The following is a 61,894-nucleotide window of genomic DNA, read 5'->3' as shown; positions in this document are numbered from 1 at the left end:
CACACACACACACACACACACACACACACACACACACACACACACACACACACACACACACACACACACACACACGCCGACAGGCTGTAACTGCATCTGGGAGCCTGAGCATGCAGAGCGAGGGAGAGAGAGCGAACGGCGGCCCGAAAACACCTTATCTGCCTGTTTGAGTCTCTGGTCTGACCGCAGAGCCACAGTTTACAGTCTCCACAGGCAGCCAGACTCTCAACGTCGGCGCCCTGCTCCCTCCACCGCCTCCCCTCCCTCCCTCCGCTCCTCCACCTCTTTCCCACTTCTGTCTGAATAGCCAGTGGCTGTGGAGGGAGAGAGCGGAGGATGGAGCGCGGAAGAGAAGGAGGGAGGCAGCCCTCCTGTCTGTCCCTCAGATTTAATTAATGGCCCACTCCGGCTCAGAGACAACCCGGCAAGCCTGCTTCCCTTTGCTCCTGACCTCTGACACACGCGCACACACGCGCACACTGAACCTTTCTCCACCGTCGTTACAGCTCTCCCTCCTCTTGAACCGCCGCCTCACTCATCAGCTTTCTTTTTCTCTTGATTTCCAAACGTTTCTTCCATCGGTATCGTCTCCCACTGTTGCGGACTTTGAACCTGTCCTTCACAGTTCGCTTGCTAAGACTTCAGGTAGAGAATGTCAAACCCTGGGACGGACTGGGTGCAAACAATTTGATAGCAGGAAGCTGGTGTTAATGTCTCATCTTTCGCTTGTACTTCATACACGTCTCACCCATCTGTGTTTGGCTGCAGCTTGTGTTGACGCGGCGTAGGCATGTCTTTACGGCTATGTGTTGGTCGTGTTTTAGAAAAATTTGCGTCTAATTTCACTGGCAGACAGAATCAGAGCCAGTGGCTGATCGGATTGGACTTGTATACAGACACAAATCAAGCTGCTTAGGCAGCCTGTTAAATCTCCCTTTAGAGCTCAAACAGGCCGATTTTAGGGTCTTGTCACAGGGCGTGCTGCGCTAACGCCGTCCCCCCATCATCACCCCGCGTTTACCTCAACCTACTTTTCTCCTTCATTAGAAAGAACAAAAAAAATCTGGTGCAGGGTTTAAAAATCTCCATTAGCTGATTAGGACAGATTTTTGGTAGGGTGGGGAGAAATCTGTCCCAAACGGGGGTCTAAGACTCTGCCTAAGCTGGTTGTGGCGCAGTCTGATAGCCTCCTCCTTCTAACAGCTCCACCTGATATCACAGGCACCGTATGGTCAATTAATCCGGCAGACAGAGGCGCAGCGCACAGGGAGAGGGTATGGAGGTGTCAGGTCGGGGTGATTATGCCACTTGCTGAGCCTCCAGCTAGTGGGGACAAGATGAAGAGGGTCCAACTACGGAGAGACTTAAAGGAAATGTATTGGCTCCATAACTGATTGATCTAAAGTTTGTTGGAATAGATAATGACATGTTTTTTTGTTTTAAATGCGTTTACCTACTTTATGTTGTCAGACTGGTTCTATTTAAGTGGTTTATTGACTCTACAGGGAGCAGGCCAGGCTGTGGCCACTGAAATGAACCCTGTTTTTCTAAAAACTAACTACTGTTTTCAGAGTTAACTCAAGGTTTTTCACACAGGGACAGGTTGGCTGGGATAACATTTCTGTTCTCCGATATTGAAAATATATGGTGTTGTAAAAACATTTGGCATATTAAATGTTTATAGATGCAACTTTGAAGTAGTATGGGAAAACATACAAATAGTAACAATTATTTTAGTTACTAGTTATTCCATTAACCATTCTGACATTTAATAAGATTTTAAAAAATGGCACATTCAACAGATTTTTTGTTAAACCACTTAATAATTTTTATATGACATTAGAAATACATTAACAGCTAAATGACTTAATTATTAGTAAATCTGAATCAGGTGAAGCTAAATCTATACCACTTGAGGAGTTTTGGTTAAAACACATTTACAGAAAAAGGTGTTTTTATATTAAACGCACAATTTTCTCTTAATAACTGCTCCAAGTAAGTTGTTTTTTTCAGGAGATTGCCTCTTTTTGAGCCTGTTAGCGATCAATCGATTACTAAATTAGTTGATGAATGTTTTAATAATCGATTCCTCGCGGTTGATCCGATTAATCGTTTCAGCCCTACATACAGAACACAATCCTTACCATTGAGTTTTGTAATACTAGCCAAAATGCGACAGTGACACGCAACACGGAGGTGAGCTCCGTTCGAGGAACAGTGACCAACGAGTAACCTCAAACGGTTTACCTGACAAATAGCTGTAATTAAATGCAGTCTGTGTCCTATGAGTAAGCTGCAAGAAAGGCTATTAGCCTAATACATGCACACTGTGGTTCCTGGGCTCACATGAAACCAGATTAAAAGCAAACAAAGCTATTTATTCTGAAGTAATTTAAAACAGGGGGTTTAACATGAAATCCTGGGGTGCAGCAGAGAATCTGGGAAGAACATTAGGCGATCAACTTAAGAGTGACCTTTAGGAAGGAGTAATAAGCTTATCGTCAGTTCCCTCAGCTGAACAAATCAGCGTTAATTGCAGAAAATGGAGCATGTACATGTGCAACAGGAGTTATAAAAGGCGGCATCTATCATAGAGCTAAATGCGAAGGCAGAGAGAGGGGGACTTTTAGAAGAGGAAAGAAGCAGGAGAGAAGGAAGATTGTGGGTTTCCTACCTGTGTGTCGAGTACTGGTGCTGTGGTCAGAGGCTGACTGCTCCTCGGGCATACCGTGCTGTCTGGTGTGGTGCAGGTTGGAGATAATTGTAGAGAGGTCACCGTCCCGACTGGAACAAACACACACAGGAAGGGACAGCGCACTGAGAAAGAAGCTACAAACTTAGCAAAAACAAAAAAAAAAAAAAAAAAAAAAAAAACACGCGCTCATTCGACCAGATTTAACCAGAGAAATCCTCGACTCGGATAGAGCGGCGCTCAACTAAACACAGACTCGGCTGCTACAGGTGGCCGTCCTGTCGGCCGCCTCTTAGCTCTGAGGTCTGTAATACACTGTGACAGACTACCGTATCCAGCACTTTCAGCTCTCATCCCCTGCTCATCTTACGCACTAAGATGTATTAATGAACATATTCACAACTCATAAGGAGTTTAGCAGCTTAAAACCTTAATATGGCTCTTTTAAAACCGTAGCTACTGATGGCTGCTTATCAGAAATATGGTAACTACATTCCGTGAAAAGTTGTCTCAATATTCATATATTCCACCAAACGACAGTGTCAAAACAATGGCCTTCACTGTTATATTTAGTAATTAGTAATGCTTAGCAGAAAAAAAAAAAAAAACGACACAATCTTAGCTTAAGGTTTTACTTCGACCTTAACATGAGGTTCCTCACAAGCAAAGGAGTCCAAAAGCAACATGTTGTGTCCTTCATCACCAGACGTAGCATTAGGAGAACGGTTTGCAGGTCAGGCCTCCATTTGACTGAGCCGTGTCCTTCCAAATTTTCTATGTCCCGTTTTTCCTAAACTCCTCACACAACTGTGACATGGAGCCGTTTCATTTCCAGTCTGATTACCATCCTGATTGCATTAAAATGGAATAATCATAGGAAATAGGTGCTTAGCGTTTGCGGGGCGTATGTCAGCGCCGGAATATGAGTTGTTAGTGCTGTGGCAAACCATCTCTACGGAAGCTGAATAAACCCTGGTTTAAGGTTTAAAGTGCCGTTAACAACTGTTCTTCAAACCTTTTCACATTTTGTTCCATGTGGTTTTATGTGACAGACCAACACCACAATATTGCATAATTCTAAATATAATTTATTGGTGTCAAAGGGAAGGATTTCTAAATATGCATTATGCCCTTGTGTTCACCCTCTTTTACTCTGTCACCCAAAAATAAAACAAAATGTTTTTAAAAGTCACCATCTGCGTGTAATTTTTCCATCCCATTATAAATGCAATTTAACTGGCAATACGAGGCTAAACTTGAAAACTGATGTTTACCAGGGGTCAGTGATTTCAGCTAAGACTTTACTTTTTGACACTATTAATCAAACCTGCAGTGAAAATATCAATTATCCACAGCTTCCTGAAAACTGACTAGCTTTTAGCATCTCAGCCATTAAAGAAATGTTAGCATTAGTGGCATTTGGAGCCCATCCAAAGGGAAAAGTAGATTATTAACACATAACATTTGAACAATCCTACCAAATATGGCGTCTGAGAAGTCAATTACAATATATTGGTAATGTTTTGCACACTTATCATGATCGTGATTCGGTAAATATTGTGCAGCTCTAATGTTCTCAAGTGATCTCCATGCAATGTTCCTGAAGTTGAGCTTTTCTGTCAAGAAGAATGGTGAAAAAAAACAGTCTTACGTTGTACATAGCTGGTAGAGATGTGCCTGAAGATATAATTGTTGTGAAAGGTGCTGCTACAACGTACTGACTCTGGGGGACACAAAATAATTGAAACAAAAACATTATTTTCCTTCCACTTAACAACTGCACTGACGCGTTGATCTGTCTCTAAAGATCCAGACAAAACCTTGACGTTTGTGGTTTTAAGAAGATCAAATTAGGAATACTTCAATGGGTATCAATGCTTTTGCAAAGCGATGTGCTACAACATACTAGGCTGCATTGTCACATTTTAATTTTTTTTCAGTAAATAAACGTGCTGAATTTAAACTTCACATATCAGCAGCATCCATTGATTCAAAACAAAAATCTCATTTAAATCCTTGAATGGTCTCCCTACCGAAATCCTCTTTGAAGTAGATTTTGGTACGACACGGTAAGCACAGTTTAACGGGGAAGAAGCGGTGAATGGTTCTTAGCTGCCACCACCGTGACGAGGCCACACTGTTTGCGGCTGCTGGATTTGGGTTTTTTTACAGTCCCATGATTACAGGCTCCCGCTGTAATGTCAGGTTTTCGGTCGCCAGGCTGTTTTCCACACACTAACAGTAAAGCTGAAGGGTAGTACTGAGGGCGTCACGCTGGCCTCACCAGTCACCTCTCAGTCACAGAGAGCCAGTGACTCAGAAAACAGCCCCAGACAAAACAGCCCCCTTCGGTTGCTAGGCAGGAAGACGCTTGATTGGACTTTGACTTCAGACTTTTTCGACTAATTACAGACTTCATTTTTAGGGTGTAGCTTGCTAAAATTGGTAGCTATCTGTGTCTGCGAGCCCCGTGATTTTCTTCAAACAGAAAACGAGAAACAAAGGAGGTTTGTTAAAAGTCGTACAATAACGTATTATCCAGGGAGTCCGGCAACAAAAACACAACTTCCACAAACACTACGATGCACCAGCCTAAGAAACTGCAGCCAAGTCAATCAGTCAGATAGCTGCTTTATAACACCACCCTCTGTCCATCATTTAAAGTGATCATGATAATGCCATCCTGAACTTCTCAGAGAGGTGACGGGGTTATTATCCCATGGCGAAGTGGCTCCTCTAAGCCATGAACGCCAAGGACATTGTTAGTTAGGTAATTAGTGCACTTCTCTTGAGCTGTCCCGCCTCAGCTTGGGCTAATGAGGGCTTAGCCCTATCCCCACCCACCTCTGCCCTCCCTCCACCATTCCTGTGGGTGGTGACAAGGTCATACTCGACTCATGGAAGATGGAGAGGGGGCTGGGGATGCGGTTTAAAACCCAGCCACCTGAGTCAGCGCTCCCTAAGGAGCTTCTGAGGCCACGGTAAACTGGGAAGGACGGGGGCCGCGGAGAGGATAGACGGGGTTATGTGGAGGCTATTGGACCTGGCGGCTAAGTAGGACATGAGCCGCCTCCTTATCACCTGGGCGCATGCCGGAGACAATCATCTCATCCTACGCTCATCCCTAAACTGGTCAATACCGGCCCTTCATCGGCTCACACAGAGCAGACCCGCTGACCCCAGAGACAGAGGGGCGAACTCAAAAATCTGTCCTGAATTTAACTGGTGTTCAACATCACTGATCATACCAAAACCCAGGATGATTTGATCTGTCATCCTAATGCCTTTGAAATCTGTGCTGGTATATAACAGCTTGATTTATATGTCCACCCCACAGGGGACGGAGCACATCTTGAATAGGTTGCTAGTGCAACACAGAGGCAACACAGAGACAAACTCACCCCGAAGGGCAATTAAAAGCCCTTTGGTGTTGAACTTGCCTGGTTTTGAAATGTGGAAGGAAGCTGGAGTACCCAGAGAAAACAACCATGCACTTGGAGAACAGGCAAAGTCCACCTAAACCTCACCAACTCCTCAGTCGTTTCCCTGCTTTTTGGCTGACATTAGTCCTGCTTCGCTTGTCTGCTTGATCATTTTTGGTCAATAATCAACTTGACTTTTGTAGAAAACATATCCAACTTTCACAAAGCACTTCGATGTTACAAGCAAAGTTCATTCCGATTTCATAACAAGTGAGATTGGTCGCTTTGTGGACACTGAAGACATTTAAAGTGAGCGACGGCCGCTGCAAAAGAGAACTGTGGAGAAAACAGGGCGACGTTAAAGCAAATCCTTCTTTCCTTATAAGTGGATGTGCTTCCCTCAGCGTGTACTTCCCTAAAGTACATCCTGCAATTTAAACCAGCCCAAGCAACATAAAAAGCCTCTTCCACTCACATTAGGAGTCAGCTCAGTATAAATGCACAGTAGTGCCCCACTGTGGCATTGGCACATGAAGCTGAGGCAGCAGAGCTGGAGGTCACAGTGTGAGCTGGCAGAAGCTGGCAGCCCGGCACCCTGACGCCATGTCTCACACCAACGCTGGGAAGGCGCTGACAGTCAGACAGCAGGGATGTGAGGGTGTGCGAGGAGAAATGGAAGCGAAGGAGACAGAGGAGCGGGGTTGTGAGTGCTGCAGAACATCTGGTGCTTACAGGTTTGCCGGAGACAACAGCCGGACTGTGCAGGCTGCTGAAACCGGTGCAGGTGGCCCGGCAGCAACAATCGAATACAGCCAGGCGAGATGCAATATTCACCGAGCAGAGCACAGAGAAGCTAACGTCTCAGCTGCAACACAACAAAGCGTCTAAAGCGGGACGCGTTCCGTTCCCGTTCGGTAGTTTCATTTATTTATTTATTTTTGATAGTTCGGCTGGTTCCTGTTAGCGAATGTGTTCGCACAAGTCACGCTCCTCGCCGTCGAATCAAGCGGGACTCAACAGTGAGCAGAAACGGTAATGAATAAATACAGAAATAGATACATAAATAAGTAAGAGTAGCCCGGCTACACTTCTCCCAGTTGTTCCTCTGCTGTACGGGCTGACATGAGGTCGATAAAGCAGCCAAGAGCGGGAAAAAAAAAATAAAAAATACATTGAAACAGAATATACCGCAATGCTGCCGTGCTGCACTGAAGTTCCTCACACTCTTTATGGAGTTATATATGTTTTACAAGCTGCCTTTTTAATATGCTTTTAATAACATTGAGAGATATTCATGTTTCAAGCAACATTTGATCCTTCGTGCTTCCACAAAACTCTAGCTTTACCTGACTTAGTATAATGTTACATTTTGAATGATAGCCTCTGTTTACTTCAAGTTAAACTCCTACTTTCAGGCTCTAGAGACAAGGCAAACGTTATTTTCCAGTAAATATATCTAAAATGATACAGTCCTACACTGAAATAATGAATGTTTTTGCTGTTAGCCAACACCCGATAAGCAGCTAAGATCTATTGACTGTGTTTCCATGGTAAACGCATGCAAACAAGGCCAACATGTTTCAAAGTGGAAAGCTCAGCTAAAAAGCTATAAAACCTCCGAGCTCTCTAATTAGCGCTTCAGGGGCAGGGCCATTTCCAGTAATATCACACTGTTCGTGACCCCTGACTGGCATAAGGTAATGACACGGCTGTTCGATAAATCCGGAGGACAAAATGTCAAACCCGTCATGCACAGAAAGTACACTATCCGTTTATTTCTCTTAATTTTCTTTTCTTTCAGAGGAGTCGGAGTCAATGCTTCTCCATGAAAAGTGTGCAGAGAAGCTGAGATCGTCATATTCTCCGACAGGAATGAGGCAAGAATTTAGTTGACGTGTGATACCAATAAAGTCTTCCTAATCTATGCGTTATCATTAAGGTAACTTTTCCCATGCAAAACTTTTCACTCAAGTAAAATTGGTGTCATGTTTGTGACAGAGACTGAAACAACTAACATGTTAATTTCTACCAATCAGAAAAACCAGGATGTTTGGGAGGGTTTTTATCTAGTTTTTAGGTCCTGGAAGGAAGGCATCATCAGCGGCTGCCAGATAATCACCCAGACTGACACAAACTCTAAAAATGGTTCTCCTGGCTCTAGAGTAAGAGGACAAGAACTTCGAACCGTCCACTCTACAACCATCACATTCAACCCACCACCGTGTTTCATTGTGACAGTAACCATAGTAATTTTGATAAGAGGAAGACATAAAAACTGTGACGTACTTTGATGCTGTGAACCAAAAGGTCAACGCATCGTTTGACTACAGCCATTCAACTCCAGGATCTTCTGATATAATTGATATTAATCTGTGATACCATAAAAAATAAAATAAAATACAAAAACCGGCTGCAGCATCTAAACCAAACCAAAGAAAGTTCTCCTCAGCTATGATGTTCTCAGAAGTGACGCCTCCCTCCTCCTACCCTGCGGAGATCCTGTCTACAAACCCCTGAAAAAGTATTCGTACTACCTGACCCGTTTCCAATTTTGCCTCATTACAACCTCAACTGAGTTTATTGGGAATATAATCTTGAAGGACAATCTCACACAGTCTAAGAGCTGCAAGTCAGAGAGCATCTCTGAACATCACTTTTTGAATCTTGTCAGATTTTTGGGTTGGAAATCTGGACTTTGACTGGACCACACAAACTCATGAGCATGCTTTGATCTAAGCCATTCGCTGAGGCTTCTGCTCTATGTTTACGGTTATTTTCTGGTGGAAAGTGAATCTCTAACCCAATCTGAAGTGTTTTTCAACCTCAAAGTGTTTTTTTTTCCATCTCCAAATAGACTCTGACCATATTTCCTGTTTTTGACCAGAAAAAAAAGCATGATGCTGCTACCACCATGGATCTCTGTCTTAGTTTTTGGTCTGTTCTGTTGAAAACAAAACTTCATATGGCTTTCTTATTGCCACCCTTCCATAAAAGTCAGATTGGTAAATAGCACAAGTAGTAGTTGGTAGATTCCCTGATCTATGATAGGGAGACATTATTGTGATGCAACGTATTGGTCTCTCACATGAAATCCCAATAAAATACCCCCAGAGTTTCTGGTTGTAATTTGACAAAATTTACAATCTTGCCAAATTTCTTGACTTAATTATCTGGTGGTTTCTATCGCCGAAGACGATGAAACAAATTTATTCAAGAACAAGTGAACCAAACCTAAAAAAGAAATCAATAAAATCTGTAAATAATCTGTGAAAGGAGGACAGACTGACAGAAGGTTTTTTTCAAAACACATGTCTGACTGATCTAAATGCCTCTTTTATGCTAATTAACCATAAAAGTCAACACTGCAAGTTAGCACTCACTCTAACTTGACTAAAAACGGGAGCGGAGGGAGAGCGCTGGAGCAGCACAAAAGACCCGTTTCTCAGTTAGGAACCGAAAATTGCCATGACATATCTGATGTATGTATTAGAGTACAGTAATAGTAGACAAGTTGTTGCAGCTGAGTGGGTGTGACAGACCTCCCGTCAGCCCCGATGATGTGAGGGAGAGGCAGCACAGATACACTGACACATGTACACAGAGGCCCTGTATTTTTCACATCCATTGACCAAATCCAATTTGTTAAGACCCTTCTACGACTCACTTACGAAGCTGCGGTCAATGGAAATCACATTTTCATGATTGGACATCCCATTATCCTGTTTGTCCAGACCCACGTCGGAGGGATAAAGCCTGGCCCAGACAGATGCCAACGACAGACCGGAGCTACGGCTCCAGCGTGTCCGCCGCCTTTCAAAAGGGTAAAAACCTGATATATTAGTCATAAGTGTTCTTTAAATTCATTATCATCTTAACACGCCAGCGGCACAAGTGTCAGGGGGAGGGGAGGCCCTCTTAAACGAGGTTAGTGGATCCATTTAAAGCTTCACAGTTGCTGTGCTGTCCGCCGCGTCACACGCAAGCCTCAAGAGAAGGAAAAAACATCCCCCATTTTAACAAGGTTGCACAAGCTGTTTGTGATGCAGATGGGGATTTTCTGAATTCATCAATGAATGGATTCAGCTTCATATCGGCCAAATATAGCTCATACCCCCCCAAAAAGAAAAAAAAACTCGTACATGGATGCAATGTGAGTAGAAAATCCACGTGGTAATGATGAAACCATAAATCGAGACAAATTAAAAAGAAATCTACAACCTCATGAGTTTTGGAAGATTGTGTGAGTTTGAACATCATCTCAGGTCTTTGTTTGTACTTCCTCTGCTGAGTTGCGCAGCATTTCAGAGGGTAGAGATGAACTCCATCACAGGTACGAATTAATTACACAATCAAACTAAAATTACCCATCTTTAAACCATGTAAAATAGATCATAGTACAACACCAAACATAAAGGTAAGCCATACTAAGAACTCCATCCTGATCAACACCCTCCAATCAAGCTGCTCCCCATCAACACGCAGCTTAAGAAGAAGCAGACCGAAACTCAGCCAAGAAAGATATAAGATTTAAAAAGCAGCAGCATTAACAAATAAACAGCTTCAAGCTTTCAGTAGCTGGTCCAAGCTCAAATTTAGCATGCGTTGTTGAGGCATGACTCCCTCTCTGTCTGAAAAACGAGCCAACTGTACCCAAGTGTTCAGCAAATGGTGCTGATCGAGGATTGTTTGTTTCAGTCTAGCAAGCCAAGCCACCACGTCGTGAGTAGTTTTTAAAAATCTCAGCCCAGCTTTGTGTGCACACCTTGCAAAACCGTGTTGTAAGGTTTGCTAAAACAATTTGGGTTTTCCTGAACAAGTCAAGACTGTTTTACCCCTTACAATGACAGTGAGTGATTGTATTGGCTGCTGCAGCTCATGGCACTAGCAATGTATTTTATCATGTTCAAGGCAAAGCGTCGAGTTTATGAAGAGTTGCCTTTGTGAAAGTTTTATCTCAACACCACCAACTGAAACTGCACTGAAACTTGTTACAAGACAAATGGTCAGTGACTCATATCAAAACAGAGAGCAGAAACGCTAACTGAAGTTATCCAATTCAGCAAATCCCTTTGGATAATAAAGTTCATTGAAAATCGCAGCTGTATGGAAAAGAAAAAGATAAAGTTATGCAGGTTCTAGACATTGGTTCGTGGCATTGTCAAAAATAATCTTTGGATATGTTGGTACAACATAACCTGGGCTTCCTGGAGATGCTATGATAAGGACAAAACAGCTTTAGATTTTTAGGAAAAACGAACAGCTACGCTGACATCAGTTCAATGTGTTAAAAGCCACATATTTCAAATACAAATCATGCAATACTGATAGTGTGTCTTATCAGACAGAGACTCTGCATATTTGCTAAATTACTCAGATCAGTGTAGGGGACAAAAAAATCCTGACAGGGGCATTCCTCTATGAGACACAATATTTCTGCTTACAGGCAAAAGGACGAAACCTTTTTAGAAAGTGACGCATGGAATTTACTTCGTATTAATTTTATAAAATAAACAAAACAAAGATGGACAGAACCAAAGCTCCAGAAACTGGAGGCTTTTCAGGAACACAGCTGCCATTTTTCATGTCGAGAAGAAGAACCTGTCCACAGACGGTATTGGCGTCACAACTTAGAGGTGCCTTACCTTTTTCTCATGATATTGTAATGCAAATCCTCCTCCTGCTTGATGTGGGCATGATCCCCGCTGGCCCGCTCGCTGCCTTCGCTGTCGTCACTGCTGAAAATTGAAGCCAGTTCCTTCTTGGGCACCCGGTTGGGCGGAAGAGGGATGGTGCGCTTCTCTGCCAAGCGCCCGCGGTTCTGCAAATCACACACCAGGAGAAAGTTTAGCAAGTTAATCCAGACAACTCAGAAACACGTAGGAAACTTGTTTCATGTATATGAGTGTTGTTTTAAAATGTACAAACAAAAATTAGGTCACCAATATTTTATTGGGATATTAAAGTAATTATTTTTCATAAAATGCGGACAGCTTCTTTTATCATTTTCATTTTATGGATGATATAAAATTTAAAAAAATCTAAAATGTTTATTAGTAAAGTCATACAAAGTTATTCTGCTCAGCAGCAATTAAATGAGCAGTAAATATATTTGTCAACTTTTTCTTTACAAAGTTCTGGACACCAGTAACGAGAAAAAATGCTCCAATCTTAAGTATAATTTAATCTAATTGGGTACTGCTATATAAGGTTTTATTTTTCACCCCGTTTTTGATTCCCAATTAGGACAGCTCATGTCTTCTGATAAAACCAAAATAACTCTCTGCATCCTCCTGTTGGCAGATCTCATTTATTCGCTCAACAAACCTAATTTCCTAATAGCGGACGATGATTGGATCAGGCTGTCATGGAGGGTACGAAACGTTCTTTAGGCCATAATCAATTGACACGCGGTTGGTACAAAAGCTCCCATGTCCAATGGCAGATGGCTCCGTTTTGTCCACAAAAAACACTGACAAATTTCACAACACTCATTTGAAAAACAGTGATCATTTTACAATATCAGAAAACTGAGAAACTTATAAGAAATGTATAAATTAATATGAATTGAGAACGATTTTTATGTTTTCATATGTCATATTAAACTCGGATAGCCATCTGTATTTATGCTGTTTTAAAATAGTACAGCAATGTGGTATGATGTTTTTAATATAATCAGTTCATTTCTCTCTTGTAGTTGCATAGTTCTGGGGCTTTATGGAGCTAAATAATACTAAAAATCCTCATATTTTGAGTATAATTTAATTTAATGCTAACTTCGTTTGTTGGGATTTTATATTGCACCTCGTTTCTATTGTTTTATTGGTTCAGAACTTCATTTGAGCCAGTCGGCTCTTCTGTGACAGATTATAACCTCATATCAAACCAAAATAACTCTTCAGTTTTTATTTACTGAACCAACCAAACTTAATTTCCAAACAGAACACCATGAGTAGATAATTTAAAATGACGTTAAATTATCGGTTGCCAAAGTGGGTACGAAACGTCCTTCAGACGCGAACTGGTTGATAAATGGTCAGCACAAAATGTCCCGTGGCAGACAGTTTCAATTTGCTCACACACAAAAACAATCTGTCTATTACCCAGAATCACAAAAGTACAGTGTCATTCGGTTTAGGAGATATAAATAATAAACTGCTAGGAAGCCCAAATAAATGTAAAACAAATTGGGAAATGAGGTTATCTGTATTTATTTATCTGTATTGTAATATGACAGGATTTTCTTCCTTCTCCTTTTGTTTGAATTTGTAAGTGAACACTGATGTATGTAAGTGGCATTTAAAAAAAGAAAACATGTACATTCTCTGAATCAGCTCACATTAATGCATCAGTGTTTTACACTTTAAATCAAATGGTCGGGGTTTAATACACAGAGCATTTTGATTATAGCTGCCAGAATTAGAGAAAAGAGATTTAGTCGAGTGTGGCCCTGGGGGAGCACCAGAGTAAAGCTGGGTGACCTTTAATGTGACCTAAAGAGGTCACTGCAGATTACCGTGGTGCCATCGGGGAGGAAAAAGGCGAACAGGGGCAGGAATGGGAGCAAAGGGAAAAACTTAGCTGAGAGGAGCGGGAGATGCTGGGAGTAAAGAAGAATGAGTCAGAAATTGGAGAAGAGCAAAGGAACAATAGGCTGAAAGGACAAGCTAACACAGGAGAGAAGGCGAGCAGATGTGGGTTTGTACAGGAGGAGAGAGCAGATGAGAGAAAGTACAGAAATAAAGGAGAATGTGGAGGGTCGAACATTAAAGAGAGCACTTCGAAGTAGGAGCGCCTTGTCCAGTGTGGGAGACTGGACTTGGATTGGAAACTATATTCTCTTTCACTCTCTGTGCCTACATCTCTGCTCTCGCTCCCGGACGCCTTCGAGCCCTCCAGCTATCCCTTCCACCACACGCAACCCCACACTCCTCCACTCCTTCCTCGCTCCATCCATCCATCCCAGGAGGAGCGGTAGCTTGAGTGGCAGGCGGGGGCAGGAGGAGGGATATGGGGGGGGCTCCTAGCCAAAAGGCAAACAGGTGCAGCCCCTCTGGAGTATCTCAAATGGCAGACATTAAAACAAGTTGGGGGAGCAGAGAAAGATGAAAACATCCCTTAGGATGTGCAGGCCACAGGGTTCTGCACATTGCTTTCCTTTTTCTGCTTTGCCAGGAAAGAGATTTTTTTGCCTTTCTTTTACTTTATTGCAGTATTTTACTGCTGGTGGGTTTACACAAGTTGTACGCCGGCGTCTAAGGATACCGGTTTTACTTCCTGACACCACAGGTCCGTCCTAGCAGTAGCAGGAAGGATCTGCCACTGCTAGGAAGCCCAAACAGGACAACAGAAGAGGTAAACAGCGACAGAACATCACTTCCGAGCAAATGAGGACTTCTGGTCAAGACCAAATTTCTTCACACTGTCAGGAAAAAAACACTCAAGTACACATGTGAACTTTAAACTCCACATCCGCAGATGTGATAGTGCGTAAACTCTTTCTCACAACTGTTCAGGTTCCTTAAAATTCCCCTCCAAAGCAGAGGGGCTTTACTTGGAGCAAGCATGCGATGCAGTGCATACAAGAATAGCTATTCTAAGCGTAGTCGTGACTGCGCCTGAGTGTGTGTGTGCGTGCGTGCGTGCGTGCGTGCGTGCGTGTGTGTGTGTGCGTGCGGAGACAACCACCCACATGGCCGTGACATACCCAGGCTGACAGCCCCCATCCCTTCCTCCCTCCTCCCGGAAAGCCCCAATCCTTTCTTTAGTGGCACTGACGCAGAACCGGGGGTGAGCTCCCACTGCTTCCGGCAACACTTCCGTAGCACGGAGGAGGGCTCTCCGAAACAAAAACATGAAGCAGAACACACCCCTGGCGGCCCACGCAGGCGTGCTTGAAGGAAGAGCGCCGAGCATGTGCACGCACAAACACACGGGGGTGCTTGCTGAGCCCGAGCAACCTTGCTGTGTGTGTGGTCAACCTCCTTTCAGCCATGGAAAAAAGTCTCTCATAAAAGTCCCACTAAAAGCACCTCTATGAATATCGCCTCCCACGCTTTCAGTCTGACAGTCAAGCAGCCAAGAAATATATCTAGGCTTCACGTTTAGATGCCAAAAAGAAAAAGAGAAACACATCCATACAGAGGTACATGCACGGAGACACACAAGATAACACGGATCCAAACAGCCTCAACAATTAAACTGAATATGCAATACGGGACAATTATGAAACGATATTTAAACCAACTAAAACATTTTAGACAATTAGCCACATGGGCTTGTTATAATTTACAACCTACTCTGAAGATATGCACTCTATACTAATCAGCCAATCTGATTTTTAGCTCATTGTTCATAAGTATTCTGTACTAATCTGTGTATGAAATGACAACAAACACACCAGATCTAACCATTTCAGTACATTTTCACCGTCTCCTCCACGGCTCCTTAAATATGTGAGTGCTGGACTCTCTGATTGGCCTAAATAAACACGTCATACTGCAGCACAATGGCATCCCAGAAAGTTGAATAAAAGCATTTTTAACATGACCCTGAAGTGTTACGTTTAAGATACGTCTGGTCTGAATGCATCATCTCCTGTGTGGATGAATCATCTTACTTTACAATTTATGACTTCAGAATGAATCATCTTACTTTACAATTTACAGATTCAGAAGGATTTTTACAAGAATCTATGATTACTTTAACCAATGCAGCGTTTGATGTGTTCACTCTGAAATGTGAGCCTTTCGTTGCACATTGAAAACCTTGAACACAAACAGGGGATAGCATGCTAGCTATCGTGATAGGCTGTTTACAGCTAAGTCAGTTCCTAAGTTAAATCATTATGACAGGAAAACAAATAGAATTTTTCTTATAAGTTCTGCAATGTGATGTGAACATGTGATCTTTTGACATTTAAATTAGCAGATTTGCAGATGATACTGTGTTTTACTAGCAAAAAGAAAGTATTAAGATTATGCTGTTTAAATGCTTCAATCCCTCCCTCATGACTCATGTCTGCAGAAAATGTGTGCGATGTGAGCCAACAAAAGCACACAAAGGCCGGTCATGGTCACAAATTTTGTTGGACGGTGAATTATCCCAGAACTTATTGCGATAAACGATAATATTGTTGTTTTGAGACCACTTTCAAGTAATATGGTAGCAATAATGGGATAATAATCCAAGAACACATTCTGAAGAATCAAACTGGAACTGGAAGACATTTGAAATATTGAAAAATAAAGAAAGAAAACAACAGAAACAACAAATAGAATGATTTATGAAGTCTCTGTAAACAGAATTATCATTCAAACAAAAGGATGGTTGAAAGCAGAGCACCAAACTGAAGTCTTTTATCATTCAGCTTTTAGTAAAAAGAAAGAGAAAAGAGAAAATGACAAATCAAGCAAATGAAAAATGATTGAGTTTCTTTCAATTTCTCATGCAATTAATTGATGTATTGTTTATTGTGACAGGCCGAGGCGCATAATAATAATAACTTATTGTATCAAATACTTTTTTGTTGTCAGCTCTCTCTTAAAGTGCTCAATGGTCTGTGGCATTCTCACAGAGAAAAAAAACAACAGACGTGTTGCAATTCACTCCTGAACCATGACTCGGTGTGTTTTGATTCAACAGAAAGCAATTGGATATGATAAAATTGATGAGGATGGAAGACACTATGGCGTTATACTGAATGAGAATCATTACTAAACAAAGAAAATCTGTTTCTGCCCCGGCGTATCAGGCTAGTAGGATTCCACAACAAGTACTGAAACTATTGGCCACAGTGCAGTGTTAAAAATATGTATTTATAAATAGAAAAATGTCGCTGTTTTCAACCTACATAGAGGTTTAATGTGCCACACTGCTGCTGCAGTTCTCCTCCCACACAATAGGTGTTGCTACTGAAGACAATAATGCTGCTATGGCAGCAACCTCTCAGTCAATATGAAACAGACTCTTCTATACTATAGACCACTCGCAGCAGGAAGGATTTTTAATAAACACTTATTCTTATACATGTCAATATTTTAGTTCTCAATAGGAAAAAAGACATGTGCAAGTAAAAACAGAGACTGAAACTTCACAAAATCTGATGGGTGCATTTCTAATAACTACGCATCCTGATATCAATGATCAGTTTTACTAACTAAGCAGATTCGATCACAGCTTAAATAATTGTAAATGTACAGATTCAGTTTTGTGGGAGGAGGAGTGTAATAGTACTAACGGACAAAGTCTCAGCAATAAAAATTATTGCTCTTGCAGCACAGATAGAAAACTTAAGAAAGAAGTGGTAACGTTTGTGCAGGAATATTAAAAAACTTATTTTTTAAGACATAAGGAAGTGAGCCGATGCAGACATACATAAACTTTATTTCAGATGTTAAATATTCCAACAACAGGTGGGGATTCTTTTATGTATTCATGTTTTGAAATCATTTTTGGCTCTACTTTGAAATAACAACTAGGAAAGATGGTTGTTACAAAGCGGTACTTTGTCACTCATTTGAAGAGTTTAGTCAAGATGTGGAACAAAAGGTCACAGAAAATTAAAATGAGGCAAAAGGTTACATTTTTCGGTTCTTCATTATTCTATACCTATAGGAATATTGTTCTCTAAGTAGAGATACACAACATATATAACATACATTTCTGCTGTGGCGATGTTGCTAAGGCGTCCTTTTGCAGCAGGAGAACATTTTAAAGCCAACAAAATGCTTTTCAGACAAAGAAAGACGTCAACAGAAGCCAGGCCAGCGAGGGTGTTTTTCTGTTCAAGGAGACATCATAAGCTTTCCCTCAAAATTTTCTTCAGACTTTTAAATGAGCTCTTGGTGGAAAAGTGAACTAATGAGTGTGTTACTTTTCTTTTTCCCTCCCTCTCTTTCTCCTTGCGTTATTTCCTGAAAGGTGCAGTAGCCCGCCGCTGGCTCCAGCTAGCGTGAGCAAGCACACACCCACACGCACACAGCAGTAGCTGCCCATGACATTCCTGCAGCTGCGCCGCTCTCTCCCAGCCTCACACGCGCCCCCCCGGCAATCTCCCTGGGGGACGAATGCCTAATGAGTCACGCGCCTGTCTGCTGTTACCTCGCAGCCTGTGTGTGTGTGTGTTTGTGTGTGTGTGTGGAGGCAGGATGGCGGGCCGACTTGGCGCGAGCACTGGGGGGGAAAGGGAGGGGGCGAATGAGGGATGGAGATGGAGGGAGGGAGGGAGGGAGGGAGCGTGAGGACGGTGGGAGAGGGAGTAGAGGCGGTCATTACAGCGATAACCTAAGAGCTTTGAAACAGGGCCAAAACAAACTATTACTTTGCCGTGAGTAAAAATCCTCCAATATCTAAAACTCCCAACTCTTCTTTGGCCAAATTCCCCGCCGTCTTTATCACAAAATAAAACGTATGGACAAGACATTTTCACCGGTTAGCGTATGAAAAACGGGATTTTGATTAATGTTTGTGAGCGTTTGGACAACGTGAGAGCAGTCAGCAGGCAAACATGACCTGCTGTAACCTTGCTACTGTGAATAATCAGCTTAAGTAATGGTTTGATTTGAGTATTAACAAGGTTCACAGTAAACAGATTTTCCCAGAAACTCAGTCAAGACATTTATTTTATTCAATGTGAGCATAATGTCAGAGAAAATAAGCAATATTAGAAAATCAAAAGGAGAAGTCAGAATAACAGTAATAATGGCGGCTAAGCTGAACTGGATGACTCTTCTGGTGACCGTCCAGAGACAATGGAAGCAAAAGAGAACAGCACACTATACCGTACAGGCCACAGAAAAGCTTGAAATCCGCCTCTTTGGTTATAGTCAAATCATATGTGAATAGATAAACAAACTTGACAAGCAACTGGTGAAAAAATGCAAACAGAAGCCTCATGGTTCTGAGCTACTGGTGGCCAGTAAGTCCTGTTTGCTTCTGTACCTGAGAAACAAATCACATCCTTTGTGTTTTTAATAGATTTAAATGTCAATAAATTGGACCTGAAACTGGTTTGGGTGCAGTTGTTAGCTGTGTTACCTCGTAAAAAAGGTCCTGTGATGTAAATCCCAGCCAGGGCCTTTTTGTTCACAGTTTGCATGATCTTCCATTGCATGCATGGGTTCTTTCTGGGTATTAGGTTAATTGTGCACTTTTAATTACCCTGACGTGTGTGCGCGCGCAAGCGCTATTATTAGTTCTGTGTGTCTCTGCGTTGCTTGTGAAAGGCTTTCAAACTTGTAAAGTAAAAATTATTTACTGGAAATAATATTTTTTTATATATATTGGCATTCCCCTTTTCACATAATTTCCCAAAAGCACGTCTTTTTAACTTGCATTAATCGGCATTTTATATCTACTGTTGATCGGTTCAAACTTCTTTTGTTACTGTGGTACGATCCATCAACCATCCGCTGTTTCCTACAGAGACACTTCAGCATTGACTTATGGGTTTAATGTCCATCTATCAGCCTGTTGGAGTTTCTTCCATATATCCCAAAGAAATAAAACTAAATATCTATCGACTTTTTGAACAATGTAACGTAATGTGATCCCACCAATCTGAAAAGCTACAAAGGTGAAGCTAGCGAGCTTTTTATCTAAGGCAGTGTATGTTTAAACTTCACATAAATGAAAGGCAGAAACACACAGGCGGTGGTATGAAATTCAAGCTTGATGTTTAGATATTCTAAGTGTGTGATGCATTTTAGTCTTTCATACAGCAAAAAAGAAAAAGGTGCCACTTCATAGACGCAACAATTAGTCGACCACGTGATTACGTACCAATGCTTCATGAGGTAAAAATGGATAACAGCGTGTGTGATGAACAAACAGACTATGGGCAACACTTGGTTGTTGAAGGCCATGTGTGAGAAGGGGGGAAAAAAAAGTGAGAAAGCACTGTAGGGCAAACAGGCATGCGACCAAGACCCACGCCTCGCACACACAAGGAAGGGCGCGCACACGCACACGCATACACCAACACGCGTGCTCTCCTGCACACTCAGCCCCCACGCGCTGAGCCGAGCGGGCAGTTGCAGCCCAGTGGAGCGGCACAAGGCGGGGGCCGGGGAAGAGGAGGGGGGCTGGTTCGAGGGAGGGGAGGGCGAGGGGCGGCGAGGTGGAGGCGAGGCTGCCGGCTCGGCGCTGGGAGGTCAGTGCCGGTGCAGCCAGGCGTGCAAGCGCGCCTCTTGCTCTCCCCCTTCCCTCTTGTTTCTTTCCTCCCTTAGTCTATCGGGTGGGTGTGTGTATGTGTGTGTGTGTGTGTGTGTGCCTCCTCACTGAGTTTGCCAGAGGAAGGCTTCAGACAGGTAACCACTGTGCCATTCCTTTCCCCCTTAGCTAACCAGGGAAGGACGAGCCAAGAGAGACGACGCTTGATAAAGGATGAAAAGTGTTCAAATTGATCTCGTCACGTAGAAAGGTCTTCATTAAAGTTTAGCAATTTAGAAATCAGCTCATAAAGGCAAGATAATTACACAGATTTGCTGTCTGATCTTCAGAGAAGCAGCAGATAACCTCAGCTACGGCTTTAAGGGAGAAGACCAAAACTTCACCAAATGAAGCAACTGAAATTATGGAAAATTCCCAATCTAGTCGCAGCCTGTTATCCTCCCATACTTAAGTGAGTTTCTGAATGTACTGATTAATGTGCGAAATGTGGAAGATTGACATAACAGGCCTGCTGGTGTACATCTGCGGTGGCAGAAAGCAGCCAAAACTATCAGTGGAAATCACATGCCGAAAGAGGCTAGCACATATTTCTCCACACACCACACACAGATGTTGGGGAGGCGGCTTTTCAACAGACACCGCCATGGGCGTCATCGCAATAAACCACATTAGGCTAATAGACAGATGCTCCGGCATATTTGAGCCATATTTTAGCAGAGTGCACACCCAAACGCTCACACTCGCATCAATCACATCAGTGCACTTGCACGGTGTCACACGGAGCATGCAAATAGAGACAGCATCTTCTAGCACGGAGAAGGACGCATCCCGACGCTAACGGCTAACCTTTTTTTTTTTTTTTTTTTTATAATTCTGAGTTAATAATTCATACGCAGGAAGTCTCGCACACGTTCAAACTAAACTGTGTGAAGCAGAGGACTAATTTGTCCAATCGAGACACACAACGAACGTGCATATTTATATTTGGTAACACTACGGTTCTACAGTCAGTAAATACTAATGTGCTGCTGTTACCATGGCATCGCTGGATCAACAACAGAAACAAAGCAACAAAAGATCCGCAAAGCAGATGGACTCTCTCCACAGCTGACTCCATCACGCAGGGAGCCTTGCAAAGAGTTTTCAAACACCTCAAACTTTTTCATATCAGATCTATCTGTGTCACATATTGCCTTAGATTGTAAATTCACAAAGTATGGACTTTGATTAGACCATTTCCTTTAGCCTTCCTATTGTAAACTTGACTGTAGGTTTAGGGTCATTGCCATACTGGAAGAGAAACTTCTGCCGCAATCATTTTACCTCTTAAAAGGTTTACTGAAATTACCTCCACCCACTAGCTCCCCACAGTATGATGCTGCCACCACCATGTTCCGCCGTTGGTTCAGGGTGATTTCGACCACACACAGCCTTTTGAACATATGTGGTCTAGAAAATTACGTTTTTGTCTTATCTGAACACCTTCTTCTAAGTCTTTGTTGTGTTTTCATGGTTTTCTTTCATCAATTACTTTCCTCCTACTCTTCTTAAAAGCCCAAATTAGTGGAATGCACAACTAAAACCTGTCCTGTGAACAGATTCTCTGTAGATCTATCCAACTCCCAAATACCAAATAAAATGAAGCATGAAGTCCGAGATTGAGACATGACCAAATGTGAAAAAAATCATCAGCGGATATAATTTTTATTTTATTTTTTATTTTATTTTTATTTTTTTGCAAGACTCTGAAACATCAGCAATCATCTATAATTTCACTGATTATAACAAATGCTCATGACGAAAAATATGTTGCGATAGACTGAAAGTTCAGGAGCAAAAAAAAAACCGTGTCTGATGTGCTATGATTGTGTGTTTGCAGTGAGTTTAATTCCACTTTGCCAAGAGGAGCCCTTGATTGAAGGAGGTCTTTACGAGCCGGAGGAGGGGAGCGCAATTTCCTCCCGGCCTCCGCCAGTTCCGCTGAAATAACAGAGCAGAGGAAGCCCAGCTCCCCCGGGACGAGACACACACACGGACACACTGATGCACACGCAAGCCCGACAAGGCGGCCAGCACTGGACTTACAACAATCATACACAAAGACACACCTACAAGGCAACCCAGACATACGAACAGACAAAAACTCAGACAAACCGCCAACTTGTGATAGAATAATATGTTGAAAGGTCAACCAGAGGTAAAGGTGAATCACCTACATGTGCACCATAATACGCTGGAATGTTATCAAAAGTTAATTTACTTCAATAATTAAATTCCATGAATGAAACGTTTAGATTCATCACACAGAAAGTGATAATATTTCACAGATTTATTTATGGGGATTTTGCCGCTTCTAGCTACAGAAACCCCAAAATTCAGATTCACAGAACATTAGAACATTAGAAATGGAAAAAAAATCCTCACAGAAAAGTCTCCACAAGGAGCATAAGGCACAAAAGAAAAATGCTACAAATACAGCTTTTCCACATGGTGCAAGCAAGCAGAATACTAACAGAAAGTTGAGTGGAAGGGAAAAGCATAGAAAAAACCTCATTAAAGTGTTTTGAGGAGAACCACAAGAAGGGAGATGCTGCTGGAGTCAGAGCTTTAAGACGTGTTGCATCCCTTTTGTAAAGCTTATGATCAGAAACATCTTGACAAAGTCCTCTTTACTGAGTAAATTTAGCATATTATTGGATTTAAAGCTTCCAGCGATTGGAGCAAGAGAGAGACAGAATCTAAGGTGCTTCAGATTTTTGCAGTTTTCGCAAAAAAAAAAAAAAAGTTTGGGTGCCATGTCATCTTCTGATGTTGATCCACCCATGTTTTATCAAATCCAAAGTCAGAGCAGAGGTAGACTGGGAAATGTGACTCTCATAATAACAACACATTTAGCAACAAATATTTAAAAAGTGGCTGAATTTGGACTTACAGCAAACACAAACGCCACATAATGAGTAGACTGTCCACCTTATCACCTCTTTACCTCTTAAAACTTTTTCTGCTGCACTAAACAAGAACTGCCAGCTAATATATGGGAGGCATAGAGAGTCTGAAGGTTTTATACTTAAATAGTCAACCAATAGCTACTGCAGTCCAGTAAGTTTGTCGCACTACTGTACTGCGCAACAAACAGTTGCATACAGTAATAACAATAAATTTAGGTTACATTGTGCAACCCTGCTGAAAACCGTCAGAAAGAGGCTGCTTTAATTTTCCAGCAGGATTTCCAGCCCACACAGCCAAAAGTATTAACACCTGCTACAATGACCAAGGTAGCAGAGTGATTGTCCTGCCAGCGAACTTTCCAGAACCCTACAGAGAATCTCTATTTTCAATAGAAAAAGGAGGAACACCACACTAAACAACGACGACGAGCTGAAGGCTGCCATTACAGCAACCTGGACTTCCTTTACACCTGAGCAGAGGTGATCGCCTCCATGCCACGCCGCACTGATGCAGTAATTCATGCAGAAGGAGCTTTGAGTGCATTCAGAGTACAGTACACAAACTTACTTTTAACTGTTTGTGTATTAAACTATTATTAGTCTGGGGTTTTATTAGCTGTAAGCCATAATCAGCCAAATTAACAGAAATAAACGTCTGACATGCATCACTCTCTGTGTACGACTTTACAACACAAAGCAGCGCCATCGTTTACCTATATTACGGCAATAAATAAACTCTTTTTTTTTTATTTATCCTAGCCTGATTTCATTGTCGAATCCAAGTAATCAGAGTTCCCTGCATTTCTGAACTCTTCGGCAAGTTTGTGTCGCGATGAGCAGCTTGTGGGCAGGCAGGTGAAACCTCTTCCCAACAGCTGCTGCACTTTATGATCGCTTGCCTCATGCCTATAAGCGAAACAAGATCACTCAAAGTTCAGCCGTCAAACTTTCAAAATAAATGTCGGCATGAGGTAATTTGTGTCAGTAGGCAGGCCCGTGTGTGTGCGTGCTCGTGTGTGTGTGTGCGTGTGGGTGTGCGTTAGAGCTCATCAGCGAGGGAGTGCTGCTGCTGCAGCCATGCCCTGAGGGGAGTCAGTCAGTGGGGAGAGAGGAGAGACGCCAGTACAGGCCATACAAGTCCCGCTGCCTTACCTCCTCCGCCTAACCCTCACTGCCTCGCATGGACCTGCCAACATGTGCGTCAGTGTGTGTGTGTGTGTGTGTGTGTGCGTGTGCGTGTGTGTGTGTCAGGGTAATATTAACTTGGTGGGTTAGGCTTTAGGCTTCGCCACCACACAAGGAGAGGGAGAGCAGGAGAAAAAGACTGCAACAACAACAACCTTAAGGCTCTCATATCTCTGCTTACGTAAGTAACAAAGTTTTCTCCGTCACGACTGTAATTGAAGTGGAACTGCACAAGCCACGGCAGGCCAAAAAAACCAATCACTCTCAAATCTGTAATGAGCCTAAACATAAGCGAGCACACTCAGCGCCTCAAAATAATAAGACCCCCGTCGATCTTGCGTAATCTGTTTTGGCTGAAGCCCTTCCGTTAAGGCGCAGGTCTCCGTTGTTGGCTGAAAGAAATGTCACCAGTTTTACCTATATCACTCAAACACCTCCGGCTTATCAAAACCGCCTTCGCCTTGCGTGCCTCGCACACAATAATCAGCGGTAGCCATGCTCAGTAGCTCGCTAAGCCTCTTACACCCTTCCCTCAAGATTAGTGCTTGGGAGCGACGACAGATGCGCTCCGTGGTGATAAAAACACACACACACACACAGTCGGCTGCACCTGTGTGAACAGATTTGACGGCGTGCTTGCTCAAAGCTGACACACAGACGCACAGAAGGAGAAAGAAAAAAAAAAAAAAACAGAGTGCGGGGATGCCATAATCGTGACACACCTGCAAGGCCTCAAGGTTTGGCTCGGCGCCCTGGTTCGAGCCCCCGAGGAAAGAGCTAGGCAAACAAGAGTTCAACGGCGGACAGGTGAGGAGGAAGCGGATTCAGTCGGGCTGAAATGAGTCTGACCAACAATATGTCTAACGTCTAGGGAGAGTAATTGGCAGCTTGGCGCCTTCAACTAAAGAGCTTTTCAGTGTGGAAAAGATGAGAGTGGATCTGATGTTCACGCTGAGAAAAATCACCATCAAAGTTGGCGTGTGAGCCTGTGGGGTCCTCACCATGAGGGGTAAAAGAGCCGCAGCTTCCACATGTTCGCACACAAATCCCTCTGAGAAACGTCACCAAGACTGGTCCAACTTTTAAACAAGCTAAACATCCTTTAAAAAGTTGTAACAATATTAAATCAGTCAGTAGTGTGTGAAACAGATTTAGAGGATCTCTGATTTTTAGCTGTAAAAGAATTGATGTGAATCAATACGAAATGAAAAACCATTTGTTTAGATATTGCCAAATCTTGACCTCATCTATGGAAACAGATCCACATATATACAACCATATTGAATCTAATCTCAATCTAATTCACTCTAAAGCATAAATTCACATTCAGATTCAATTAAAAACAATCCAATTGGTGGAGTTCTCCATCTAACAAAGTTGGACCAATCCCACACACAAACATTTTCTCTTTATTTCCAGTGAAGTAAAAAAAATAATAATTAAAACAAACAAGTGTTTTGACCCTAAATAACTGCGTTGTATCAATAAATGTTCTGTTTTGTATTGATTTTCCTTCGTAGGAGGCTGCATGACCCTCACTCAACAAACTTTTAACCGTTTTTACTCCAAACACAAAAGTAGCATTTGTGTTTCGATGAAATAAATAAAAGCAGCAAGTATGAAGAAAGGTCTGAGACGATGCTGCAGCAGCATTCTTACCACTGGAGACGAAATCCGGCAGCCAGGACAGTCACAAATCGGAGGGTGCACCTGTAAGATTCCTTTGGACATGAGAGTCTTGAGACTTTTTCCTGAAAACCAAGAGAGATGCACTTCAGTGGACATTTAGGAAGGAGTCAACATTTCTCCTCTGTCTCATATGACATTAACAGTTCAGGCTTTTCACATCTCCTGTAGATGAACTGAGCATATACTCAGTTAAGTTCCAAGATAATTGTACCCACTGCCCAGTGTGGGCTGCTAACGAGACTACTGTCATCTGTCCATAAGAACTGATATAACTAACTATTAGGCTAGCAGTTTGGACCTGGGGGCGCCATCCCTCCCCCGCACGCACACACATCTTAATGCGTCCTGCCTCTGCCTGTTTGTGTAAGAAAGAGTGCAAAAAAACTGGACGCAAATACACTAGAAAATGCATCCAAACAAGGCAAGATAACAATAACACAACAGAATGACAGCTGGTCAGATTATTTAAGAGCTAAAGTACCGAACTCCAGCTAAATTCATCCATAACATAAGCTATGAAATTGCTTGAAACACGTGTAAATGTGTCTAAAGTTACTTTAAATCCAGCATAAACTGCGTAAAGGCATCAACTCCCAAGCAGGACTCCACGATCCATCCCGCCAAAAACATTCAGTAAATATTTTTTATTTTTTTTAAATGCAGAGTGTCTTAATTTGCATCTATGTCTTACTTCCACCTCATCCCATCCAGATGCCCCGGTCTGGTGAGCGATCGCAGCCCAAAGTCTGTGTCAAAGCCTCGGAGGGAGTGTGGAGGCTACCCATGCGCCTTTTACCCATCTGTCTCCTTACGCACTGACGGCTGTAACCCTTTCACTCCAAAACCCAGCTCGCTTCGCGCAGAGTGGACTCCCTGAAGCTTTAAAGTGATGATAAAAAAATGTTTTCCTCCCCACAATATGAATGAAAGTTAGTGCCGCTCTTACCTTTGTGTCTAATGCTCCGCTTCCAGTCTTTGGCAGTCTCCCGTCCACTAACAAACTGGAACTCGTTGGGGGTGAGCCACTCGCCCCTGTATTTTATCGAGGGTCCCTTACTGCCCTGACACAGTTTGTTGATATAAAGCAAAGCCTTGTTCTCGCCGCACTCCACCTCGATGCACGGCTCCCCGTTGTCGAAGAAGGGCTGAAAGTCCGGGATGGAGGAGAACCTCTCCAGCATCAAGTCGTCCGTGTGGTGGTGGAGGTGCTGGTGATGCAGCGCCGAGTCGTGGAGCCCCAAGTACGCGCGGTGATGGGCGAAAATGTGCTCGTAGGGCGGCGGGTGCGGGGTCACCACGGGGATGGCGGTGGCATTTAAAGGGGCCAGGTATTCGGACTGGTTGAAGGCGGTCAGAGCCATGTCGTCTCCATCCAGCCGCTCCTTCTTGATGGCAGGCATGTTAGTGGGAGCCGAGCGCCGGGAACGAGTGAGAAGCTGCGCGCCCGATCCAACTTGAGCGTCCTCCTGGCGTGCAAGCGGGGCTGAGCCAGACTGGAAGACGCGCCGCTCGGTTTTACGCAGAGGAGCCCCCGTGTCGCCGTGAGAGAGCGGTCTGCTGAAGTTGCCGGATAGATTCCCATTCAGTAGTTTCCAGCTCGCAGCGGCAGCGTCGCAGCTCTCCTACCTCCCACATTTAATCTCGCTCGCTCTGCTAATACCTGACATGCTGGGAAGCCCTGAGCCACTTACATTAGGTTAGATCACCACTGCTCAGAGTGACTCGTCCTATCACATTTGGGTAAAAATTAAAAGATTTTTTTTTAATTATGATTATAATGAGGCGAAATTTAAATAAAGCCAGACCAATTACTTCCAAGGGCAAGTAGGGAGTTATATATATGACCAGTATTCAGTTTCACAGCTGATCTAAAAAATAAAAAAATAAAAAAAAATTAAATAAAAATTAAATAAACCACATTGCCACACGTTTTCAATCAGAAACCAAACTCAAACTGAGAAATTTTTTTTTTGCGTCATTAATGCCGCTGTAAGTTTAGAAAGAGTTGTTGAGATTCAGACTGCTGGGTGTTGCTGAAGTCACGCTGAAGTTCACAGACCCAGACCAAACAAGATTTGCACTCTCCGCCGCTTCTCAACTTGGCCCATTTAAACAGCGGAGGCTTGGCGAGAGCGCGGCGCAGGAAGGAAGGAGAGGGGGGCGGGAAGGAGGCCTGCGAGGGACGGCGCTTCAGCGACAAAAAAAAAAAAAAGAAAGAAAAAAAAAGCATGCAGGAACCGTGAACTGGGAGCATGAGGAAGTATAACCTGCCACGAACTCAACAGATTAAAAAGAAACAAGCTAACGGTTTCATTTCCATCTACAGCCACTGTTCAGCATCAATGAACAGAAATATTCTGTAAAACTAGTCAAAAAGAGTTTAGTTTATGTTGCAGCTATAAGTGACATGAGCTCAAACTGGGATTTTATTGACTTTGACACTTACTAATTTCAGCAGGCGCCGGAACTGAGAGCAAAAGTATGATTATCTACATAGGACATCATTATATATAAAGGCTGAAAAATATACATACAACGCGTTAATGTTTGGATGATTAGACAATTGAAGAAACCACAAACTTTTTGCAGTTTCAGTGAATTTTACCCATCTTTTTCTGGCACAGTCCACAGATTTTCAATATCGCCAAGTCAGGGCCTTTGGTTTAGCCTTCTTTCGTCATTTCAAAACCAGTTCTCATGTGTCTGGAAAGATTGCACACCCAACAAGTATCAATCATCTTACCCAAACTCTCCTCCTCAACAGAAAGGAAATATGTTTAGGATCCACCAATGGCTCTTTTCACTAGCTCCTACTGGCTGCCTTGTAAGTGTTTTTGATCACCTAGTTCCCCTTTTTTTTGCACCTCCTTTGCTGGGGTTTGAACATGTTGAGTCAGGCTGAAAACCCAACATCAGAAGACTATTGGTCACAAGTAGAGAGAATTGTTGTGTCACAAGAGTGACTCTGTTGATGGCTTCTTACAGGTACAAGTGAACACAAAAACAAAGTCATGAGGAGCTTAAAAAGCTGCAGCGCCATTACCGGACCATCAAGGACCACAACGAATGGTTCAAACCAAAAAACAAAATGGAAGTGGTACGACCAAATAGCATTTACAGGCACTGATCAGCAAGCAAAGTTGATTCGACTCTGTTAGTTACTGGTTTCCACAATGGATGATGGCGAGTCCTGAACAGAAAGCTGCAGTCTTACAGTTCAAAGTAAAGTTACTTTAAAATGAACATGAGCTTAGAAGGTGGCGACCAAAAAAACAGTCCTTTCTTCAAATTGGATGCCTGCAAGTTAGTTTGGAATGTGTAATTCCCCACAAGGATAAACCAGATGCCTTTTGGAAAAAGGTTTTATGATTTGATGAGACAAGCATTCAGATATTTGGCACAGAAAAGATTTTGTACAGGTAGCTCAAACTTGGACAAAGACCCCAAAACACACCAAAAATCATATGTAGCATCAAGGTGCAATTTGGTTAGAGACATTCAATAAAATGGAAAAAACACTGAGTGTATGTATTTAAACCTTTGAGTGTTAATTACAGTAACAAATTTGGGCTACCAATTTTTCTGGTTTTAAAAATCATTGAACTTGTACATTGTTCCAGCATGTATGAAAAAACTTCAAAGAAATCACAAAGTGTCAAGGGAACCTGAAATCCATGCCAGTGATGAGTTTCTGTACATTTTCTGACCGGTTCTGGTGAAACAGAGAAGTGGGCTCCTGAGTAGAGGCCACAGGCCACCTGAGGTATCCACAAAGGCCCACACTGGCAGCTCAAACGCTCTGGGTGGGGTACAGCCTCCTGTCTGAATGCAACCATCTATTTGTTATACTTCACCTACGATAGCTCCACCTCGTCTCCTGCTACCACACAGCACCACCCAGCTGCTGCAGTCAAAGACGTCAAACCTAAACACCTCTTAAGCGTGTCAGGCATCAGGGTAAACATCACAAAATGTGAAAACGTTGAGAGACGTGACTGTTATTTCACTCACTAAGAAGTTGTTTTTAATTTCTTCCACTATGAAATAAAGCAAAACGAGAAAACAGGCTGGATTGTTATGTACTGGATCCCCAAAATACAGCGTAGTATTGATAATCTAGTCCAATTTTATGATGTTGCAGACACAATCAATGTATTTTATTGGGATTTTATGTGGAAAAACCAACACTAATCAGTACATAACTAAAGTAGAAGCAAAAGGAAACATGGTTCTGAAAACGATTAGAAGCATATAGGAGAAGGTTCTCTGGTACAATGAGATCAAAGTTGAACTTTTTCACCTATATACAAATAACACCACAGATTACCTGAAATGAACCATTTGTGAAAACATGATAACGGCCGCATCATGCTGTGGGTCTGCTTTTTTTTGTAGGGACAAAGAAGCTGATAGGAGATAATGGAAAGACACATTTAAAAGACTTTAGATTGGGGTAGAGATTCATCTTCCAGCACGACTTCAACCTTAAACATAGAGCTACAGACCAAAGCACAAGCTAGATTGGCCCAGTCAAAGTCCTCTTGTCAATCCAATTAAGAATATGAAGCAAGACTGAAGATGAAAACTAATGCTCATAGGTGTCATTTAAGTTTGAGTCAATTTGCAGAGAAGAAAGGGCACAAATGTGTCTCCAGATGCTCAAAGCTGGAAAATACACCCCAAATAAAACACAGCTTTATGGCTTTTATTGGTAAAATCTTTTGAAAACCGTCTTTCCTTTCACTTTCACAGCTTACAAGTATACACAACAAGCACTGATACAGAGAGGACCTGCAGAAAAACATCAAGCCTGTTGATGTGTCTCTCTATAGGTCATGTAGGCCTAAGTTTTAAGAGTGCCTCCTTATAAAGAAAGCACTTGCAGAAAGGATTTTTACAGCTTCAGAGTTTTAAATTCTACATTCCTTCTGGTGTAGGCTAGATTTACCCTTTTCATTTTACTTAACCAGGTTTACTTGTAGAGATATAAGTAAACTGTGAACACCTGTGGCTTTAACTGAAGAACAAGCCTGGAACCAGATTTTTCTAAATCCCCCCCCCCCCCTCCCCCCCTCCACGCTGTCTGCGGGGCAGGTTCCCCTGAGCTCCTGGAGCTGCTAAGCAAAACCACATCTGACCCCCATCCAGCGGAGAACCACCCAGGTGGATCTCACACAGACACATGGAATAGCCATTCCAGCAGCAGAGGAGGGGTCCAAAGCGCAGTGTGTCAGGAGCTTATAAATCAGCCCAAACTGCCTCTGACACACACAGGAAGGAGGCACGCCACACACCGCAGGCGGAAGCGGTGCAGGAGGCGGCCAGGGTCCAGAGCCTGGCCGGAGCTGGTGTGAGGCCTGCAGCCAACGGCAGGCGGGCAAACACCCAGCAGAAACACACGCCAGCAGCTACCTCACTGTGACGGCGGACTGTAAACGGACATGTTTCCACTTGGACTGAAGGAGCTGTGATGTCTGAGGGGAATGTAATGGAATTAGTGGTTTTGTGGAATAGGCGAAGAGCGGAGAAGATTTTACGCGCAGAGCAGAAGAAAAGCAAAAATAAAGAGTAGCTGCCATCACTCATCTCAAAAAAAAAAAACAACTAAAAAAATAAAACAGCCAAACAGCTCATAGTGAAAAATGAAATTGAAAGGTGACATTTTTTTTTTAGCTTAACAATAATGTCAGCTGCCACATGTCGAGTGCGCCGAGCAGCGCTGCTGACATCAATCTTGAACTGCTGACATTTAGGGCGAATGTTTACAAAGCCGTTTCAAGGAAGTGGAACGCTACGTTTCAGATGAGAAGCTCTCTGATTCTGTGTTCATCAAACCAGCCCTCGCCACATCGAAATGTCTCGATGGAAACCTCGCCGATCGATGCGTTGGCGTTGGAGCTGCACCGCCGGGAGAGCCCTGATGAAACTAGTCATAAAGGGGACACCCATGCCGACACCCACTACCAGTCCCTGATCAGTGACTCACCAACTGGGGCTAATCACAGAGGGGTTCCCCAAACCTGAACAGTGACAACACTCAAGCTTTCACAACGCATTAAATTTGGCTCATGTTAAATGAGTAAATTTTTTCCATCAGCACGCAGTGTGGCTTTAAGAAAAAAAAAAAAAGCTTTTCATACCAGGGAAACCTTCTCTAACCTTTCATACTTGTTACCGACTTCTCTACATATCTAACAGATATCTTCTGTTTAACGGTGAATTAGCATGCAACCGTATTACAGTAAAAGAGGTGCGCTGTTCTCATGCTGCCTCCATTTTGTTTGTGCGACATGTATTTGTCAACGACTCAGCTTCATTACCATTACCGATGTTGATAATTTCACAAAAATTTGACTATCGTGAAGTGGTTTTGAATCTTCTTACTTTTTGACATACATTAATTAGACCTTCTTTAGCTACAGCTCTCGTCTGTTGAGACTCAAGTGTTTCATTTAAGATCTGACTGTCTTTCAGTGAGAATTTAGGTGAATAACTTTGCGGTACAGCGCCTTACTAAAGCTTTCATCAGGTTTTTTCCATTATGTCACTTTACAACTATAAGCTCCAACTCGTCTTGCTGGGTTTTATGCGACAAAGTTTGCGTCTCATACTGATGATACCAAATATTCATATTTTTTGGCCTGAAAATATGAGAACATAATGTCTTGTCTGGTGGCCAAACAGTTCAATTGTGGTTCTCATCAGACCAAATAACTTTCTTCCACTTGGCCATGGAGTTTCTCCCACAGGCCTTTTGGCAAAATGTCTGCAGTAGAGCCTTCATCTGAGTTTTCTTCAACCGTCTCTTTCTCATTGCATAAAGCTTTAACTGGTGATGAACCTGGACAAAAGTTGCATCCCTCGACAGTTGAAGCTTGTATCTCCTTCAGCGTAGTCATGGTAACCTGGCGTCCTATCTCGCCTCAGTTTGTGAGGACAGCCTGATCTAGGCAGATTTACATACGGGACATAGTCCTTCCATTTTATGGTGATGGATTTAAGTCAACTCCAGGGGATGTTCAGGGCTTTAGAGATTTGTTTTTATCCATCCCCTGACTTATACCAATTGCACCAACTGGATGGACCCTTGTTGAATTAAGTTAGTCACTTTAAAGGGAGTGAATATTTATGCATTTGCTTATTTTATGTTAAGCATTTTTATGTAATTGTCAATATTTTTAGGGTCAAAAAGGTCAAACTCTTGAGTGATTTGCAAAGCATTAAAACAAATGTAAAACATCAAAAGGGGGTGAATATTTGTTTAGAAAAATATTAAATTGTCATGTAATAAAAGCAAAGAAGTCCACATGTGCTTTAACATGAGTTGAAGTCTGAGTGGTGTGTAGTTACAGCTGGTAAGCTACAACAGAAAAGGTCATTTGACTTTATTGCTAATGACACACCTAACTTAGACCGATGTAGATCAAATTACTATGTTAGGATAAACTTCATCTTTAGGTTTGTCTTTAAACCTATAAGTTTAGGTCAAATGTCTTCAGAGATGTTTTACAAAGTAAAACCTGTGGTTATAATTCTAATTTAAGAAGATATTAATAAATAACTCATAGCTAAATCCAATACCGCTTTATGACTTTTTTTGTTTTGTTTTTTTATCGCTAATCCTTACAAAAGCTTCACAGGAAATATCCAGCTGGACGGCTCTCTATGTTAGGGAAAAACACCGTGCAGGCTACTGCCTTCCCTCTCACAGTGCAGCTTTGTCCTTTCCTTCTCGTCATCGTGCAGCAGGAACCCCCCTGCAGGGGCCCCCGCCTCTGCGCCGTTGTTGGCAGCGGCCCCGGAGCCGCAGCGCTGCCGGCGGGGGAGAGAGGTAATAAATAACCCGGGGAGAGGAGCGGAGACCGCCGGGCGGTGCACAGTCTGACCTGACAAATACTCACTGGAAAACCATCAGAGAGCGAGAGCCCACCCCTAGCGCTTGGAGCCAGCCTTTCAGACATGAGCAGCAGAATATATAGGCCTGCCCCTGCTGGAAAAGAGGAAAGAAAAGACAGACGGAAGCGTCTCCGTCTCTTCCCCCGTCATCCACAGCCAGACGCCGCCGGAGACACGGCGAGAGTAATTAACTATTAAAGGAGGGGATGAATTTCTGTTGAAAGGTTAGACAATACGCCTAGTCCAACTTTCCCACAGAAAAATAAACGACCGACACAAGAGGTTAAAGGAAAAACAGTTATCTGGACTTCTCTAAGCACCGAAAATGTTAAACTTTTTTTTTTTTTTTTTTCAAAATAACTCAGCTGAAAACTCTGAATCAAAAACACACCGAGCTTACAAACTAGCTGGCTGCTGGATAAGTCGGATTCAACCGGATTTTTATAATTTAACAGTAATATAAAACTCAATCTGAAGATACACATTTCTGCCGGTTTTTTAAAAACCACATTCAGTCAAATCTTAATTTTTCAACAACAAAAAAACAAAACAAGTGAATACAAAACAGTTTTGAAATTATGTCATTTATTATAGAGGAAAATATTTACATGTTAATCTGGATCTGACAAAGTTATTTCAGCACTCAGGGTTAGTAAATGCAAACATTTCTGTGAAGAGTAGTACCCTAAAAGTCCTTCAAAAGCGAGTGGGGGGGGGGACAATATTTTTGTCATACAAGATCCCATGATGTTAACATTATTGGGATTTTTCTGGTTGGGGGTATCTTGTGAGCAATAGCATAGTTACCATGGTTTTGAATGGTGAAGTTGTGATAAATAATACCAGTCATATAATGTGTTTAGCAGCATTTTGGGTGACCAGTAGAAGCTATTAAAGGTTATTTAGTGAAAGATAAGAGACAAACAATAAGTCTGCAAGTTGCTCAGATGATGTAAGAGGCAAAAAAAAAAAAAACTTCTCTAGAACAACTGATGGCTGGATATCAAGCGGTACATTGAGCTACATCACCATCACACTGCACCATAGTTGAAGCACTGTCCTAAGGTCTGGAGAGACTCAAGAAATCAGAAAGAGGCACCAGTTTGTTGAATTTGTGGCAAAAATCTGTAAGAATGCAGAATAAAGGCCTTTTCATAGCATAAATTTGATCTTTGAAGTTTTCTTGAGAGCTAGATTAAAAGCTCGTCCTGTTCTTATGAACTCAGGATGGAGCCTCGTATCGTGTTGTGAGCATTAGGTGCTGCTACACCTCTAAAAGTGACATAAAGGGCACATTCCCAGTCTTCATATATGCTTAAAGGCAGATGTTATCACCAAGGTTGGTACAACCAGTTATTTTATGTTTTTAGGACAGTATCTTGGATCCAATTCCAGATTTTGACCAGGCCTCTCCAAAACCTGTATTTCGTAGTTTATTTTTTGTCTGCTTATTGTTGTGCAGCGTAGTCCAAATGTCCTTGAGCGGAAGCTTCTGTACTGATGGCTGGACATTCGTCTTCAGGATTTCCAATTAGAGGAAAAGAATATGTTTCCATTAATTTTAGCAAGTCCTCCAGGTCTTAAAGAAGGAAAGGACACCCAGACCATCACCCAGCCACTCCCTCATTTGAATCTCGGAAATCCAGTGATGTTGCTTCTCATCTGTTCTTAAATTTCTTTGGATCAGGTCACACTGTGCTGCCTTCTAAGATCTTTTGTCCTACTTCATGTTGTCAAACAGTTTCTAGTCAAGTTATTTCTTTATTCTACTGAATATGTACACATATGGTGATGAAAGTACAAACTTGAAATCCAAAACATGGTTTATCACAATTATTTCATGATTTTACAAAGGGGACAACTATATTTATTATCAAGTCCGGGTTAGTTTGTTTAGTTTTTTTCCCCCTATTTAAATAATCACTTGTAACTGTAAAGTGCTTTTTGTTTATATTGAGGTTTTTCTAGTCTGACTTGGGTTCAGTGAAATAATTCAAACTCTCTGATGCTCAACCTCAACAACATCTAAAGCCAGTAAACCACCTTGGTGCATACCATCGATCCCTGTTGTTCAGTCCAAACACCAAACAACCAGTTTGATACAACCAGAAGCCTTACTGAGCAAAATTTATGTTCAAAGTGTACGTTTGCACGGCAGCTTGAAGCTGTAAATGATTTTTAAACACAAACACTTGAAGCTGAGTGGTCGACTCTGTCCAACCAAAACCAGCTGCAAAGAAAAAGGTTGTCCTGAGAACACCTGAAAAAATAAACCAGGTCAAATTTTGTCTTTAAATTTAATTTAAAAAATAAACTAACTTATGAGTCCTGGGCTCTTAGTTGGATCAAAGCAAGAAAAGTCTGTTTCAAAACGATTCTAAACACAGCAGCCAAACTACTTCATGCTTATATATATATATATATATATATATACACTGCATACTGCTCAAAAAAATAAAGGGAACATTTCACTTTAATTTTGTGTGTGGCTCCAAATCCAGGCCTCCATAAATTTGATTTCCATTGATGATTTTTGTGTGATTTTGTTGTCAGCACATTCAACTTTGTACAGAACAAAGTATTCAATGAGAATATTTCATTCATTCAGATCTAGGATGTGTTATTTGAGTGTTCCCTTTATTTTTTTGAGCAGTGTATATATATATATATATATATATATATATATATATATATATATATATATATATATATATTTTACTCATAATGAAAAAATTAACACTCATTCTTATTGCCGTCCAGATTAACAGGGGAATGTCAGGGGAATTTCTTCAACATTTTTATACATGTCTGATGGAAAAGATGCAGCCATTCACAATAAATCAATCAAAAACACAGATGTTGTCTTTTCCCCTGTATTGATTTTGTCTGCACTGACCTCAAATACACGGATGATCCACAAGTTCAGCACCCTGCCTGTACGTCTAATGTGTGAAGACAGAATATACCACCTGCAGGCTCTGCCGGGCCTCCTAAGTGGAAATATCACGGAAAACCTGAGGATTATCGAGTGACAACACAGAAAGTGTGACCTTGCACCGGTGTCAGATGGTGAAGATGCTCAAAATAAAATGTAAACATAATAACAGATTTGAGAAGCATGCAGGATTAATTGAACTGAGAGCAGAAAACCGATTCACGACGCTCAAATTCACTGCTTAACTAACCTACTTCATCTTACGTAGAGTTGCTTCTTCAGATCAGCTCTTCTTGTAGTAGCCTGTAATATGCCTGGATCGTTAAAATGAAGCTACTTCTGCCAACTCTCATTTTTATTTATCGAGACATGAAACTTCTCAGGGGTCCTGAAGGGAGTTCGACTCTCCGAAGTTGGAATTTGTGGAATTTAATTTCAGAAAACGTTTCAGGGGATGCAGACTCTGGGCCCTGAGAGTAATATTTTCCTGCGCACATGGAGATACATCACAAGTGGAAAAAGGGGGGAATTTAAGGATAAAATTGTTAAAAATTAGGCAAGAGTCTTTTTGGAAAAGCTTGAATTTTGGCATTTCACAACCATCCATCTGGTGGTGGTACTAAAAAGCACTACAGAAAACTCATCCAAAGTGTGTTTTACTAATTGCCCACCAGACAGTGTTTTTGGATGAAGAAACCACAACAGCCCATCTTTTAATACAGTCTGAGACTGAGGTTTTAAAACATTAATTATTTTTTTTGACCGTATCTGAACCTGTACGCACAGGTAAAACTATCTTCTGTTCTAGAAATTTACCCAAGAACTCCAGGTAAATTTTCTTCAAAAATCCTTTTAAAAGTGAAAGAGTGGGACCAGCAGTCCTCTATCTCCTGAATTTTAGAGTTGGCAAGCAGGCAGCGTAACATTAAACCAGAGGGGAGGAAGAGGAGGAGGAGGAGGAGGACTGCGAGAGAGGGAGGGGGGGTTATGCTGTCGTGTCGGCGCCCTTGGCCTCCCCCAGTGGATCTGGGGGGTCAGGCGGCTGTCTCTGATCCCACACAGCGGCTCTTCCACATGGGATTTATTTTCTTGCTGGATGGGCAGGCAGGCGGCCCAGGAGGATTCTCATTTTAGACCAGCGTCTGTAGCTGTCAACGCCAGCCGACAGAGGCGAGCGGACACCCGACCCCGAGTATCCTCCCTCAACACTCCCCTTTGGACTCCCTCCCCTCCTCCTTTTATTCCCTGTGCACGCACACACTGAGAATAAACAGTTTTTTACAGTTTCCCATCTCGTCTAAATGAAACTTTCACTTATTACAGCTCAGTTTAAAATAACTCGATTAAAAATTGAACATCATTGTTTACTCCGTTTTGTTTTTAAACCCCCGGTGCAGTCCAGGAGTCCTTATCTGTGGTTGTAAAGCTCCGTGGCGAACTTCAGGCTTCAACAAGCAATGAGCCAAGTCTATCGAGAGAAAAAAAAAATGCACAGCGTCTCCCCTTCCTCCCAAGCGCCGTTAATAATTTGTGCAGTAAAAGATAGCGTGCCTCTCTGAGTTTGTGGGAGTTATTGGCACAGTATTCCCCACCATATTTGTGCGAGGCAGTGATAGGAACATAAATTATTTCTTATCTCTTCCGCAATCCATTTTTCAAAGGGCTCTCTCTGTGTTTGAAGGGTAGCAGCGCCAGCAGCCAAAGCCCAGATAGTGGGCTACATTAGCCTCCAAGAGATCCGGCTTGCTGATTCCAAACAAAGCTATATGCACAGAACTCATTGATATGTGCAGGGCCATTTAGGTCCACGGTTTAATAAATAATTAGGCCTCTGGAAGGTAAAACCCCAAAATATGAGCAACAACTACAACAAATGCAAAAAAAAATAAAAAATAGAAGAACATGAGGTCGGAGCAAAAGCAAATTAGGATTATTGTCGCAAAGCTTCGACTGTGCAGATTCTACAAACAGACAAAAGCTGTTCATCCAAACATGAACCGAAACAAATTCGGAGGTGGGTAGTGAAATAAGAGCATCGCACTGGTTTCAAAACAGAAATCTGAAAAGTGTGGTGCACATCTACAGCAGTATTTTTGTGTAGTTTCTAGCACAAATATCTTGAAATAAGACAAGCCTAAATCAGAAGTAACTTTTCAGCAAGATATAGGAGCTTGTTTTAAGTAAATAACGTTTTCATATTGATGAAAAAGTGTTAGTTCCATTGGCAGATTATTTAACTTATAACATGGGAAAAATGCCTAGTTTTCATCTGAATTTATCTGTCAGTGGAACTAGCACTTTTTCATCAATATTTAAACAAGTTCCTGTATCGGGAACATCAATGTTCAAATCTTACCACAATTATATTTATGTCTGGACTTTGACTGGGCCATTCAGTTTTATTGTTCTGCTGGAACAGAAACCTCCACCACAGTCTCAAGTCTTCTGCAACTTCTACCAGATCTTCTTCCAGGATTTCCTTGTAATTAGCCTCATCTATCTTCCTATCAACTTTGTCCAGCTTCAATCAGTCAGTTTTTATTTTAGTTTTCAATATACAGAACGACAAAAATAGAACGAAATAAGCTAAACAAGGCAGAGGAAAATAAATCGTACAGATATTCGATGGTGATGTTGGTTTTAAGGGTGTGCTTGTCTCTGCCAACGCATCCCACAGCATTATGGTGCCACCAACATGTTTAAACGTGGGGATGATGTGATTAATTTTCCTCCACAAATGCAATCCAAGAAGCTACATGTTGGACTCATCTGACCAGAGCACCTTCTTATTTTCAACAATGGCTTTTTTTCTGGCCAGCCACTCAAACCTCAGTTTTGTTCACAAAAAAATCCTCGACACTTTCTCCCACCTGAGCTGCAGACATGTGCAGCTCCTCCATTGTTGCCATTGGCCTCTTGTCCACTTTCTCCAATTAATGCTCAGCTAAGGCAGACAGTCACCTTTCTTCTCTACCTTTGCAGTTGTTATACTCCATCCATTTTCAGTTAAGGCCTTCACGGTAAATCTGGATTATGCCAAATGCTTTATTATGTCACTTCACATAAACCAGATGGGTCAAAAACAACTTTTAATCCATAGAAAAAAAACAACAAAAAAACGAAGTTTTAGCTGAAACTCAAGAAACAACTCAATGTTGTGAGTTTGCTCAACACCAGATTTCCTGACTTAAAACACTCTTCCTAATCAGACGTTAAAGTTCAGAAGTAATCTCCACTTCTGGCTGATCCGCGGAGACACAATGACAGATGATAAATATTACACTCTGCTCTGCAAAAGCATTAATGTCTTCTTGCAAAGAATAAACCCGAGTTGTTCCAGCTACTATTGATTTCCCCCCCCCCTCCCTGTGTGATGTGAAACCAGCAATCAGCACTGCGGTTCGAAATAGCCCTGAAACTGGAGCCGAGACGTCAATGAGTCGCCAACACATTTCAATTAGCAAGCCGCCCGGGCCGATCTCTCCCTCGGGGCACAAAGCACACACGGGGTCGACAACACCTAACCCAAGTCCACATATGGTCGTGTATTGGCTCAAATGAATCTGATAAGGCAGCGAGGGGAGGACTCAAACATGCCACAGCTGGCTCGTCGGTTGCCGTTTCTGGATGTAAAAATGCAGAAGATGAACTCATTTGTTGGCAGGTTAAATCAGCAAAATGAACGAGGGCCAAACAATGTGGCAAAGATTTGTGCGCCGCTGCATACTGCTGCATCCAAATTGTGCTAAAAAGTCAGACATGGATCCAGTCTGGATCCATGACACAGAAGTCCAAATTCAAATACACCACAGTGAAGTTTGTAGATATAAACTATTTATAAGTGCTTTTGATCATTTGAATAGCATCAAACCAGATGCACACATAGCATAGTGCAACCTTTACCGTTTGAAAGCATAAGAACACTTTGTCATTGGCTTGTATTGCCACCAGTAATTAGCATCACAACAGGGAAAGCCCCAGTGGTTTTCCAGTTTGTGAACAGAACGCGCTCGTCCTGGATGTGAGATCCAAAACCTCCTGACCTCTGAGGTCAATTCAAGGCAGCAGAAGACACGACGACCGCAACCAACAAATTTTAGCTTTACAGATGCATCAGTGTGTGAAACTTACTTTGTTTCCCTTTAATACTGCTGCATTATCAGAAGGTCAATATTAAATAATCAGAATATAGTAATTGATGAAAAGACTCAAAGTACACAAACATATCAGGTGTTTACTCCTGTTCACAGGACCAACAGAAAGGGATTTTTAGCCGACTGTAAAATATGTCCATGTACTTCACTGTATATGATCAATACTTGGTTTGGGCTCCTTTTGCATGAATTACTGCATCAGTGCAGCATGGCACAGATGCGATCAGCCTTTGGTTCTGCTGAGGTGTGATGACAGCCAGCAGGTCATCTGTAATGCAGCATCTGGGGTTTGTAGTCTTCCTCTTCACAACAGGTCACAGATTTTCTACAGGGTTCAGGTCAGGATAGTTTGCTAAGAGCAGTAACACCACTGAATCGGTTTTTTGGATTGATACCATGTCCTGCTGGAAAATAAAAACAGCGTCTCCATAGAGTTTTTCAGCAGTAGGAAGTATGATGTGTCCTAAATTTTCTAGCAGACAGCTGCTTCTCTGATGCTGGATTTGACAAACACACAGTGGACCACCAGTGAATTTCCCTGTATGTCTTTAATGGGATTTGCTTCGTCGTCCTCTCAAAGCTTCTTTTATCTCTGGTCTGTGCCATTTTTCCAACAAACTTTCTCCTTCCACTCAACTTTCCATAAGTATGATTGGATGCTGGACGCAGTAAATAGATAGCTTCTTTGGGAATTACTTTTAGTCCTTTAGCCTCCTTGAAGAGTGTCTCACTATTGTCTGCTGGACAACCGATAAGACAACAATCTTTGTCATGATTGTTGGCCATAATATTACGATTCTGTATTTAAAGTTCTTTCTTATTGCTGTAATGTTAAAATTTTCTGACGTGTAAGCTATAATTATCAAAACTATCAGCTAAAAGCCCTTGAAATATGAAAATCTGAGTAATGGTTATTTAGAAATGTTCACATTTGTATTGGATTACTAAAAGAAATTAGCTTTTAAGGTGTCTATTACCTTTACAGTGCAAAATCTAATTAAAGTGCAACATGTAAATAGGAATGGGATTTGTCCTATTAATGAACACACCTTTGCTGTTTAGATATCAGTCACCAAATGGAAAACTTAAACTAAAATAGAATAAACAGTATACATACACTAATTTGTTCAAATCAGACTTTTAGTTGATTAAAATTGTTCTAAATATCTAAAATGAGATTATATCCTCCTATTTTCTCTTAGTAACACATCGTAACAAATTACTTAAAGTACGGAAGAAGTATTATATCTAGCCAAGTAATAAAAAAAGTTTAAATAACTCTCAGTCCAAAGTGTGAGACAAGATAACTGGATGTTTCTGTGTGTTTGTCAACCCTATGTCTCTTGCTTGCAGCCATGTTGTTTCATTCTCTGACAGTTCTCATCAACAGCAGCAGACTAGCGCTGGAAATGTGTGCAGGAGTGTGTGTGTACAGGCGTGTGCGTGTGTGTGTGCTGTACATTCTCCACCGAGAGGCCAGGGGGTTACGGTGGAACCACGGGGCCACTGCGACAACTCGCCGCCCTCCCCTTCGCAGCCCCCATGCCCCTCTGGCCTTTTGCTCTTCGCCTGGCTGGCAGCCCTGCATCAGACAGACACACAGTCACAGGCTCTGCTGCAAACCCCCCCTGCATCAGAGTCCATACACACATACACACACACACATAAGGCTTCTCCACCACCACCACCACCTCCACCCCCCGCTCTGGGCCGATCGATACAACTCTTCGCCTTTCATCTGGCCAGAGCTTTGGAGGAGCTGCGCTTCCACAAGAAAACCCAATACAGCACTCCCTCTCCGGGTAGCTTATTCTGTACGTGTGAAGCCTGCCTTCATGTTCATCCGTTTGTCAATGAGAACGTGTGGGGGCGAGCAGCAGAGAAGGAAAGGATTCATGCACTGCGATACAGTTGCTAAAAACGGCAGATAAATATAAGCTGTTTGATTAGACTGGTGTTGCTAGGGAAGATATGCTCTGAATAAAACATGTAAACATATCTAAAGCGATGCTGCCAGGATCAGATCATTTTTCCGTCCTAGCATACATCTCCTTGTTTTGATTTAAAAAAAAAAAAAAGAAAAGAAAATCAACTCACTAAACTTAATGTTCCAACCATGAATACCTTAAATCTCCAGTGAGTGAAATTTGTTTTATGCAGGAGCGCTCTCAAGCCAGTACGAGGAAAGTTCAGTCCTGGTGGAAGATCCCCATAAATACTTTAAAGCAAAGTGAGGCAATATTTGTTTCTCACAATCTGCCCTAAACTTATCCATCGCCTTCCAGAGTTGCTAAAGTATTGTGAGTTTTAGCTGCTCGTCCAGCAGATTCCCTCTGCCCTGCTTTGTGGACAAGGAAACATCACTTCCTGTGCAGAAGATGAGCCCAAGCATCCAGGTGTTGAAAGAAAAGATGCTGTTGAGGTCTTAGAGAGGTCAGGTAAGAAGCATCACTTCCCAGAACAAAGTCATACTAGATGCAGACAGCTGTGGACATTTGGAACATCGCACCACATGGGTTTAACACTAGAAGTGTCCAATCCTACAGTACCAGTTGGGCATAATGGGACAAATTTAAACTGATGCAACTGGGAAGTTACTGGTGTAGGCTGACGGTAAAGAGGAAGAGGATGCCACTTACTGATGCACCACCTCCAGTGGGCTGCAGACATTTTGTTTCAAACACTGCAAAAGGAGCATTTTCTCACTTTATTGTACGTAGCAAGACAGTGGTGGTTAATGTTTATACTGAAGAGCTGGTGATGTGCTCCAAGAGACAAAGGAACTTGGCTTCAGAGATCTAAACTGTAGTCACCGTTTGGTGATGCTCAACTGTGTCTGCATTTTCCACAACAGCGCAACAGAACTAAACAGAAGCCTTGAAAGATGTGGTCAGCTCATTGAGGCACATCGTCTTGCAACGGTACAATGAACGTTTTCACATGCCGTTAGTTAAAACCACGCTCTGTCTGTTGGTGAGGACTTTGTTGTACTTTTGTGTCTATGGTAACACATTTGAATCAATTTAAAGTTAAAGGCTTTATTTGTAAGATTGCATTTAGCATCATCTGTTTCCCCGTCATCAACTATGACCATTGTCCCTGTCCCAGCTGAGGAAAACGAGATTTCTTCCACTGTGTCATTATTTGTTCATTACATGGGAAGCAAAATCAGAAAAAAAAAAAACACAAAACACAGCTCATGTGGTTATGATCAAAGTTAGCATAGCGCTAAGAAATATAATTTTACATTTTTAGACATAGATTTAGAAAAGTATTTAGAAAAGCATTATATAATCTGAGTGTTATGTTTAAATCAATAACAATATATACTGTGGTACACACGTAATCAGTATGTATCGATACTGATTACTTGCTGATACTTGCTAAAGGTTAAAGTGTAAGAAAATAAAAGCTTGTGCATTTGTTTGTCACTACCTGAACTTTCATTTCAGTTTTTACAAATTAATGCTACAGTTACAGATCTTTTTTTTTTATCCAGATACTTCTAAATGCAAACCACTCAGCCACCTTAGAAACGCCAATCAGTAAGTTGTGAGGACAGATGTTTTGTCTGTCCAAAATAGCTCTCCGTCTTCTGTTTTAATTGGCACGATGAGTCAAAGGCTCGACTCTAGAGGCACCATCGCTGGCTAGACTAAAGTGACACCCTTGCTTTACCGCCACCCCCAACGCGCTCCACACAAACATCCAGCAGACCTTAAAGGTACGACGTGAACGGCTGAACAACAGTGGAACGAAGCAAGCCGTTGCCACATCCATAGCGCTGCGGCTGACGCAGCGTAAACAAAGGTGAGCATTGCCACATGGAACTGGGACATTATCCCAGTGGAAATATCTGGCTCTGGATGACTCAGACGCACAATGCGACTGGAGAGACTATTTCCAGACTATCCAAAACAGGCTAATCCCAGACTGATGCTAACCAGATTTCAAGCGAAGAATAAGCATGTTTTGTCAGTTACGGCAATTCCCCTGTCAAGGCAGAGCGCTTCAACACCTGGCCTGTATTCTGGCCTGTAGCACGTCAAGCAGGTTCAAAAATGTAAAACACATGTTCATCCTGCTGTTAACGTATTATAAGGTGATTAGATGGGATTTTTTTCCCATGCATTTCCTGCATGTTCAGTGCTGTGGCAAATTATTTGCCCCCTTAAAAATCAAGAATTGATGTCCGATATTCTTCAGGATTTTTGGCGTATTGCAGAATTTATGGATCCACAAATTAGGACAAGTTGTCCAAGTCCTGAAGCAGCAAAGTAGTATCAGATCATCACGCTAACACGACCACATTTGACTGTCGTGGACTAACGCCAGGTGTAACGGGAAACGCACCTCAGAGAGAGCTCCACCTTTGTCTCATCAATTTACAGAATATTTTATAAAAAGTCATGGTACTTCTTCGCAAATGTGAGACAGGCCTTTGCCTTTCCATGGGTGATATTTTTGTCCAGTCTGTCTTTCTTAATGTTGAATCATGAACACTGGCCTTAAAGGTGAAGGAGGTAACTTCTATAAAGTGACAGTTTTGAGACAGGTAATTTGAGCAGCATATACGCAAGCATGACTGACAGCGCTAAGAGACTCCTCCTTGTTCTGGTTAGTAGTTTCTGTAGATATTAGTAGGACCAGAGGGAGGAGGTTGAGGAGCAACATTTTTTCACAGCTTTTCCATCTCATATATTGTTGCAAAAGAGACAATTTTAACAAATATGTATAAAACATTTTTTGTACAAGTCACTTAATGCAGCTTTAACAGATGTGAGGCCTGCAGCGCCTTATGTGTTGTTTTGGTTTCTTTTGTGACCTCCTGGATGAGTCGTTGATTCACACTTGTAGTAATTTTGGTAACAATGTTCAATGTTGCACTAAATCTCCATTTGTGAAGAATTCCAAAGCCTTATAAATGACTTGTCCTTTCCACACTGATGGATGTCAAGAACGCTGCCAAGGACCCCACCAGCTCTCCACAATCAGAGCTAAGAAAAGCAGGAGAGCGAGAAGAGAACGAAGCAGACGCTGCGGTGAGGCAACTGACATAGCAGGTGGATGAACGGAGGCTCAACCAGTCAGACAAGAAGGTGATTAATGCGAGAGGGAAGAGAGGAAAGGAAAACAAGGCTATAAATCAGTCGCCAGGCCTCCATGCTAATTGTGATTGAAATGAATTTGTCTGACCCACAGCACAAGGAGTTGTGTTTTCTACTGACCAACAGAATCACTTTGTCCAAAAACAAGGAGGCTGGCAGAGAAAAGGATCACTACATACTCTGCAAATAAAGTTTGACCAATACAAGATGGAAATATGTGATTCTACAAACAGATTTGTCCAATCGGTCCTATTAATAACTCTTCATATTCTTGACATTTAGAAACCATGCCAGTGGCATAACCATTTGGGTAACACTTTATTTGACGGGGTGTGCATAAGACTGACACAACACTGTCATAAACATGACATAACATTTGTTATGAACATGAAGGAGTCTTTATGAATGACTCTTGTCATAAAGTGTCATTTGGTAAATAATGACAGTTTTCATGCAAAGTTGGCACTTTTAATGGACTTTCAAGGAAAAGTTTAGAGCAACTTTGCATTAAAAGTGTCATTTATTTACCGAATGACGCTTCATGACAACAGTCATTCATAAAGATTCCTTCATGTTTATGACAGTGTCATGTCGGTCTTATGCACACCCCATCAAATAAAGTGTTACCACTATGGGTAATCATAGATTTAGATTTTTCACCTGTACTTGCAGATATTTCATTGTTTTTCAATCTAATTATAAGGTTTTACGGGTAAACTGTTCTGTAGTTAAATGGAAACTTTGTCCATTGTTTGAGCTGATGTAGTTTAATCTCATTTTACTGCTGGAGACAAAGTTTCAGTCATTCATAAGTTTTAATTATGCATAGATCAAAATTATTCATACAGACTGTTATATACCTAAACCCACATAAATGTTTGGTTAATGTCTAACAGCAAAACTATACACTTTCTAATGATCAAAAAGCTTTGCCACAATTCAGGGTAGCTATTTGTGTGTGTGTGTGTGTGTGTGTGTGTGTGTGTGTGTGTGTGTGTGTGTGTGTGTGTGTGTGTGTGTGTGTGTGTGTGTGTGTGTGTATACATATATAAAATATAAACACCCTGATACACAATTTCATTTATATATTTTCTGTATAACAAGATCACTTGTGAAGATAACCTATTTGACTGAAAGCAAAGGAAAAAGTAACTTTGGACAAGAAAATGTATGTGAACTAGCTGAGCATTCAATGCTCCGGTCTCAAAGGGATTTTCTCTCTATGTTTTGGTCCCATATTGGGGCCCCAAGAGGCTGCAGACAGCAGCCCAAGTTTGCTCCAGGAGGAAAACACACAAAACACAGAGAAATACAGTATTTCATAATACACAATCATCAGATCGTACTTAGGTCATTTATTTGTGACTTTTGTACTGGATAATTAAAAGCAAGAATGAAGACGACATTAGCTGGATCTGGAGAGTGTTGATAAATGCATGGCCTACTGTAAGGGGTGATTATCAGAGGTGCTGAAGATTTTACATCCTCTGACGAAAACTACGCATCAATCACCTCCACATCTTATTGTTCTTTGAACCCTGTAGGTACAACAAACAATAGCAGCTTTGCCTTTCAATTGGGTAGGACAGTGTGCACTGCTTAGCACAGCGGCCTTCGCTATAACTATCGGGGTTGTGTTTGCTAAATGAGCCAGAGCAACACTGCAGAGCTGATACGACCAGGGGCTTTTCTCTGCCTGCACACACTCTGCTCCCCCCGCCATCCTTCCCCTCCGTCAGAAATCTATATTTCATAAGTGAGCTGTGGAGCTCCAGTGCCCAATTATCAGCAGATAAGGCACAGGAAGCCCTGAAGCGCCGGCACGGCTATTTAGGCGGGGAGGGGGGAAGGAGCTGGAGAACGAAAGGCAGGCAGGCAGGCAGGGACCCAACCCCCCAGGGGCACTTCGCCCTCACTGCGTTATTTTTTTCCCCCCTTTTCTTTCTCCTGCTGACAGCCTCCTCCTCCTCCTCCTCCTCCTCCGCTCCCTTACCTTCGCGGCAGGGTTCAATTAATGCCGGCGGCGGCCAGCACCAGTAGCCTTGCTGAGCCTGGGAGCTGGAGCCTCTATCAGCACACAGCAACACGCAAGGCTGAGTCTAACTAGCAAACTGACGTCAAGGCAAGTTGGATTCAGAAATGCAGGCGCAGGCACACGTGCACATAAACCGAGGGGCTTTCAGTGTCTCAACAATAAGCGCGATTTGGTCAGTCATGCAAGGTCTCAAATAAAACTAAACGTTTTACTTTGAAACCAGGAAAATAGGGGGGAAAAGCATGCCGTTACTGCGAGCTTTAACCCCGTCTCATCTGGCAGAGTTCCCACATATCCATGAGAAAATTCCACATTTTTTGGGAACAAAAATGTCCACAGTTCTTAATTTCTTTGTAGCCAGTTGTAATGGATGGATGAGTAGACTATAAAATTAAGATAATATTTTTCCCCTATTATTTATCCAGATCTGGAAAATTCCTAAATAAAATGCTAAGCTTTTCCAGATTGCGAGGAACTGTGGAATGCTGTCTTTAAATAACGTTCTCTTTGCTGAAAAAATGTAATTATTCGGTTTAATATAAACCTGAACGTGAATGCGATTCAAAATCCCCACCAACTACACATTTTTTTCACTACACATTTTTTTCATGTTATTTTCAGCCGCCTCCTCGGACCGTCACTTTTAAGTGAGGACTGTTCACACTCCTCAGTAACCCCAGTCCTTTTTTAGTCATGGGGCAAAACTCATTGTGCCTCTCACGTTTTCAGACCCCAACGAAAAACAAACTCTTAACTGCCAACGCCGAGCAAGGTCGGCCAGGGGTCAGGCACAGCTCACGGATACGAGACGGATATCGATTCGCTGGGACAGGCCATTGCGCGCGCGCGTGCGCACACACACACACGCATTCTTTATTATTTCCCCTCCTCTTTTTCTCTCCCTCACTCTACAGTCACAGGGCAGGCATCAGCCAATAGATCAGCCAGGGGCAGGAAACGGACAGGGTCAGAGGGGACATCACTTGTGTGTGTGTGCGTGTGCGCGCATGTGTGTACATATGATGATAAGACTAACGGCCTGCTGAAAGCAGCTCTTACCCAGGGCCATGCAGGACCTGCGGGCTCTGACAATTCACCTCCAAGCGGCCAAGAAAACAGCTCTGGCCAAACGCTGACGGAGTATTTATAAACTGATGGTCATAAACTCGCATCCAGACGCACAAGTGTTTGTGTTTATGAGATTGTCTGGTTTCAGAGTGCCGCACCTTGATATTTATCATTGAAAAACGATATCCCGGGACACTTGTCACCGCAGGACAGTCAGTGTGTGGACTGCGTTGAGCAATCCACCAGTGGCAAAAAGACTGGGCTATGGCCCAAGCGGGGCTTCAGCGAGTCTGGGCAGCCTGGAGGCTCAGCTGGACTGTGCAGCCTCAGCAGTGCACGCGTGATCATATATATATTTATGTACCGTGCATGCGGAAACAACTTTGTGCGCGCGTGTGTGTGTGTGTGTGTACACGCACTAAATGCACATTTGTACAGTATGTGAGAGAAAAATCGAGGATGGGGTGGAAGAGGGCATGCAATGCTCCCAGGCAGAAAAAGGAGGCCGCTCCATCGCCCAGTATGAGGAGAGACGCCAGTATATGAAGACAGGAAACCAAGCAGAGCAGCTTCAGTACTTGGTGTGTTCAATTAACACAAAAACAACAACCCCAACACAATCTGGGAGATAAAAATCGTTACAAAGTCTTAAAACAAAAAAGCATTTATACCCCTCAAACCTTTTTCAAACTCTGCCACTTCAGGGATTTTATATGATAGAGTAACACAAAGCAGAGCATAATTGGAAAGTGGGAGGAAAAGGATTCTATGGTAGTCAAATGTATTTCAACAAACAAGAAAAGAATCTTTAAATAAAGTGTGGTGTGCATATTCAGCCTACTTAGATGTGATATCCCGAAATAAAATCCAGTTCAACTAATTGCTTTCCCCTAAGTCTTAAACAGAGTCACACTGTTTTTAATTTAATCTCGGTATAAATCTAGCTGTTCCGTGAAGGCCTCAGATGTTTGTTGGAGAACATTAAAGAACAAACGGCTTCACAAGGACCAAGCAACACAGCAGACAGGTCGGGGAGAAACTTGAAGAATTTAAGGATGAATTAGGTTATAAAATAAACCAAGCTTTGAACATTTCACTGCTAAGATGCAAATATTACATAGGAAGAGAATGTAAAACAGACTGCAAAGACTTGGCCATCCACCTAAAACAGAAAGTTTAATGAAAGAGTGAAAGGAAAAAGGGGGATTACTAATGGGAAGCTGATTTTAGACACCTTTCACCTCCAATTACCCGTTGTTTTTAGCATTCAAGAAAAAAGGCTATGTGTGGCAGAAAACTAACACCACACCCTGAACACACCGTCTCCATGGTGACGCATGTCGGAGGCAGCATCATGCTGGCAAAGGTAAGCTGGTCGGAGTTAACATGGAGAAGGATAATGCTGAATGAAAGGCAGTCTTGGAAGAAAACCTTAGAAGAGTTTTAATCTCTATCAATCAGTCAACTTGCTTTTGTAGCACATTTCACCTCCTGGAAACTAACAAAAGGTGCTTCTACCAGTTATTGACGCAGCAGGGTTGAATGAGCCACACTTTCCACATTTTATATGTGAAAAAATGTAAAATATTTTGTTTACGCCTCACACATATCCACCAAGTTTTGCTGGTTTATCTCATAAAATTCCAGTAAGACGCACTCTAAAGCAGTTGAAAAAATTCAAGGAACATAATTGCACAGTCATGCTCAAAATTATTCAGACTCCTGGTAGATTTAGTTGTAAAGTATTTTTTTTTTTTTAGGTTTTCAGCACTTTTCTTATAGTTTAAAGTAACTTTTTAGAGTGGCCCAGTCAAAGTCCTGTCTTAAACCTGTCTAAACTCAAAGACTTAGAGCTTCTCACCAAATATAAATAACCCAAATACTGGTGGAAACACTCGCTCAGCAATGTTTAAGAAGGCCTAGATCGCTATAATGCTAAAACAGATATGTGTATCGATTATTAGAAGGGTTAAAATATTTTTTTTCATGAATTTTAATACATTTAAAATAGTTATTTTTGTCCAAAATTGACATTTTACTCATGTTTTATCATTTGAAACAAACTTCCCGGTTGAAAAAACATGATTTTAATTGGAAGTGTAAAATAGGTATGAATAATTTTTGGCTCAGTTGCGCCAATTTCTCTGTGCAGATTATCAAGGGTTTCCCTTTTCTGCCTGCGCAGTATTGTAGTTTGCTAGCAAAATATACGAAACCAAGCCAAAGAGAGATAGAGAGAGAAAAAAACAATGAAGAAAAAAGAAAAAAAAAAAACAGATGCAAAGCCAAGACAGAGAGACAGTCAGGGGAAGTGAACTTCCCCCGCTGACGCTCTTGTTCCACAATGAGAATCCCCCGGCCGGTAGCCTCAGACATCTGGTTCCAGTTAGCTCTCTGCGCTTTGACGCGTTTCCTGTGCTGCTGCTGCTCCACGCAGCCACGGGTGCGACACAGCCCTCCCAAGGCCATGACAGCTCTGCTCCGTCGAGAAGATATACTTTAACTCCTAACACACCCGAATACGCAGTTGATCATCCGCTGTTTGTATTCAAACAAACACAACGGGGCTGTGGCTGTACCTCGCCCTGTAACGCAGTCAGGTGCAGATGAAAGACGTTTCACTGAAATTCAGTTCGTAAAACTGAAAGTGAGAGTTTCATTAAATAATCTGTGCTGCTCTGATACCATCGCACATCAATAAAGGCAGCGATAATCAGTAGATTGACTGATTCTCATTGGCTTTTAAGTGTAATAGGCGGCAATTGTATTGCCATGAAAGGTAACAGCTGCACATAAAGCGGCGCTGCTCACATCTGTTACCCGAGCCACACGAGGCAGTCGCCTGTTAGTTACTGTGATAAGACAGTAAAGAGATTCTGACACACGCAAGCAATCACACCCCTAAACTTCACACATTTTGTCATTTTATAAGATGTCACTTACTGAGATTTTTAGACGGGTTTGAATATCACTTTGGAATAAAAGTCAGAATTTGTCTTCAGACTTTGATGGCGTTTTATAACCTAAACCTGGTTAGAACTTCTCCGCTTTAGCCTTGGTTTAAAGGTAATGCGACAAAAAGTGAAAACTTTCAGGGATAGAAATTCTTTAAGACTTTGAAAGTGTTGCATTTGGGAACTCTTGGTACGGCCTCTTTTGTCACCCATTCTTTGGAAGTCGGATGTTTCAGTGCAACCACCGATTTAGTCAAAACGCCTCTTGGTGAGGTGATTCCCTGTGTGGGGGAGTGGAAAAGGGTGACCCCAGAATGGAGAGATAGATATCAGAGATGCAGCGAAAAAAAAAAAAAAAAGAAACAAGCGCCCACTCAGAAATGCTTCCCTGTAATATAACATAGTAACCTTGTACGCGACATCGGGGATTACGAGTAGTGAAAGTGAGAACGAGGGGGAGAGAGGAAGAAACAAAAGTGCATTGAGGGGGATGTGGGGGAGGTAAAGAGACAGGAAGGAGCTTCTCAAAGGCTTTCCTGCGTTGGAGGGACTCCCTGCACCTGCACAAATTCTCTGTAAACAATTTCTCTGAAATCGTAGCAAGACTGGAAATTTGCTGACCTCACTTTTACCCTCTTTTTTTTTTTTTTAATACAAAACAAAAAAAACACAAGTCAGACTCATTTCTTTCTAAATTTACCAAAGACATTATGCAGAGACACCGTAAATCAAGAGGAAACGGCTACGTCCAAATTACATTTGAACATGTTTTCTTCAAAAGAAAAAGTAGCCCTTTAATTGAATCCAATTGGAGGTGAATGCGAGCAAAACGAGGCCAAATGAAAGTTTAAGGAGGCCGTATTGATCTGTGTGGAGGTTAGGGGTAGGTCACCCCTATCAGAGAATCAACAAACAGCCGCCAGCGCCCTCCTCAGCTAATCCAACCACCTTCTGACCTGCCCCACCGTTTCCATGGCGAATGACCCTGAACCGCACAGACCATACACTCAGCTCATTTCTGAGCGAAAGCAGCTCTGCAAAGATGCTGGAACTACAAAAAAATGCTTCGCACACAGTTTTCATTGTTTTTTCCAATACAGTTTGGTGACTATTCAGAAATGTTACCTTAGCTGTTTTGTTTTACGAGACTTGTAGTAATTTTTCCCACCGTAATCAAACATTCATGTAGGTTTGATTGGTATAATATGTGAAACCTCATTTAGATGAGCAAGACAAGTTGCAGAAATTTTTTTTTTTCTATGAAGCTTAAGAAGCTGAAATTGTTGCACTGCTTAAACTTTCTAGGACCAAAGATGTTTATTTGTGCTTTAACATACATTAATAACACTGAACTGTGCCAAGGATTAACTTAATTCACCAAAAAAAAAAATTGCTGTGTCCTTTATGTCAAAGGATAGTTTAACTTCTAACAGATCAATTAGTGTCTTGCAAATAATGTCAAAAGAATTAGAAAAATGTCAGTCATTTTAAAACATGTTAAATTTCTGCATAAAGTGCAGGGACGGGTATATATTACTTCTGAGGAACAGGTTGAGGGTTAAAGGTTAAAGTTGGGGTCATCTAGACTGTCTTCCTTGACTTACGAATATTTGACCTATTTAACCCCAATACTCTCCTGGAACACTGATCTGGTTTTAACTCTTTTATAGTTTGTCTATTTTCCAAATCTCTCCTTTTGTCTTCTGCCCAAACTGAAATTGTAACTTCTATTCCTCTCATTAATCAGCTGGTGTTCCACACGGTTCTGTGCTGGGTCCAGTTTTTTCAGTGTGAATGATAATCTACCTTTAATGTATATTAGTAAATGTCGATGATGCTGTTATTTTTGAGAAAACCACATAAGTTGCGAGCAGGTGTTTCAGTAAAGATTGCTAAAATGTTATTCTCTAAAATTAACTGTGCACTGATTATTTTTTTTTTCCAGTGGATGAATGACTTCCATTTGTCTCACCATATAAAGATTTAGTTTTGTGTTTAAATTCAAAAGTTAAATTCAACATTCACATAAATAAGGTCTGTTCAAACCCACATTACAAACCAAAGTATTAAATTAAATTAATTAATTTGACATGTTGGTCTAATACAAGCCCTATTGTTAAATTTTAAATGTTTTTATAGTTTCCATCACTGCAATAATTTAAGGAAATTAACTTTGATATTATTTTTAAAAGTACAGAAATTATTCTTAGTTGCTGTATGGTGTAGCTTCTGCTCCTCTGCAGGGTCAGTCTTGATTCTTTCTTTACTTCTTATAAAATGTAAAGCGATGTGTTTTTGAGAATCAGAGCGGTCTGCATCGGAGTCATCTGTTTTAACTTGATTAATTATATTTATATTATTGTCTTAGACGACAAGCTGGATGCCTATTAACATCAAACATGTAACGTGGGTACATTTACATGCAACTTTCTTTTGTTTTTTTGTTTTTTGCTTATTTATTAATGTAAGAAGTTCCTTTTTCAATCCTGAAACAGAGTTTGACAGCCATGCCCTTCATATAACATTTTCTGGTCTGAGAAATCCCAGATTCTAGCCTTTCCTCACTGTTTCCAAATCACCCTCCCTTCATCCTTCTCTCCTGCTCACACTCCTCCCTCCCTCCAAGGCAGGCAGGCGGTGGTGGTAACCAAGCCTCTGGCAGTGTGTTCCTATCCTGCAGGAGCCCTCAGGTTCCAACCTGTCAATATCCCAGGCAGCATCTTGGCTCTGCTGTGGCTCAGTTAACCTCCTCGCCCACTGCAACCGCACGAAGGGCTCCTGTCCCTCCGCCAGTCCAAAGAAAAGCACGTCACCCCTAAGCCATCTTCTCCAAAAAAAAAAAAAAAATTTGCTCCAAACCACACACAGTGCAAATTACATCTGCAAAGGGCAGCATTCTGGCAGGAGCAGCGAGCAATATGGCAGCTGACAGCAGCTTTCTGCTCGGATGTTTTGGATGACGGTCGCACTGGAAGCTTATGATGGTGAAGAGGGAAGAGATGAAGCCCTGACGAGAGAAAGGCGCAGTAAGTAAATGACATAGGTTACTCCGTCTCATAATTATTCATTTCAGAGTGAGAAAGTGCTACTTAAATTACCAAAGCAAGGTATTAAAACGGATTTCAGGGCGAGATGAGGACAGACTCTAGATGCTCGTCTTGGAGAGCGTTTTTAATCGTTACGTGTATATAAACCCAGTCCCAAGTGTGGTAGCAAACATGTGGCAGCATGTCACCAATCCCATATGAAACACACACACACACACAAACACACACACACACACTCTTTCTCCTCCGTGCCTGACTGCAAGGCACCGCGGCTGTCTGCCCGGATCTCAGGTTACGGCCCGACCAGACTTTGTGGAAGCTTCTCTCCCACACCCTCTCTCCCCCTCCGCAGGCTCCGGAGGACATATCGGGTTGCCGGTTCAGCGCCGGCCAGGCTTGGCGCTGGCGGCAGCTTGTGATCTTGGGTGCCGGTGTGTGTTTTTATCTCCCACTCTTTGTATCGGCACAGACTGCTAATGTCTCTGCAGGTGTGTAGGTGTGATTACCAATACAGTCCCTTGAACACATGAACCTCAGCTTCAAACCTCAAATTAATATACCGTGTTGCAGGGAATTTTTAACCCAAACAAGCAAACATGTGGTGCTACTGTGTGCAGCAGTGAATATAAGTTTGCTTTTAGGTTTATTCGTCTAAACAAAGAATACTTTATCCATATCTGAGCAGCTTGCTGTAGCCCGCTTGTTAGAAAAGCTGCAGGGAAGCAAGACCCACAGGTCAACATGCAGCAGATCTTCTATAGGAGAGGACCTTGTGATGGTTCTACAGCTAGCTCGCTTGCTTCCTAGCCCGGCATGGAACGGCACTCATGAATTATGCATAGAGACATCTGCCACCTCTGAATTATAGATCTGTAGAGGGCCCAGCATATGGGAACAGCCCAGCAAGTGCTAATGGCTAACTCCCAGAGACAAAATATGGGTTAGAGACGCATGAATGATAGTTAGGTCATGAAACCTTCCAGTCATTTGGGTGTGAGGTGGAATGTAAATGTGATTATTAATGTGTCTGTTTTTGTTTGTGGCTGTGCTTGTTCGTACTCAGGCTATAGAGCAGAGAGAGGTTGTACTTTTTGACAAGAAACAGGCAATCTTAAGACTTTCACTTTGCTCCCAGCCGTGGGGCGGTATGAGATGCCTATGGACGAAAATGTTGAGTAGAAATGTTGACAAGAAAAAAAAAAAACAAGTCTGGTATGATCTAAAACAGCAAACAGCTTTTATCTACAACATCAAAAATTACCCTGACTGATGCTCAGTGGTAGTTCTGGCATGAATGTCGCCCTGGGCAAGAACCGGTACAACACAATGACCCCACCCCAACCAATCATGCAAATAAGACAAAAACTCATTCAGGAAGAAGCTGTGTGATAGCAAAAGACGGCCTTCTGCTAGTGCCTAATGCTCAGGGTGGCATGTTTATCTGAAACCGCCACTGCTAATGCACCTAGCATGTTGCTTCAGTCAAAATACCAATGAGTTGATTCTGATGCGCAGATTTAAGCAGAAATATCGAATAAAGTCCTCAGTTTTGTAGTTTTTAAATGATTATGGGTAAAACTTGTTTGTGCTTTATAGAGAGTATTACAAGAATAACAAGTTGATATCTTCTGGTTAACAGCTTAGCAGTCTCAAAACACCTACCTGTTTATTTTAAAAGCACTAGTAGTAACTATACAGAGCCAGCAATTAAAANAGGAAACGGACAGGGTCAGAGGGGACATCACTTGTGTGTGTGTGCGTGTGCGCGCATGTGTGTACATATGATGATAAGACTAACGGCCTGCTGAAAGCAGCTCTTACCCAGGGCCATGCAGGACCTGCGGGCTCTGACAATTCACCTCCAAGCGGCCAAGAAAACAGCTCTGGCCAAACGCTGACGGAGTATTTATAAACTGATGGTCATAAACTCGCATCCAGACGCACAAGTGTTTGTGTTTATGAGATTGTCTGGTTTCAGAGTGCCGCACCTTGATATTTATCATTGAAAAACGATATCCCGGGACACTTGTCACCGCAGGACAGTCAGTGTGTGGACTGCGTTGAGCAATCCACCAGTGGCAAAAAGACTGGGCTATGGCCCAAGCGGGGCTTCAGCGAGTCTGGGCAGCCTGGAGGCTCAGCTGGACTGTGCAGCCTCAGCAGTGCACGCGTGATCATATATATATTTATGTACCGTGCATGCGGAAACAACTTTGTGCGCGCGTGTGTGTGTGTGTGTGTACACGCACTAAATGCACATTTGTACAGTATGTGAGAGAAAAATCGAGGATGGGGTGGAAGAGGGCATGCAATGCTCCCAGGCAGAAAAAGGAGGCCGCTCCATCGCCCAGTATGAGGAGAGACGCCAGTATATGAAGACAGGAAACCAAGCAGAGCAGCTTCAGTACTTGGTGTGTTCAATTAACACAAAAACAACAACCCCAACACAATCTGGGAGATAAAAATCGTTACAAAGTCTTAAAACAAAAAAGCATTTATACCCCTCAAACCTTTTTCAAACTCTGCCACTTCAGGGATTTTATATGATAGAGTAACACAAAGCAGAGCATAATTGGAAAGTGGGAGGAAAAGGATTCTATGGTAGTCAAATGTATTTCAACAAACAAGAAAAGAATCTTTAAATAAAGTGTGGTGTGCATATTCAGCCTACTTAGATGTGATATCCCGAAATAAAATCCAGTTCAACTAATTGCTTTCCCCTAAGTCTTAAACAGAGTCACACTGTTTTTAATTTAATCTCGGTATAAATCTAGCTGTTCCGTGAAGGCCTCAGATGTTTGTTGGAGAACATTAAAGAACAAACGGCTTCACAAGGACCAAGCAACACAGCAGACAGGTCGGGGAGAAACTTGAAGAATTTAAGGATGAATTAGGTTATAAAATAAACCAAGCTTTGAACATTTCACTGCTAAGATGCAAATATTACATAGGAAGAGAATGTAAAACAGACTGCAAAGACTTGGCCATCCACCTAAAACAGAAAGTTTAATGAAAGAGTGAAAGGAAAAAGGGGGATTACTAATGGGAAGCTGATTTTAGACACCTTTCACCTCCAATTACCCGTTGTTTTTAGCATTCAAGAAAAAAGGCTATGTGTGGCAGAAAACTAACACCACACCCTGAACACACCGTCTCCATGGTGACGCATGTCGGAGGCAGCATCATGCTGGCAAAGGTAAGCTGGTCGGAGTTAACATGGAGAAGGATAATGCTGAATGAAAGGCAGTCTTGGAAGAAAACCTTAGAAGAGTTTTAATCTCTATCAATCAGTCAACTTGCTTTTGTAGCACATTTCACCTCCTGGAAACTAACAAAAGGTGCTTCTACCAGTTATTGACGCAGCAGGGTTGAATGAGCCACACTTTCCACATTTTATATGTGAAAAAATGTAAAATATTTTGTTTACGCCTCACACATATCCACCAAGTTTTGCTGGTTTATCTCATAAAATTCCAGTAAGACGCACTCTAAAGCAGTTGAAAAAATTCAAGGAACATAATTGCACAGTCATGCTCAAAATTATTCAGACTCCTGGTAGATTTAGTTGTAAAGTATTTTTTTTTTTTTAGGTTTTCAGCACTTTTCTTATAGTTTAAAGTAACTTTTTAGAGTGGCCCAGTCAAAGTCCTGTCTTAAACCTGTCTAAACTCAAAGACTTAGAGCTTCTCACCAAATATAAATAACCCAAATACTGGTGGAAACACTCGCTCAGCAATGTTTAAGAAGGCCTAGATCGCTATAATGCTAAAACAGATATGTGTATCGATTATTAGAAGGGTTAAAATATTTTTTTTCATGAATTTTAATACATTTAAAATAGTTATTTTTGTCCAAAATTGACATTTTACTCATGTTTTATCATTTGAAACAAACTTCCCGGTTGAAAAAACATGATTTTAATTGGAAGTGTAAAATAGGTATGAATAATTTTTGGCTCAGTTGCGCCAATTTCTCTGTGCAGATTATCAAGGGTTTCCCTTTTCTGCCTGCGCAGTATTGTAGTTTGCTAGCAAAATATACGAAACCAAGCCAAAGAGAGATAGAGAGAGAAAAAAACAATGAAGAAAAAAGAAAAAAAAAAAACAGATGCAAAGCCAAGACAGAGAGACAGTCAGGGGAAGTGAACTTCCCCCGCTGACGCTCTTGTTCCACAATGAGAATCCCCCGGCCGGTAGCCTCAGACATCTGGTTCCAGTTAGCTCTCTGCGCTTTGACGCGTTTCCTGTGCTGCTGCTGCTCCACGCAGCCACGGGTGCGACACAGCCCTCCCAAGGCCATGACAGCTCTGCTCCGTCGAGAAGATATACTTTAACTCCTAACACACCCGAATACGCAGTTGATCATCCGCTGTTTGTATTCAAACAAACACAACGGGGCTGTGGCTGTACCTCGCCCTGTAACGCAGTCAGGTGCAGATGAAAGACGTTTCACTGAAATTCAGTTCGTAAAACTGAAAGTGAGAGTTTCATTAAATAATCTGTGCTGCTCTGATACCATCGCACATCAATAAAGGCAGCGATAATCAGTAGATTGACTGATTCTCATTGGCTTTTAAGTGTAATAGGCGGCAATTGTATTGCCATGAAAGGTAACAGCTGCACATAAAGCGGCGCTGCTCACATCTGTTACCCGAGCCACACGAGGCAGTCGCCTGTTAGTTACTGTGATAAGACAGTAAAGAGATTCTGACACACGCAAGCAATCACACCCCTAAACTTCACACATTTTGTCATTTTATAAGATGTCACTTACTGAGATTTTTAGACGGGTTTGAATATCACTTTGGAATAAAAGTCAGAATTTGTCTTCAGACTTTGATGGCGTTTTATAACCTAAACCTGGTTAGAACTTCTCCGCTTTAGCCTTGGTTTAAAGGTAATGCGACAAAAAGTGAAAACTTTCAGGGATAGAAATTCTTTAAGACTTTGAAAGTGTTGCATTTGGGAACTCTTGGTACGGCCTCTTTTGTCACCCATTCTTTGGAAGTCGGATGTTTCAGTGCAACCACCGATTTAGTCAAAACGCCTCTTGGTGAGGTGATTCCCTGTGTGGGGGAGTGGAAAAGGGTGACCCCAGAATGGAGAGATAGATATCAGAGATGCAGCGAAAAAAAAAAAAAAAAGAAACAAGCGCCCACTCAGAAATGCTTCCCTGTAATATAACATAGTAACCTTGTACGCGACATCGGGGATTACGAGTAGTGAAAGTGAGAACGAGGGGGAGAGAGGAAGAAACAAAAGTGCATTGAGGGGGATGTGGGGGAGGTAAAGAGACAGGAAGGAGCTTCTCAAAGGCTTTCCTGCGTTGGAGGGACTCCCTGCACCTGCACAAATTCTCTGTAAACAATTTCTCTGAAATCGTAGCAAGACTGGAAATTTGCTGACCTCACTTTTACCCTCTTTTTTTTTTTTTTAATACAAAACAAAAAAAACACAAGTCAGACTCATTTCTTTCTAAATTTACCAAAGACATTATGCAGAGACACCGTAAATCAAGAGGAAACGGCTACGTCCAAATTACATTTGAACATGTTTTCTTCAAAAGAAAAAGTAGCCCTTTAATTGAATCCAATTGGAGGTGAATGCGAGCAAAACGAGGCCAAATGAAAGTTTAAGGAGGCCGTATTGATCTGTGTGGAGGTTAGGGGTAGGTCACCCCTATCAGAGAATCAACAAACAGCCGCCAGCGCCCTCCTCAGCTAATCCAACCACCTTCTGACCTGCCCCACCGTTTCCATGGCGAATGACCCTGAACCGCACAGACCATACACTCAGCTCATTTCTGAGCGAAAGCAGCTCTGCAAAGATGCTGGAACTACAAAAAAATGCTTCGCACACAGTTTTCATTGTTTTTTCCAATACAGTTTGGTGACTATTCAGAAATGTTACCTTAGCTGTTTTGTTTTACGAGACTTGTAGTAATTTTTCCCACCGTAATCAAACATTCATGTAGGTTTGATTGGTATAATATGTGAAACCTCATTTAGATGAGCAAGACAAGTTGCAGAAATTTTTTTTTTTCTATGAAGCTTAAGAAGCTGAAATTGTTGCACTGCTTAAACTTTCTAGGACCAAAGATGTTTATTTGTGCTTTAACATACATTAATAACACTGAACTGTGCCAAGGATTAACTTAATTCACCAAAAAAAAAAATTGCTGTGTCCTTTATGTCAAAGGATAGTTTAACTTCTAACAGATCAATTAGTGTCTTGCAAATAATGTCAAAAGAATTAGAAAAATGTCAGTCATTTTAAAACATGTTAAATTTCTGCATAAAGTGCAGGGACGGGTATATATTACTTCTGAGGAACAGGTTGAGGGTTAAAGGTTAAAGTTGGGGTCATCTAGACTGTCTTCCTTGACTTACGAATATTTGACCTATTTAACCCCAATACTCTCCTGGAACACTGATCTGGTTTTAACTCTTTTATAGTTTGTCTATTTTCCAAATCTCTCCTTTTGTCTTCTGCCCAAACTGAAATTGTAACTTCTATTCCTCTCATTAATCAGCTGGTGTTCCACACGGTTCTGTGCTGGGTCCAGTTTTTTCAGTGTGAATGATAATCTACCT

The 61,894-nt window shown here is 42.0% G+C and overlaps 1 protein-coding gene and 1 long non-coding RNA gene across 2 annotated transcripts; both read right to left on the bottom strand.

Annotated features, from left to right (window-relative positions):
- Positions 1–2,573: 2,573 nt before the first annotated feature.
- Positions 2,574–28,286, bottom strand: LOC106953238 (uncharacterized). Its single transcript, XM_015041846.1, has 4 exons — positions 27,052–28,286; positions 26,076–26,167; positions 11,757–11,932; positions 2,574–2,784 (listed from the first exon to the last, which is right to left on the bottom strand). Exons 1-4 carry the CDS (start codon positions 27,503–27,505, stop codon positions 2,589–2,591), a joined length of 918 nt encoding a protein of 305 aa, XP_014897332.1. The 5' UTR covers positions 27,506–28,286; the 3' UTR covers positions 2,574–2,588.
- Positions 28,287–54,560: 26,274 nt separating this feature from the next.
- Positions 54,561–55,569, bottom strand: LOC106953241 (uncharacterized). Its single transcript, XR_001426168.1, has 2 exons — positions 55,354–55,569; positions 54,561–55,262 (listed from the first exon to the last, which is right to left on the bottom strand). It is a non-coding gene; the product is annotated as an uncharacterized LOC106953241 (long non-coding RNA).
- Between the last annotated feature and the right edge of the window lie 6,325 nt (positions 55,570–61,894).

This window comes from Poecilia latipinna, unplaced genomic scaffold (assembly GCF_001443285.1).
Source record: "Poecilia latipinna isolate Pla-1442-1.1 unplaced genomic scaffold, P_latipinna-1.0 Scaffold571, whole genome shotgun sequence".
Classification (NCBI taxonomy): domain Eukaryota; kingdom Metazoa; phylum Chordata; class Actinopteri; order Cyprinodontiformes; family Poeciliidae; genus Poecilia; species Poecilia latipinna.
The sequence above is the reverse complement of the archived record's forward strand: the minus strand, read 5'-3'. Positions and strand labels throughout refer to the sequence as shown.

Coding starts and splice junctions, on each gene's coding strand:
- LOC106953238 (XM_015041846.1), bottom strand. CDS start 27,505: ATGCCTGCCATCAAGAAGGAGCGGCTGGATGGAGACGACATGGCTCTG. Junction 26,168..27,051: donor GCGGAGCATTAGACACAAAG/GTAAGAGCGGCA, acceptor CTTGGTTTTCAG/GAAAAAGTCTCAAGACTCTC. Junction 11,933..26,075: donor GCCGGATTTCGTCTCCAGTG/GTAAGAATGCTG, acceptor TGTGATTTGCAG/AACCGCGGGCGCTTGGCAGA.